Raw genomic sequence first — 58,101 nt, forward strand, 5'->3', positions numbered from 1 at the left:
TAATTCATATTATTACTGTAGATAATATGCACAGCAAGCAAAAATGTGTGTGTTTCATTTTAGCAATCACAGTAACTGAGTTGCGTCCATGCATTGTTACCAACTAATTTTTTTTAAGTTTTTGTATGCAGTGCAGCAGCGATATGTGACTGAATAAGAAACTATAACATAGACCATATTTACAAATATTGAGTTACATTATTCGTTTATATTAGTGAGCAGAAAGTTATGCAGCCTAAAAGAAAATTGAGAGTTCAAAAAGCCATGATCGGTAGATTGAGGCAAACTACCAAAAATGCCAGAGCTGTATACTGTTAAAAGAAATTGGTGTTTGAAAATTATAATGATGACTTATGCCCGAGCCCACAACTTACTCAAGAAGCTGCAAAATTAAACTGGCAGCAGGGTCTTCTTGTTGTTGAGGCTTTTGTAATATCGCATTAAACTTGACGTCTGAATAAATTTACTCCGTTTGGTGACTAAGCAACGACCATTCTATGGTACTTGACTAGTTGAATTTTTTAGTATCAAGCATGGTGGCTGTTGTTGTTTTAAATAAAAATTTATTGATTCCTACGTTAAAGTTTAACATACTATACAATATGTAAGTTTTAACAACAATTATTGTTGTTTTATACAGATTGTTGTTTTATTGTACAGATTATAGCAGACTCTTAGTTGATCTATAAGTGATAGCAACATCCCAAATTATATGTAAGCCATGGTACCTCTGCATTGATATGTAAGTTATAGCAACCTCCTAAATGATATATAAATAACAGCAGCTTCCTAATTACTATATAATTCATTGCAGCCTCCTAACTGATATATAAATAGTAGCTACCAACTATATAAAATTCAAATTATAGCAAACTCTCAGGCGATCTATAAGTGATAGCAGCATCCTAAATTATATGTAACCCATAGCAGCCTCTGCAATGATATGTAAGTTATAGCAACCTCCTAAATGATATATAAATAGCAGCAGCCTCCTAATTAATATATAATTCATTGCAGCCTCCTAACTGATATATAAATAGTAGCTACCAACTATATGAAATTCAAATTATAGTAAACTCTTATGTGATCTATAAGTCATAGCAGCATCCTAAATTCTATGTAACTCATAGCAACCTCTGCAATGATATGTAAGTTATCGCAACCTCCTAAATGATGTAAAAATAGCAGCAGCCTCCTAATTTATATATAATTCATTGCAGCCTACTAAATGATATATAGATAATATCTATCAACTATGGAAAATTCAAATTATAGCAAGGTCTTAGGCGATCTATAAGTGATAGCAACATCCTAAATTATATGTAACCCACAGCAGCCTCTGCAATGATATGTAAGTTATAGCAACCTCCTAATTGATATATGAATAGCAGCAGCCTCCTAATTAATATATAATTCATAGCAGCCCCTTAACTGATACATGTATATAAATAATAGCTACCAACTATATGAAATTCAAATTGTAGTAAACTCTTATGTGAACTATAAGTCATAGCAACATCCTAAATTCTATGTAACTCATAGCAACCTCTGCAATGATATGTAAGATATAGCAACCTCCTAAATGATATATAAATATCAGCAGCCTCCTAATTAATATATAATTCATAGCAGCCTTTTAACTGATATATAAATAGTACTGTAGCTACCAACTATATGAAATTCAAATTATAGCAGACTCTTAGTTGATCTATAAGTGATAGCAACATCCCAAATTATGTGTAACGCATGGCACCTCTGCAATGATATGTGAATTATAGCAACCTCTTAAATGATATACAAATAGCACCAGCTTTCTAAGTAATATATAATTCATTGCAGCCTCCTAACTGATATATAAATAGTAGCTACCAACTATATGAAATTCAAATTGTAGTAAACTCTTATGTGATCTATAAGTCATAGCAACATCCTAAATTCTATGTAACTCATAGCAACCTCTGCAATGATATGTAAGATATAGCAACCTCCTAAATGATATATAAATATCAGCAGCCTCCTAATTAATATATAATCCATAGCAGCCTCCTAACTGATATATAAATAATAGCTATCAACTATGGAAAATTCAAATTATAGCAAGGTCTTAGGTGATCTATAAGTCATAGCAACATCCTAGATTCTATGTAACCCATAGCAACCTCTGCAATAATATGTAAGTTATAGCAACCTCCTAAATGATATATAAATAACAGCAGCCTCTTAATTAATATATAATTCATAGCAGCCTACTAACTGATATATAAATAATTGCTATCAACTATGGAAAATTCAAATTATAGCAAGGTCTTAGGTGATCTATAAGTGATAGCAACATCCTAAATTAAATGTAACTCATAGCAGCATCTGCAATGATATGTAAGTTCTAGCAACCTCCTAAACAATATATAAATATCAGCAGCCTCCTAATTAATATATAATTCATAGCAGCCTCCTAACTGATATATAAATAATAGCTATAAACTATGAAAATTCAAATTATAGCAAGGTCTTAGGTGATCTATAAGTGATAGCATCATCCTAAATTATATGTAACTTATAGCAGCCTCTGCAATGATATGTAAGTTATAGCAACCTCCTAAATGATATATAAATATCAGCAGCCTCCTAATTAATATGTAATTCATAGCAGTCTCCTAACTGATATAGAAATAATAGCTATCAACGATGGAAAATTCAAAATATAGCAAGGTCTTAGCTGATCTATAAGTGATAGCATCATCCTAAATTATATGAAACTCATAGCAGCCTCTGCAATGATATGTAAGTTATAGCAACCTCCTAAATGATATATAAATATCAGCAGCCTCCTAATTAATATATAATCCATTGCACCCTCGTAAATGATATATAAATAATAGCTATCAACTGTAGAAAATTCAAATTATAGCAAGGTCTTAGGTGATCTATAAGTGATAGCATCATCCTAAATTATATGTAACTCATCGCAGCCTCTGCAATGATATGTAAGTTATAGCAACCTCCTAAATGACATATAAATATCAGCAGCCTCCTAATTAATATATAATCCATAGCAGCCTCCTAACTGATATATAAATAAAAGCTATCAACTATAGAAAATTCAAAATATAGCAAGGTCTTAGGTGATCTATAAGTGATAGCATCATCCTAAGTTATATGTAACTTATAGCAGCCTCTGCAATGATATGTAAGTTATAGCAACCTCCTAAATGATATATAAATATCAGCAGCCTCCTAATTAATATATAATCCATAGCAGCCTCCTAACTGATATATAAATAATAGCTATCAACAATGGAAAATTCAAATTATAGCAAGGTCTTAGGTGATCTATAAGTGATAGCAACATCCTAAATTATATGTAACTCATAGCAGCCTCTGCAATGATATGTAAGTTAATAGCAACCTCCTAAATGATATATAAATATCAGCTGCCTCCTAATTAATATATAATCCATAGCAGCCTCCTAACTGATATATAGATAATTGCTACCAACTATGTGAAATTCAAATTATATCAATTTCTCAAATGATCTATAAGTTATAGCAACATACTTTATTATATGTAAATCAGAGCAGTTTCTAAAAGAAACAAGTTATAGCAAACTCCTAAATGATATAAGTTACGGCATTTTACTAAAGGGTATGTAAGCTATGCCAAGCTATGTAATGTTTCCATTGTAACTATTACATAAGTTACAATGGTAACATTCTAATTTATGTGTAATTTGTAGCAATCTGCTAACTGGTAATCATTATTTTTGCTTACTCATTGAGGTATGAATTATTTTACCTTCAAATTGATATGTAATTTACAACAACCATCTAGACATTCTCCAAGTTTTGACAGTTTTTCTAGTATGCATATATACAAAGTATGATAAGGCGATGAATATATATTGTATGATACCATATTCTCCTAAAATTTCCATAAAAATATATAATAATTAGGAGGTGAATAAATATATATATATATATCTACAATGTAGATAAATTAGACCATATAGGAGGCTTACCCATATATATTTGCGTTAACTCCTAATCCCTTATATTCCGCAACCTCCTAACTGGTATATATTTATTCAACTCCTAACTCGGAAATATAGGTATATATATATATATATATATATATATATATATATATATATATATATATACTAGGTATACATTATTACTATATGTTACTGTATAGTAATATATAAACATATTAACCATATATCACTATATATTTACTTTATAGGCCTATGTGTATATTTATATACCTAGTATATAAAATATATAAATAAAGAAATGAAAAATTCATTGCCAATAAAATATATGAGCCGCTAGTTTTGAGCCATCCAACTTTTTATATACATTTCAATACAAAGTTTTACCATTGGTAAGTTTCCATAAAAGTTTAGCGTAGCAACACAACTCCGTATGGCACTGTAATGTCGTCAAGAAAACAGTCATGTCACTCTCATTCTGTCGTGGTTCAGTGTGGCTGTTTGGAAGTAAAACACCCATGTGACGCGACATCTTTGTGCCATGAAAACTGTCTTAGCGACCGATGGCGCCTCATCTGTGCGTCGGACCATCATCTGTGCCATCAGACCTTAACACAAGGCGTCGCCCAACCATCGCTCTACTACAATGCTCTATAGAAACTTGATCTGCTTGTCAGCCCGTCGCTGAGGACTGGTGCATCCAGGTGTCGTTACACTTTCGCTGTGTGGAAAGTAAATGTACTTTTGAAAATATGTAATATTGAAAATATCTAACTGCCAACACTGGCAGATAAACTTAGTCTGAGCCATTAAGTGAATTTTTATAATGAAAATCTGGTCATTGTCCTAGTATCATAATAGTAGAAACTTAAAATGTTTTTTTTCAACTGTCACACGCTTTTGAAGCCAAACACTTCACCTAATGGCTTTTAAAAGATTAACTTACACACTGTTTTTGTAAGGTTTTTCAAAAATTATTGGTATTTTTCTATCAATTGCGATTATTTTTGATGTTTGAGGTGATTCAATTGCCCAGATGTTTTTAGGTTATAATCAATACAACTTTATCACGATTAAAAACGCGCAGATGAAAAATACGTCTAAAATGACGTCACTAGCTGCCATAATTGCGATAGTTAATGTCAGCTATTGCATGCAAGTCGAAGCGTTAAGCGTCTCTATTCTGTCAATCGCTTGGCAATAATAGATGTCATAATCACACTTTCAATTGATCTGGATGTTTTACTTACGAATTTAAATCTTGAAATATTTTGACAGTCAGACCGCTTCAAACATCAAAAACAATCGCAAATGATAAAAAATACCACTACTTTCTGACAAAACTTACAAAAAAATTGTGTAAGTTAATTTTTTAATTAAAGTAAAAATAATATCCCATGAGTGGGCTTTTTTTGTCACAGTGAGCTTGTTAAATTTATACTCATTTGATAATGTATGCGCGTAAGGCCTGATTCTAACTAATGTCGTATGTGTGCTGCGCCTTGCTAAGCAAGCACATGCAGGTATGTGATTGATGTGAACCAAATAGTTATGGAATCACAGGATGACAAAACTAAATCCTGCATGCTCTCCACAAGGTATTTCCTGTGCAATCGCACAATTTATCACAATTTATCACATGGTATAATTCAGGTTAATAAATAGTCAAGAATTACATAAGAAGTTTTGCGATTCTAAATTGTTTTTGCAAAAACTTTTTCATATATTCAAGTTTGTTTAAAAATTTCGTTTGTTCGATAGGTTTCAAGACCTTTCACATTTTGGGTCTTTGTTTTTTAAATGGTAGTTACAGGTTTGCAACTCATGTCAAATTCCATGATATGAACAAATCGTGTACAACCTCTAACAATTATTTTGCAAATATCATTACTAGCTCCTTTAACAATCTTCCTTCTAATATCTGATCATTTGACAGAGAAAGGTACTTTAACCGTTATATGCCAAACCATTCATTCGATTTGATTGACTAACTGTTGTTTTTTGTGTTTGTTTTATGATTCTTGTATGGCCTAAATTGAAAAATATTGTTGTTTAAAATGAAATTTTTATCAATAAATGCATGCATTTAAATGAATATAGTTTGCAAGGCAATGAATGCATCTTGTGATTTAGTTTCAGCCTCAATTTTATATCCTTTACTAAACTCTCAAGCCATGTTTAATGTAGCACAGCTCGAAGTAGAATTTGCACGTTTGTTGTACACTTGTTATATAAGGATTGTAATTAGCTCACTTCAGCTTATATTTCCTGTCAGTGTCAAGTCTCTACACAAATTAATTTCATCACAAACTTACTGAAAGAAAACCAAGCTGCATTGTAGCAATTTACACATATTTACTTTGCATCAGGCTAGTAAGAGAAGGAAGCTCTCGTGATGCTAGTAGTAAAAATGCTAGAATCAGAAATTTAAAACTTTTTATAATAAGTATGCTGATCAACAGTGTTGAGTCTTTGAACAAAAAGTGTTGAAATAGTTGTAAGAACTAAAAGTACTTATGTGGAGTCTTTGTGGATTTGCACTGAAAGTTACTATAAGCAAATGTTACAGAGTGCTGACCTACGGCAGCAATTAATCACCCAATCAAATACAGCATGAAGCAGAATTGTTCGCACTTTGGAAGGCTACCCTGACTCTTTCTTATGTTCACTGAAAGGGTCTAAGAACTCGTTTACTGTATAAAATTTAAAATAATTTCAGTGCTGTAATGGTTAGGCAACTCCAATGTATTGATGAGCTCACAACTCCAATATATAAATGGAAAGAAGAACAAAAATGTCACTATTGAAGAAATTGCAGTTTTGGATGTAGTGAAGGAAATTAAGTTTTAAGTTTGGCCTTTTGAAACACCCAGAAATAAACTAAAAGAAATAATTTGCAGCTGTTTGTTTGATTATTGTATGTACATAACATAAATGATTTTTTCTTATTTCATGAATGAAATTTTTATTTATTTTTATAAAAAGACTAAAAAATCTAAAGTTTGCTATAATCAAGTTTATTGTATTGATGCCTCTGTTATATCTTTGACTAAAAAAATTAAACTTACAGCTTTTAGACATTTTCCACTCTTTTATTTTACACATAAAAATCAAAATCAAAAGAGGGTTAGACAACTCCCTAGCGCCATAGTTGAACAGCTGAGAGTTCTGTGAGTCAAAGCTTACTATAAGAAAAATTTTGCCAAAGCATAAACTTAGACTCAAACAGCAGTATAGTACGGCACCCAAACCTACATAAAGTATTAACACTAAATACAATGCAAAGTTTTTCCCTGGTAATTGTAGTTATGATTACATAATGATACAAAGACGTAGTTCTTGGAGCAATGAAACTAATAAGGCAGCAGATAGGCCTACACTCTAAAGATTGTTTAGCATTTCATTTCTGACAATGTCTAGTTTATATAACTGGTCACATATGAGACAGATAATTAAATCGGCATGCGATTGCATGTATTTCTTCCTCACTACTGCCCAACCCTCAGACACACGTCATAAAGCAACGTCAAGATATTCTTGCGCGCTAACAATGACCTATTAGAGGAAAGAATAACACTGGTAACAACCATAAAAATGGTTGAAAATTAGTATTTACAAATAATATAATGATTTTTATATAAACAAGGTTTAATCCTTAACCACAACTTCTGTATGCAGTGTTTCATTAGTTCCTAATTCAAGAGCAATTCCCACTGATATAGCATTTTTACATTCAAACCAGCATCTAAAGACAGGAGCTGTGATGGTTTTAAAGCCAAAAGCATATTACACTAGTGATGATGGAAATTTAAAAATTCTTTAACTTCTTTGTGTTAGCTTTTGCATAACTTCAAGGCTGCAAATGACATATTTTAGTATGTATAACTTTTTATCGACTTACGTAATCATCAACATGATGGTTTTGTTAGATGCCTAAAGAAAATAAAAAAATAAAAGACAAATCAGGAATAACTGAGTGAGTTGAACAAATGTGCTTTAACAGTTGGTAACCTAATAGTATTGCGGAGGAGTCAGAATAGTGAATTGGAGGTTGTGTAACAGAAAGTTCACAAACTGAAACATATGATGGTGGATGTAGTACATTGGTGTCACGAAATAGAAAACGATGCTTGTCATAAGTGTGGAAGAATAAATACAAATACTTTGGGAGTAGTAGGCACTCTACCGCTGCTACTGAAATGGGAGACCATGTACTTCTTTTTAGTTATATAAGAATTTAATTCATTTTAATGTTTTGGAAAAATTTGCTATATGTTTCTAACAACTTATAAAAATTTTCAAATCCCTTTTTTACAAGAGACAGCTCAAGCTTACTCCTTCAGAGAATTTTAGTTTAATTCTCAATTTCTTATATTTATAAAATAAAAATAGCAGCGCAGCTCAAGGAAATATGTTAAGAAAGCTTTTTACAAGTGCCAAGTTAAAGCTTCTACCTGTTAAATCAAGTAATCATCTGTCTCTTCTGTTTAATGAATGATTACTTTTGACTTGACTTTTGACTTGATTATTTATTTTAATACAATAGATTATACATTTCTAAAAACTCTTCTTATTATTGCTGCTTCCAAATATGTGATATCATAGCGGCCTAAGTTTATCCACTTTACCAAAAGTTCATCATTGTTGGAGTAAATATGAACCATTCTGAATTCTTGTTGAAAAGTGTCAACATCCAAAAAATGTTTTTGGAAGATGTTAAACAAGGAAGCGCTAGAAGAATAGCGAATTTTTGTATAATATTCTCATGTGATCTCATTGCACTGATGGCAGTATATCTGTGTTGTGACAAGAGAAACTGTCACACAAATTTAGTGTCCCTTCCTAGAAACAATAAATCTGTTTACGCAATTATTGGCATGTCACTATTTACTCACAAATTAATATTAGAATATTAAAATGGTACAAAGTTTGGTGTTCAGCTAGTGTTTTTAAGGTTTTCTATGCTATAGCAACAGAGAATTATAGCCAAAATTTACTGTACAAGTTTTTCCACACTAAATTCAATAAATAATATATTTATTTATACTTTTATTGGGCAGTCCATAATCATTTTTATAGAAAAAATGTTTTACGTATGGTGCCACCAAAAGAAATCAATAAAAATGTTGCTGCATAAACAATATAACTAAAAATAATCATTCGATAGCAAAGCCTTAGAGTTCATCATTGTTATTTCTCTATTATTATTATTATTGCTATTATTACTATTATTATTCAGAGTGATTTTAGCACAAATAATCTTTTTATAAAAAAGGTCTGCTTTAAGTTCTAATAACTTATGATTGATAGCCTACTTTCCATATTACTGCATCTAGTCTATTTTTTATATTACTGCATTCGGCCTGCATTTGAATTCAAAATATCTTTGGTGTATATGCAATAAAATTATCATATTTTGAAATATTGTTTTTATCATTAATGAGCATACACAATCGTATCATTACTTTTACAGCAGGTCAAAAGGTGCAAAGGTTGTTTGTTTATTTTAGCATTCATTGTATCCAACGCATGAAACGTATCGAATTAGTCATGTATTCTCCTAATTAGTGTTAGAATCTCACAATATATAAATCTAGCATTTTATAGTTTATAAACTTAACTAAATATAATCTATAAACTCATCTATCATAATGAGTTATATAAATCTATCAATGGTAAATCTATAAACTTGGTAAAATATGATCTTTAGAATTAGTGACATACAATAAACCTAAAATGTATAATTTCAGTTATAAACCACTTTAATAATCTATGATCTATAATTTTAGATATGCATAAACATACCAACTTCTACTCTATAAATCTAGCAGTATGTAATCTATGTATGTGGTATTCTATAATTAAATATTTAATAAGGAATATGTGAGTTCTTGACAGAGAAGTCGGTGGTTGAAAGTTATCAACAAGATCCAATGTTTTTGTAGTCCGACAGATCGACTGAACTTTGCTGAGTTCATGCGACAGACCTCTGGTTATCAAGTCCCATTTGCTATGCAGGAAGGGAAGGTTGTGATGGAGCCCGAAGTGCTGAAAGAATCATTGGTAGGTAAAAATTTAAATATTAACTATTGTTCAACAGCTGGGAAAGATCTATCATTGCTAGGTGTAATAACTACCTACACACAATTATTATGTAATACTAATGGGTGGTCGCTTGGCACAGATGGCATTGTGACAGGCTGGTACGCCGAAAGTCGAACGTGCGAACCCTGATTGTTGCAATCCTTTTTTAACCTACAGTGATAGACTCGGACAAATGGACGAAAAGGAACGGCTCATATTTTACTAAAGATTTTGACATGCGAAGCTAACATCGGAACAGAATAATTTAGTATATTGTTGTTCAAAAGTACTCAAAAATAGCGAGCAGTTCTCTGTGTCATATTTTAAGTTATTGCAATAGTTTGCCGTATATCAGCCACTTTCTGCTCAACAAGCCTACAATATGGCTGCAAGTAAAAAAGCTGGCAGGAAGACAAGCCCGGTGAATGAGAGGTTAATTAGAGAGCACTTGCGCACTCATGCCATTCGTATTGACATGTGTACGCATGCATGAGCTCATAGATTCAATTAGACATAGGGTTAACAGACTTCTTAGAAACTATATCCATTAGCAGTTGATACCATGTGTGCCTTCAACCATAGCAGCTCCCAGACACTCTTAACTCACCAGCTACACTAGACATTCTAACTTGAGTGTTCACTCAACACTCCGTTATTAGCATTGAACTCTGGGAAGAGCATTTTAATAACTGACCTGCTGTAGGATGGTATGCAGAGGATGTTAAAAAGGAAGATCTTTCTTAACGAGTCAATGGTAGGTGTGGCTTTGTAAGTGTTTGGCAGGCAACTTGAAATAAATATGCATTTATGGCGGATTTAATTAAATTACTAGTAGACAAGTAATGATTTTAATTTCTTTTTAAAATCTTAGCTAAAAATACAAAAAAAATATAATCTTGTTTACCCGATTATGTTTTACTCAAAATTGTCATTTTGGTAGACAGCAACATACATGTAAGCTGCTGTCTATAAAAATGGTTGATCATACATGTATTTCTAGCTGTACAGGCGGGTTTCTGCTTAGAAGGCATAGAACTGCTTTATTCAGTTGCACCTCACCAGGTTGTTGGATAAGTAGGCTGGTAACAGTGATATAGCGAAGAGTTGTATTTCAGCAGGTAGATGGCAGGTGATTTGATAGCTTGTTATGAAGCTAAACAGCTAAATACTTGCATAAATAATTTGCATAAATAATTTGCCTCCGCAGTTTGTTTCAACCCAGCTTACTGCCCTTGAAAACAAATAGTAAAAATTAATATTTGAGGAGTTGTGCTCTCTTAGGTTAATATACAAAAAGGATCACCTAAAAATGAAAATTTCTTTGTGGGGAAGAGTTTACATAGATTGGAATCAAAATGCAGTAATGGTAAGATGCCTTCAAGGTTATCGAAGGAGTAAAAAAGCCTAAGGCTATATTAAATGTCAGATCCCTGCAACATCATTCTCTGTAGCCACCTATTTTATTTACGAGTACCCTGGCAGTCTGATGCTCCGTGAGGGTTCCTCGAGTGTAATAAGTAGCTGCATACTTTCTTTGAAATGTGGCAAGGCAGTCAATTGGTGTAGGTAGTAATGGTCATTTACCAAGGAGAAAGTGACGAGTTCAAATTCCACTGAACGCAATCTTTTTTCTTAACCTTCCAGACAAATGACCACAACTTTTATCATAGTAAAGATTCGCTCAATGGTTTTAGTTGATTATGTAGCCTGAGTTGAATTATATAGAATACATTTAGTTTTTGTTCTTTGCCAGATATGCATCTACTTCGCACACCAGTCCTCACCTTAGCTAAGGTAGGGTTTGTTTATTAATAAGTTACAGACAGTTGCTGCAAATTAATTGAATGGCAGTTTGTCGAAGATAACCCGCACTCACTTCCCTCTTAGCAGCTATCAAATCACGGAGCCGAGCGCTTAAGCAAGTGTGCATTCGAATATTGCCAGAACTATAAGCTGCGTAGCTCTAAAACATATCATTATATTTCCATGACGTGATTAATCCACAAGATCACGTTCACAGGATGGAAAGGTCAAAAAGTCGCAAGTCAAGTGAGTTTTCCTAATCGGAAGTTTTTATCAATTTTTCATGCTTGCAAATATGTAAAAAGCACTTGCAAACGATGCGCAAGAAATTGCTGCGCAAGCTATTTCAATGTTACACATTTTTTACACTTCAGCCATTCCTGTTTTGAAGACTTGTAGACAAATGAGACAGAAATGTGCCACTATGACTTTCGGAGTAGAATTCTTTTGCCCACGTTAGTCTCTTAATACACTTATCACACACTAACTCTATGTGCACACAATTCCAAATTGTCATCATTCGTACAATAACAGCATAGTGTCTATGAGCTCAATATGTCAATCAGTAAAAAACCATTTCTAATTGCAAAACTAGCTTAAATAGGGCAAACTGTCCTTTACAAGATTTGCCACACCTTGAAAGGTAATTTAATAGTGTGAGCTTTGTGTAGGCGACATATGATTCTATTTTGTTTAAACTTTTTAATAACACAGCAGCTCAGATTTCAAGTTATTGGCAGCAAGTTCTGAAGTGTTTTGACGCATGTGAGGCAGCAAGTGATAGTATGTGAAGCAGCCGGATTTAGGCTCTCATGACTGATGCTGTCATGCGTACCTATTGTTGAGGTTTAACTCACAGTTAATCAGACCGTAGTAACAATTTTCCATCAACTTTGAAAGCATTTAAAAAAGCACAATTTCTTTTGACCTGATTATCATATTGAAGCTCCAAGTATGCAGAACTCAATGAAAAAAAAACAGAAACCAAATATAGTAGCTAGTTTTTTCACGCTCCGTGATGTTTTAGAGATCGCTTTAAGAGATATAATGGTAGTACACCGTGTCTAGTAGATGAACAGAAAAGTAAAATGATTTAGTGTAAAGGTCTTGCTTTAGAAAAGAAGAGGCTTCCTAGTTTTGTCATTTTTGATCCTCCGTTAATAATAACTTTAAACAGTGTGTCATTAAAAACTGATGTTCCGTCTACAGCCATTTTTCATTTCTCGGTCGGTTAGAAGCACCTTCAGTATTCTAGCAATATCTCAAGAATTAATTGTTCAATCGATTTGAAACTTTGGAGTTACACCGCAAACCTATTTGGCAAAAGTTGACCAAAACTTAGTGATTCTATATAAGCAAAAAGGTCAAAAAAGTGAAACTATGTAGCTGAGTTCACTCAGATGTAAGATCAGATGAGAGAACAGTTCCCCCAAATTATCTTAGGCAAGGCTTGTAACTGTAAAAAACAATTATCCATAATTTTAGAATCAAAGCCCTTCGGTTTTTGAGCTTGTTTGCCTTTTCTCAGATTGTAAACTGGCCATAAAGTTGATTATCTCAGATTATCATATATTTGATGTTAAACTGTAACTAAAACATAAAAAATATGAATGAGGTTGTACTATAATGTCCCTGCATGTGGCTTGCACAGCAGAAAGTTGAAGGATTTTATGTTGTTAAAAGGCTACTGCTCTATAAGCTACCACTAGTCATTACCTTCTCTCTAAAATTACACAGATTTGCACGATTAAGTCCAGTCTGCTATGCATATGTTTGAAGATTTAAAAATGCTTATTATATAGCGGAATCTTTGTCTTTAGTCCATAATTACTAACAATTTTAAGCAATACAGGAATTGACCATATTATAGTAGTGGTTAAAAGATTATTTGCTCAAATTTCTCATAAAATCAAAGGCATTCCCTTGATGTCAATTTTGGCTAGCTTTTTGATATTTTCTAGATAATAGTGTTTTGCCTTGCATTTAAAATGGAAAATGAACCAACCCTATCAGAATTTGTTCTAAACCTCACTTGTTCTAGTTTGTTCGACTTGCTATAAATAAACAAGGCGAGATAGGTAGTAGCTTAAAAAGGCAGCATCAACCTGCGCATAAAGCCATCAGCGCATAATCACATAAACATAATTAATTTTAAAGCACATTCCACTGGGTCTCTTACGGGTGAGGGGCTATTGACCGCCCCCTGTCGCACAAAGCAGAATAACTATAGTCTAACCTAGATACAGAGGTCAGCTAGCTGCTGACATAATCACAGAATGTAGGATTGATTACTCTTTCACTTACTACTGGATTTTCAACGAAGACATATTACGGTATTAGGAGGCAGTGGACTCCACAGGAAATTACATCTCCTTCATCACCCATAGAATCAGCAGCTTCAGTCAGCATGTCTCCTTCGCTCTTCCGATGCTACCCACACCATCTCAGCTCTTCAGCACTGCCCGACACCAGCAAAGCATCACAAGAAGACACAACTAAAATGCATGGATTGCTACACACGGGGTACAGCAACGGGTTCTACCGATCTCATAGCTTAGACGGGTCCATGTTCAACAGGAATAATGAAGATACATATCAACATGCAGGCGATTGGCAACCCTTTGTCCAGACATCTGAATCTCATGTCACCAGATGTGAAAGAGTTGGCACTCAGAAGGAATCGAGGATTAAAAGAAAGTTTAGCATCACGAAGAAGATTTCCAGGATTTTAGGACACGGAAATAGTCTTACGAGAAACCATAAAAAGGTGAAAAAAAGCTTTAGCGAAGACTGCGATATGAAGTACGAAGAACCAGACGAGTTCTCAAGCCGCTCACATATAATGAGGCCTACGGTTATTTCAGAAGAGATGATGGGGTCGGTTCAAGTAGTTGTGGTGAGTATTACTACACATCAAATAAAAACTGATTTTGATTTAGGGTTTTTGTGTATGATGCACAGAAAGTGCACAAAAAACTTCTTGCAAAATAACACTTTGAAACCTGAACCCAAGATAATGAAGGAGAGTGTTTTCCCACCTAATACTACTCTTGGATGAACTCAATCATCTAGTTTCACTTTGTTTTTCAGCTCTTAACACAGAGCTACGAGATTTTGATCGACTTGTCTTCAATACATTTCTAGTCTAATTCCAGAGTTTCAAGATGATCGGAATTTTATCGATGGCATTTCTAACCGACCAAAAAATGAAAAATGGCTGCCAACAAAACATTAGTTTCTTATGACATACTGATTGACATTCTTAGTAACAATGATCAAAAATAAATACAGCTAAAAAGTATCTTCTCTTCAGCAACAATGTCTTCACACTAAAACTATTTATCGTTTATTCATAACAAATAATATAATATATAATAATATAATAATATACACACCGTAAGACTCTGCGAACAGCAGTCATTGTTTCATCAGTTATCTCTGAACCATCACTTATTTTTAAAAAAGTGTGAAAAAACGGTTTATTCTATTAGAGTTTTGTTTTTTTCATTGATTTTTACAAGCTTGAAGCTTCAAAATGATATTCAGTTCAAAAGGATTTGTGCTATTCCATGTGCCTCACAGTAGATGGAAAGTCGTTAATATGGTCTATAATCAGGGGACCTGCTTGTATATACAAGATGAGACTTCAAAGAGGTAAACGGAGTGAAATAGGAATGAATTCACTCTTCTCCTTCACATCGCTTCTATAATAAAACGTTACTTCTGACATCATCGTGTTTCAAAAGACATTGCAGTGAGTTAGTAGGATTTTTTCTACCGGAAGCTGAATGGCTTGTAAACATTCCTTCAATCAATATTTCTCTTAGCTATATATTCAGAGTGCAAGGTAGCCTAATCAACAGCAACCCTGAGGCAAAGTAAAATTAAGTCTTTGAAGACAACCACCTGCAGTTGCATCTAATTCATTAGCCCAACTCTAATTTAGTGAAGCTTCACGTATTAAATAGCTTTGGCGCATACCTTTAAAAGGAAGAGTCATCAGAAATTTTATGAAGCTTCAAAGAAAGTTAAATTTTAACACAGAAAGCAACTTATGTAGACTCTATTCGTATCTAACTGTCGAGTCAAAAAAGCGTTCCCAAATTAGAGAGCACATTTGGAACTATAGTTTATAACCCTTAGAAGTCACATAGGTTTTGAAGCTCCTTTCCTGCTGCTGGTATGTTAGGCTAAAATGTGGCCAATGAGATAGTGACATCTTCCACCATCTTAGTTGCACAATAAATTTTAGATAGCAAAGCATCCTCTCTTTTCGTTACCAGTGAATTTGTGAAAAACCAAACCATTTGAGCTACTGCATGCCAGAAAGAGTTACCCTAAGCTAAAGGGAAAGTTTGGAAAAATAATTTCTGGCCAATATCTCTGTATCTAGTCCAAATTCCTATATTGTATGACTTACCATTCAATTGCAAGCAAATTGTACAGGGATTAAACAAAACATTTTAATTGATTGCTTTAGATCTTTATTCCTCAGAGGTAAAAAATGGAAATATTTTACCAGTTCTAGAATTTTACCAAAAAAGTTGAACAGCCTTTACACTCTCACTGATACTTTATGGGTGGAGATCTAAAATGAAAATTGTTAGTAGCTCACTGAGACTGTAACTCCCTTTGGATTCATTAAGATGAACCCGATGTTTACATGAGTAAATCAATATAACCTGGTAGAGGATGTCAAGATATGCGCTGCATACGTATGAGTTTTGATAATTGAATGTATCTCATGTAACTTGGCATACAATCTCCTAAGAAATTTACACTGAGTATGTTTGAGAAACTGATGCTTGCTAGATAATAATGATTGAACAGAACAGTGGATGTTCTCCTACAGCCAAATATGCTAACTTGTTTTTTTATCCTTGTTGGATTCAAAATACTAAATAGTTAACTCCTTCATACATCATTGATATTTTTCAATTCTCAAGGGAAAGATATCCATGACGTGATGAATTTGTTTTGTACTTAGCAAAGGATGCACGCAACGATCTTATTGCTTATTCATTTGATATTTTATCATCAGAGATCAGATGTATGCATAAACTTGGTAGTTTCAAGTCTTTCCTGGATAAACATTTGTTTTGCGTTTCTGACATCACACGGCAACACCTTTTGAGCTGCTCAATAAAAATAAACATACAACACCAAAAATATATTTATAATAATAAAGTGCTATAAGAATGGATCGAAGTGAAAGTTATGGAAGTTTAAAGGTTGACTTGCAACAAAATTCACATTATAGTTATTTGGTATCAAAATATTCACCATGTCTTACTCTGTTGTGTTGTAGGTGCCAAATATGTGGAAATGTGATTACAAACGCTTAAAAGCTCAAAAACAAAAAGCCGCCATAGATTGGAATCTCTTTAATTCTATGACGTAGCCGTGAAATTTGTCTATTGTCTTGTAACGTGATGTTCTCACGTGAATTGAAAGGCCAATAAAAAGCTCAATATAAAACTTATCGTAGCACTAGTTTATGACAAACACTTCGGGTTTTACCGAGGACCCGTATCAAATATAGATGCTCGCTACTTTACAGTTTTGGTTCGGTTTGGTATAATCGGCAAGTCGTAATCTGATCATGTGACCCAATACTTCGCAAATAATTTCTACAGCACTTTTCGATTATCACAAGTGGCCAACAGGCTCGTCATGATTATCAGACAATGATATGTACTCCTTCAATATAAGGCTAAAAAATTAAACGAATTTTTACGGTAAGTTATAGGATATCACTGCTAAAAGTGACAGCATTACGATGACGATAAAACAGACGCGTAGGAACAATAGACATAGTTTTATTGAATGCGTGAAGTATATTTGTGAAAATATTTCGACGAATAAGGTTGCATAAAAGTGTAAACAGAAACCATCTCTCACAACTGCGTCACATTTGAGCCGTTTTGGAAAGAGAATCCAAACTACGGCGGTCTCGCGTGGCTGCGACTTTTTGTTCGTTTTTGAGCTTTTAAGAGCTCATAATCACCTTTCCACATATTTTGCACCTACAACACAACAGAGTAAGACATGGTGAGTCTTTTCATATCAAATAACTGTAATGTGAATTTTGTTGCAAGTCAACCTCTAAGTAGCCATGAGTAAAGGATAAACCCTGCTAGCTCTGAGGACTCTATACATCCCTTACCTGAAGTATTTGCTGGGCATCTGTGGAAGCTTATGAATAGGTATATAATTAGACCTTGCAATGTGCAACTGTCAATCCCTCTATCATTATGAACCTTAAGATTGCCACGAGGTTTCAGCGCACTTGTGAGCACTTATCAATGTGTCACTCTAACGAAAAGCTCTTGACTTCTTTGGTTTCTTAATGGTTGTTTCTATGCTCAACAATGGCGTATCTGTTAAGGCATGAATGATTTTCATTGCAAATATTATTTTGTTATTATATAACAATAAATAAACAATAAATATTTTGTTATAATATAACGATAAATTTTACATATTATGTAATATTTATCTGACGCTAAACATTAGTTTATGTAGTCGCCACTTGGAAAACTTGAAAGTCGGTGTGGAATGTTGTATCAGCAGAAGAGCACAGGCTAAGAAAGTGGCTAGACAAGTTGATGTTTGACACTGATATGAAAGATGATGTCTTCTGAGTGTTAACTGTTCCCATTTGGCTCGCTCGGCCTGGTCCAGGCTTAGAATGTCCTGTACCCGACGGAGCACAGCACGCGAGAAAAATTATCAGAAACACCACTGGAGTGAGCCAACTCATTTGGTTATACTTTTATTGAAAGAGAATTTGTAGTGCAAAACTATCATAATAGAACCAAGTAAAAAGTTCCTTACTATAATAAGAGCCATCTCCTTCCTTCTGAAACCAAAGTTGGAGGTTAGAAAAAATTGCTTTCAATGGAATTTTAACTCGTAACTTTCAGGTTTAAAGACTAACACTCTATACTAACTGTGCCAATCAACTGCCTCACCACATATTGAAATAATTGTATGTATAAGTATTACATCCGTGGATCTATCATAGTACACCAAACTTCCAGGGTACCAATTACAACAAAAATTGTTTTAAAACAGGCTCAGCAAATAGAAGAATGTGTGGACTTAGTAAGGAATCTAATGCAGAAGTTATAATTGGTTCAAAGGTTAAGTACCAACCCAAAACTATGATGCTATGTGGTTTTCTGGTAAACATATAGCTATTGTTAATGATCAAAGTTAAGTCAGCTCATCAGTGATATTTCTAAAGCGTGCTTTTGTAATATATCTGTTGACCCATAGCATTCATGAGATCTGACTGTAGTAATCAGTTCATGAAGTTTTGTTCTGATCAGTGATTGATTCTTAAACAGTAATTGTAGTGATCTTACCAGAGCATTACCAATGTCTGTAGTGATCATACTAGACAGAGCCGTACAATTTCACAAAATTCCGCAGCTAACGGAAACGTATATCGGAGCTCGCATGGCTCCAAACAAACCAGCCATGCCCACTATTTTTTTATATAAGTTATAATAGAGAGGCCACGACACTAACCAACAAAAATTATTCTCATTGGCAATCATTTTAAAATTGTTTGTTGTATTATACACCATTTGAAAAAGGACCAAATTTCCTACAAAAGCTACTAATAACTTCTTTTTTTTTAAGTAAAATAAATGCAAAAAAGAGCGGTATTGGGAACAAGGTAAGAATATTACATTAGTGATCAGTAGGCTATGTTGATCGGGTTTGCTTGGAAACAAGCGTGTTTGTTTCCATTTTTTGATGCGGGACTCTGTGAAGCTATACAGCTCTGATACCAGAGTCTTGTAAACGTCCGTAGTAGTGAAATAGTATTATTCAAAGCTTAACAGTAACATAAAATACTGAGATATATAAAAAACAAAACTGATGCTCTTTTCATGATTGGAATGACAGATACTCAGCCAAGCAAATTTGACCATTCCTCACCAACCAATTACCTACCCCAGAAGAAAATATCAAAATTCTCACCTGCTGAGTTTATTTTCCTGAAAGAAAATTACTTCGTAGGCTGTTTTGCATGATTTTGTTTCCTTCAACAATTCTATTGTAATGTGAGAAGGCCATGAACTGTGCATTTTTGCACAAAGAAGCAACTAAAAAGAACTCAATAAAGGTGGTTACCAAGATATACTTCCTCACGTAATATCACCCATGATACGTCGTGTTTGATAAGCACACAATTGTGCACTGATAGGAACAATGCCTCTTTGTTTAGAAACATTTTTCAATTATAGAAGGGCAACTGCGGCTACTTACGCACAGTGGCTGCTTACGGACAGAGTCATTTCATTCACTTCAATTATTTTGGCCAATGTTCCTTCTAGGAGTTTTATGCTCAGGCAGCGGCTGACAGGATGGACCGAGACGAAGGAGACCCGAGACAAGCTTACAATAGAGGCCGGAGGTCATGCGTCGTCCCTACACTGGTGAGTGCTAAGATTCGAGGCTTTAAAATAAAGCCTGTTCACTTTTTATATCAGACTATATTATTTAATGTAATATATTTTATATTATATTTTATAGCATACTAGATCATATTATATTAGCGTATAATATATAATGTTATATTATACGCTATTATGTATATAGTAATATAGCATAGTACATAGAAATCAACGGAGGCCTTGACTCCACTATAAAGCTTGTAGCGAAGGGGAATTTAAAATGGGGGCAAATCAATACAAACTCATGGCAGATAACTACTTGACATCTGCTATCATACATAAGCCACAACCAGAGACAGTCTTTGCCACCTCAACTGACTGCGAGAAAAAGATAAATAGGCTATACTATATTATATCATAAAATACTATATTGGGTGACTATATGTATATAAATGATATATACTATTGTATTGGCAATAATTACATTCCAAATAAAATGGTTTTACAAATTATGGCATATAACAAAAATAAAACAACAATAAAATGTATAACTATAATATATGTAAATAAGTTATATATGTTAATAATGTTATATATGCTGAATAATGTGTTACTATATTATACTGTGTTTTCTTTCATTATCCTTTATTTTAGTATATAAAGTAATATTATGTTATATGTTATTCCTGCTTCAGTAAGACTTAAAACTAGGCAGCAGGCCTGATGCCGGTAGCAAAAGTTAAGAGCATGAACGAGTTAATGCACTTCAGAGTAACCAATATGTGTAGTTATAGAGATAGCTGTCCCTGGTGATAAGGATTGCTTGTGTAATTGACTATAGTGTGGTTAGTAATGGGTGTTGGTCTTCAATGTAACCATTAATCATATTAGAAATTCTGAACTGTTATCGCTATTATGGGGCGGGTAGTGCAGACGATGTGGAGCCTAGGAGCAAGTGAAGAGATGGTGTGATATCATTCATTGCATTTACAATAAGGCAAAGAGCCTCTAAACTGCGAAAATACAAATAAATCAGCGATTACAAAGTTAATATTAAACTTTTTTAAATTTAAGCATTTTAAGCATTTAAGCATTTTTCTAAATGGAGTATTGGCTGACTCAGGTATAGGCGTTTGTTCAAAGTTAGGCTATACAGTTTGTAGGTTTTCTTTAAAATATGACAAAACAAACAATGTTGATTGAATTTCAAGTCAAGTTTGCTTGGTAGCATAATTTAAAAATAGCCATAATTATGCAATAAAAGTTGTGATGCAACGCTCTATCTATGTCTATGATGAGCAAAGTTACTATAGTTTTATATTAATGGTCTCTTTTGCTTTCATGCTATAAGTAATAATCATGTTATTTCATGGCATAGTGGCAGTAGCTGTGAACAGTTGGCAGGGTGACAATTGAAGTGGCAAAATCTTTCTGAATTGATATTGGAGCAAGCCAGTTGTGACCTTTCATATGTGATAACAGAAGTTGTCTGAACTCGTCTGAGGCTTGTTCACACTACATCACTGTATATCAGTGTTAATCACACAATACTTTGGTGATAGATGGTGGTAACAGTGTTCACGCTATCACAAACCTATCCACATTTACATCAGCAAATATTCTCCAGCATAGTTTTGGCATTTAGGGCCTACAACGCTGTCGCGAAAACAACCAAATGCTTTCCAAAAAGGAACTTTCACAACAAAAAATACGGATCAAGCAATTCATAACGGACAATCACCATTGCCGGGGTGATACGCATTGCACAGACAGCCATAGATGCTCAGCAAACTATCAGGAAAGTTAGACAGCTGCAACTTTTTTCGAAGTATCTGCCTTGCCTCGACCAAGCCTTCGATTTACAATACACATAATCGACGAATAATCGCCGTGAGGACAACTTTGTCAGCAATTGAGGAACTATTTGCATGCAACAATTATTGAAACCAGAATCTCCAGATGCAGATACTCACCCTCTAAACTTAATAGTCATATTAAGAATGACCTTCACAGGTCCTGTTAACATTTATTAGTGGCTCACGTCTTTGTAGGATTTCTTTAAGTTGCTGTGTAACATTAGAATTGGAACAGCCGCAATTTGGAACTTTGATAAAATAGGCTAAACTTGAAGCGGATCCATTTAATTTTTTGACAAAATAGATCTAATAACAAAAGTAGATTAATTTTAATTATTTGTCACCTCGGTCACGGAGCAGCAGTAAAAATTCATTGTTAAATGCATTTGGATACGCAATGTTAAAAAACACAGCTAAAGGAAGGAAAATCTTTATATAGTTTTAACAAGAGTATAGAAAGGAAAGAGCGTAGTAAAAACTGAAAAATGCTCTCATCACATCTCCTCGAAGTATACATGATAGGTCAACTAAGAGCTTGTTTGGTGTGAAGCTTATCTGGGTCAAATATGTGTAGCGTCACACCTAAAACAAACACCTGCATCCAAGTGTCACTCATATGTCAGGAGTTGGTGTCAAATGTGTTTATCGTGTGACTGGCACTCTATCTTAGCAAAGCTATTGCTAAAATAGAATTGTCTTACTTTTTGCATCTGTTTATTTGCCCTCAAAGGATGTGAAGCAACCAGTATTACTTGGCTATGTAACCATAGTAGAGACTACATAACAAACATGCTAACCAGATTCTCTGTTTGCGGTAATCTCATTGGGCTTTATATTTAACTCATGGCAGCGTTCAGTCTGGTGGCTGCATTCAGAATTGTGGTAGCTGTCAAGTTTACATTGTCTGACGGAGCTAATGCAAGCTTGAACGATATAGTTGATAATTTTAAAAAACTAAAGCTAAAACTAAAATTAAACTAACTTTGTAAAACTAAAGCTAAACTAAAACTAAATATTCGAGCCGCACCTGTTGATGAAAACATACTACACCTGATATCCTTTTCGAGAATGAGCTATGCTTGCTCATAACAAATGAAAGCTGTCAAAGATGAGGGCTCCGTTGCACTCTGTAACCTCAAGAACTAAAGGTACGGCCACCCGCACCGATTTTTACCAGAGTTATTCAGCTGAAATTCACAGAATTGTCAAGGCTGTGCATGCACACCGAAGTCGTCGACGAAACGCGTTTAATTGGTTAAACAAATTATTAGCGAGCACATTCTAGCAGCTTTTGCAATTTATATAGTCCAAGGCATGTATTACGACACACAAAAGTATCAGCGCAATTCAACATAGCACATACGATGCAACTGCCTAGATTGCACTATTGTTGATTCTTTATTGAATCTTGATTGATCATATTAGCTATTGCACAAGTGATTGGATATCATAGCCTTCGACATAAACTATTCGCAAGGATCTCATGCTAGAATATTTAAATTTACATCAAGAAGCATAGGCTTGTCTACCACCAACTCTCTGGCAGTCATTCGAGACAACTCTATGGTTGTGTTCCATAGAGTTGCGTACAAATTTTGAAGTGATTTCTGGCTTTCGCTGGACTAGATTCACTCTTCCTATGAAAATGAAATGGTATCCAATGGGCAAGAACAGGTCAAGACATGCCAGCATTTCAATCCTGTTGCAGTGCCTGGCTGATAAAGAGGTTTGTTTATCTTCGCCGTTTGTTTTTTGTTCTGTAAGGGTGTCCAGCTAACTCTCCCCATTTGTATTGGAGTTGACTGTTTAGTCAACGGCGGCCAGACCGATGTACAGGTGGTACCGGATTACATACATTATCGGTAGCAGGTTCACATAGCCTGACCAACAAGGACTGCCCATAACAAAGTACGCACTATTCTGCAAAAAATCTTCTACAATTGTGAAAGTTAGGCAATTGGAATCTAAATGTCGTATGTAAACCCCCATGCCTACCCTCTATGCATGGGGAATGCAAAAGCACCCATGGGGCGAGTTGTTGATCGTTCATCTTGATATTTGACGCAAATAAACAGCTAATAAGACACCCAAATGTTGTTGAAGGCTAGGAAAAAAGACTTCCTTTTTAAATTGAAGTAACAAGGATATGAATCCCTAAACTGTTTTATTTAGCCTTCCACGGCCATCTCTCTGATACGTACTAGTTATCTAGGCCTTTGAGACGACTCCCAACTAGCCATAACTATAACACAGACGCGTTAAGGAGTATGACTTACTTTAGCAAGCAGCATGCGATCCAATAAGTGGCAGCGCTTGCCAAAATACGCAGGAAAGCTGCTTCAACGCTTGAAAAAAATACTACATCTGATGTAATAATGTGCCTAATGAATTTTTTTTCCAGTTTCCTGTATTTAGAAAGCCTAGCCGTTCAAAGTTAGCATCGCCGTCTTCTTTGTCGTGCTTGAGGTAAAAAACTCTTTGACATTGGCTAGAAAATCGTTCATCAATAGTTAGTTTAATAGACTGACCTGTTGCAGAACGATCGTGTTTTCATTAAATTTAAATCATAAACTACAAATGCATGCTTATGATTGGTCAGACATTTTCTAAAGAATGGTTGATGATAAAGACAATGACCTCATAATAGCACAAAGTTTAATGCGCATCAATGAAGACCTTAGGAAAAATTGCAAAAAAAAAGAAGTAATACGTTGTAAGCTCAAAAACACCATAAAAACTATATATAAACTTGATCTAAACTATAAAAATTTATATATAAATACTTAAAAAGATATACACAAATATTTATAGGTCTATACAAAATCCATATAAGTCGAATCTTTATCAGAGTAAATCCAATAAATGATAACAGTTTTCAGATGTATGCCCAGTAAAATAAAACACATAAAAATGAGAAATGAATTAATAATGCATTTAGTTGATAGCATTGGTGATAAAGTAATATTTCTTTCCGTGCAGTTTGTAATTACCTTAGCAGAAAGTTTTTTTTTTGTCTTCTTTCGTGTGTGAATCATCAACTACGATTATTGAGATGCCAGTTGTTTTTCTCATTCCTCATTGACATCATAACATGTAGGGAATAATATTGTTTATTTTATTATAAGCTTCATCCGGCTTCTGATTTGTTGCAGTAGTACTCTTTGGTTGCAGAAAAATTTCCTGTTGAGATGAGTTATTTCTTGGTATGCACTGTTATTGTTATATACAAATATTCATTGCTTAAGAATTGCATATCTGGTTAAGTATTTGACAGTTAACCGCAATTGCTATGAACACAACACTGTCAAAGTATCACAGGTGAAACTATTAGGTCATAGTAGTTTTAACTCGTTTGTTGCAGTCTGTATACACAAAAATATTCTGAAATACTTTTTTGTGATGTCAAGCTTGTATGAACAGCTTTTGGCCTTCACTCTTTCAATAGTTTATTACAAATATGTGCTAATAACCCATACATAATTGAGTTCTTTTCGTTAGCCTACAATGGTAGTTATGACGTATGTACCAAGTGCCCTTAAGCGGAAAATAGCTTCAGGCTATTGTTGTTTGTCACTCATAACAGCTGATCTCGCTGCCAGGTAGTAGCTAGTGTGTTGAAATACTTGCGCAAATAATAATGAGCGAAGACAAAGATGTTATTAATTATCTTACATGTTGAGCTTCAGTTACGTGGATTGAACAAAGCGGGGCTATGTTAGACTCATGCATCAAACACGTGAGGCGCGAAGAGATGGGCGTTCATAACACTGGTATTGCATCTAACCACTTAGAAGATGAAAGGGCTAGCTGCAGAAAATCTAACAAAAGGTTTCAGAGGGAAGATATTTTAATAAAAGCATTCAAACTTCGCAACAAGCAGCAGAGGGATAAAAACCAAAAAATATTCTTAGTGAACAAAAAATGGTTGTAAAAATAAAAAGTGAAAAAGTGCATTCACTAAAAACAAAACACAAGTCAATGGGGGCTTCCTAAAAAGCATTGCAAGTTCAAAAGTTCATTGTCATTCTGGAATTTACTGTTATACTGGCTATTTTAGCTAACAAATACATGCATACATCGGTGAGGAAAAAAGTGAGATTTACCCTCACTAGCTTTGAACAAGTTTGACAGCAATCTGTTTGGAAGCAATTTTTTCTTAGGCATTTAGCATGATTGTTCTTCCTAGTTCAAGCTTTGAACATTGAAAGCTCTTGTTTGACCACCTTTAAAAGCAGAAATTAATCTCCTACACTATTGGTACAGTAGGGCATATGTTAAAGAAACTGGTCTAAGGAGATCAGGCAACTGTGGGCATAGCTATTCATATGGCAGGGAAGTTATCCCAAAGAGCTATAGTGCTTGTTTAGTGTTTAGTAGCCTATATTGGCTTTCACAAAGACCATATTGTTTGCAGCAGTCTATGTATCTACTGCAGACAAAGCTGAAGCTCTTCAGAAAACTTCATCTGTCATTGATATGTCTTTTTAGAGAAGCAAGACATGTCATGTCGGTTTTGTCTTGTCAGACATAATTCCTAGATTTTTTGGATACTGTCTAAAGTGTTTTTAAGCCTATGAAAGCTTTTGTTTTTTATTTTTATGCATTACCATTTTATTTTCTAAGCCCTTTGCATTGGGATTAAGCATAACGCATTTGACACAGTTCTTCAAAGCATGAGCACTTCAGACACATATAAAACAGCAATAGCTTATCAGCGTTAATTTAGTTTATTTAGGACTGTATATTTAAATACACACATATATGTAGGCCTACATGTATATACACACATATATGTACATGTATATATACACATAAATGTATATATATGTGTATATATAAATGTACATGTATATATATGTAGGCCTACGTATATATATATTTATATATATATATAAATATATATATATATATATATATATATATATATACATGTACATACATGTATATTTTTACATACATATATGTACATGTGTATATACATGTACATATATGTATGTGTGTATATAACGAATGTTGTAAAAGCTAGTCTAAAACCATATCATCTGCTTTTTCAAAACTTTGGAGTAACCCATTTCAATTTTTTAGGAACTTGGAGACAATGAAAGTCAAGCAGCAGAAGAAAGGTTTGTTTAACTGCCGTATTGTTGATTGTTGTAGAGTTCTTCAAAACTTACAACATTAAGCTCGAATGCTACTAAAATAATTTGTTTTATTAATAGTTGAACCGTCCTAGAGATGCTTTGAGTAAAATATGTACAATGTAAAGAGCTTTAGCAAAAATTATAAGCTGCCAAACAAGTCTCAAAATTGAGTTCTCTGTAGTACTTGTTTCATATAGTTTTAAAAGTTTAAGAAATATTTTAGTACACAGGCTAGTGGCTAAGAAACAAATATTTGGTTCACCTATTTATGGTGAAAAAGCTATTAAAATATGAAACACTTTTGCATATTTTATCTCATTCCTTGCACAGCCATTTTTTGTGTCTTACTAGTTATCTCAGATCGTCTAAGCAATGGTAGTCTTTTTGCATTGTAGCTAGTTAAGCGAAGACTTTCTATTAGCATGTGAACATAAATAGTTCATAAAACACTGGTTTATGACTCTGTTACGACTCTGTTTACATTCTGCTCTCGCGAAATTCTGTTAGGGTGTTTGCTTTTGGTATCAGATCTCAGAGAAACTTTTCAACGTTTTTTGTGAGTCCATAAACATAAAATAAGTTACAGCTTAAATTGAAATTTGATACGAGACAAAACTCTAGATTTAATCACAGATATATAGGGTAAGATGAAAAAACTTTGTAAACTGTTCGTCTTTACTGCCATAGCCTAAATAAACCCATTCACTTAGCCTAAATAATAGCCCAAGTGAATGTGTCTATAAGAAATACCTGGACCAAGCTTTCACCAGCACCAATTTTAAATCAGAGTAGGTCAAAAGAGGTACAAACCTTGTATCTGTTTTACCTACTATTAGGATGGCAAATCGATGCATCACTCTTTTGTTTTGCAAACATTCACACGCTGTCTATTCTTGCGGTAGACCTAAAACAAAACCAAAGCTCAAAGGTCATGAATTAATATAAAAACAGTATTTGAGAGCGGTTTTGTTTAAATAGCAATTGAGTATCAATTAGTCTTCGGCCAAATTAGGTTACATTATAATAGTTGAGTGTAATGATGCCTCTATTATTGTTTGCTCATGAGAATGACTTACGCCCCAACCGTTATGTCTATTACTGTTTCTATGACACGAATGATTCGCAAATTTGAGCCAATATACAAGTTAACATGGAAATGGCATAAATCGGCAAACTAAGCGAGTTTGGCGATTTGAAAAACTTTATCGAATCCATCATGCTTGCGTATAATGGAAACAGCACTTGTGAACGATGCACATTAAAATACCGGGCCAGCTATTCAATTTTGAACATTTTCAATACTTCCATCGTACTTTCTCGATCGAATTTCACGTGTTTGTGTCGCTAACACGTGCGTTGCTAACAGCGTCATTAATTATTAACTTATAGCGTACAATTCCTTACTTTTTTTCGACAAGGCGCTGGAGCCAATCCGCATCATGAGATTGTCTAAAGAAACACCTAATTCACGTGTTAACACAACTGGCGCACAACTCTAAATCTGCATGATATGCTTCATGCGTGTCATGGAAACATTGTGTATGTGATGAATGAAATAAAGCAGGATACCTAGCAGAGTAGTAATGCATGAGGTTAGTAAAACTTCAAGAAAAACGGATTGCATGATAGAATAATGTGCAATAGATGATTTAGTTCCTATAGTTCCTTAGATTTTAATGGATAAACTAGGTAATATAATAACAAGATAAAAGATGTGTTAAAATGCTTGCTTCTCCAAGGTGTTTAAGATTATTGAAATAAAATAGCGATGTTTTTTGGTAATACGCATGTTATCTTCTTCTCGATTTTTTAAATGAGAGCTAGTTCGTGGATCTAAATAATAATTTCCTTCTTAGGAAGATAGAAAGAAAAAATTTCTCTTTTACTTTTGACAATACCATTTGATTGGCCATAACAATCACATCGAAGTAGTTGGTTAGCTATAACTGTTCTGATGCATTATGATTGGTCCTGATTCTTTGTTACCTGGCAATGCAATAGAGTTTGTAGATTTGTGAATTCCGCTAGAGTGACAGACTAATAACCTTTTGTTTGGCATTTATAGCAGTGAAGCGCAGTCATACCCAGGAGACCTAGTCCTGCACAATGGTCAGGCACTGAGACACCCGTCCCCACCCATAATGAATGGAGATTCAGCTGATTTCTATGGTTCGGAGGGAAGTTTAGCGACAGAAACAAATTTGAGCAGCTCTCCAGTTTTGCACAAAGATGAGAAAAAGACATTAAAGTCAAAAAACTCCATCTTCAGAGCTGTAAGTTTAAACTTGAATTAAATATAGAAGCTATACGCCACTGTGATAAGTGGGAAATATTATAGAAGCTATACGCCACTGTGATAAGTGGGAAATATTATAGATGTTGGATTCACATGACTAAATGATTTGCATTAATCGCAAGCAAGAAGGTCGATGAAACAAGTAATAAAATATATAAGATTCAGCAATAAAACTGGAGCTTAATTCTATACTTTTAATTAATCCTAAAAAATTTTTATTTCTTGTTGATGAAGTTGCGCAGATGAGCAAAAGATATACTTCCACAAAATTGTAGTAGATTAAGTATGCTTCTAGAATAAAATCAACAAAAACTGGTCCCGGTTGAAATATTCGGAAGAAAAATACGTGTGAAGTAATTTCACTAGTTGCTATCATTGCTATAGTTGATATCAGCTATTGCATACAAGTTGAAGTGTTACTCGTCACTATTCTGTCGGTCTCTTTGAAACTATACACGCCATAATCATACATCCGCTTGATCGTTTTAACTGCGATCAAGTTTTGTTAATTTTAATCTTGAAATATCCTGGCAGTTGGATCCCTTCAAGCACCAAAAACATTCACAAATGATGAAAAAATACCGAGAATGTTTGGTACAATCTGCTAAAATTTTGTTTAAATTCATTTTCAAGTCCTTGAAAAATGAATAACTGTCGCTTCTATAAAAAATAACTCTAAATTCTAAACTCTAAAATAACTCTAAATTCTACAAAAAATAACATTGACGAGCAGCAATGTTAAACGTTATTTAAAATATAAGTTTTATGTTCCATGGTTTGCTTCAAACTTATTACCTCACTTCCAAATGGCTGCTTTTTCATGTAGATTCGATTACTATAATATTATTACGTTGACTATATGGTGTTAGGTTAGTGCTGACGCAATACCGAGACATTTCCCTTGTGCTTTGTAACCATGACTTCTTTTCCTGCTTCGTTCTTAAAGAACAAGGAAACTAGAGTTTACAATTTATTGCCTAAGGAAAACTATACACAATAACTTTGACTCACTGCCAAAGAATTGCATCGGAAACGATTCGTTTACTCAAGAGCTTCCCTCCAGCAACAAACTTCATTTATGAAAGCCTTTCTGGCTAATCATTGTATATACTATGGACTGTTTGTTTAGGAAATTTGCACTTTAGGTTTATCCTTAATAGGCTTTGCCAGTATAGGAGGCTTGTATCTGATCTAAGTCTTTTCTGTGCGAAAGGTCAAGGCTGCAGGGCAGTTTTAGACATGGCACTTCTCGCTCTAGGAAATAGTTTTATTCTTGTGTAATATTGTTCCAGTAGTGATTAATGAGTGCATGAGCAATACGCTTCATAAAAGCTGAGTGTTGGCATGTGGTGACATGTGTTGGCATGTGGTGACATGTGTTGAACAGGTTGGCAACAGTGCCTTCTTATCTAGTTACTAGTAGGCAGTCTAGTGTGCTGTGAGAGATGACCAAGTGTAATAACTGTGTGCACAATTATTCTTAACTGCACCGAGGTAGTCAAGTGGTGCAGATGGTAGTAGGCCTGATCGCTAATGTGGATGTCTGAGTTTGAGTCTTGTAAAGTGCAGTTTTTTTTTCAAAATTGAATTGGCTTTGGACAGATGAACAGACGAACAGACAGACTGACCTAGTTTTTATTCGAGTAAAAATTTACCTTGGTTAAAGGCTGTGTACAAAGATTGATATTCTAGGGCACAGATGCTCAATATCTGGCACCTTATTGATGTTTGAGTGGCAATACTTGACCAACTATATGTGCCAATGCTTTCTTGGGATTGCCATTTAATTTTTAATAAACGTATTTTTTTTAAACAAAAATAATAAAAACTAAAATAAAATAAATATAATTTTTAACATATAAATATATTTTTAATTTATTAAAAGATTATATTTATGTATAATTTATTTACTATGTTAAAAATTGAATTTGAAATATTTTTTAAATATTATTTTTAATTTCACTGTAGTTAACATTGTCAAATAAACTGGGCAATGTTAGGTGAAGGATTTTTAGTAATAGCTGCAAAAAAAATTAGTCAATGCGACATACCCTAGATTTAGAGTAGGGCAATAAGATATGTTAGGTTTAGAATTAACAAATCAGAGAGAAGCAATGCAAACTATTTTTGAACAAACATAAAATGCTAGGCCATATGCCTATGCAGGCACATAACATGATGAACATATCGAAGTTTGTCATGCTAAATTCATCTTTAGACTGAACTAGTAAATTAGCACTAAAAATCAACCTACCTATTCAGACACATTCTTAGATACATTCTTAGAAACAGGGCTAGCAATTACAGAGCATCCAGAGCTCACGCTGCTTTGACAACATCCTACTCCCTTAAGTAACACTAATCGGTAGTTTACTGAAGGTTATATTAGAATAATTGTCCTTTTTACAGCTTTTAAAGTTTTCAAATTATGTTGGATCGGTAGAGGTTATGTATTATGATCAACCAATCACTGAATAGTTCCAACTTGTCACACGTATAAAGACCGTTACTACAGCAACATAATACTAAATATCACATTTTACGTTTCAGATTAGTAGTTTAAGATATTAGGTATCATATTAGATATTACCCGCAAGATATTAAATGTGGGATAATAGCGTTAGGTGTCGGATGGCAGTTATTAGATTTCAAACTCTTAAGATGCCATTTAGCGCAGCTACACATAAGTTGCTACAAGAATTACTTTGGAATATACTTGGTATGTAACACTGAAAATATAAATTGAGAGCGAAATAGTCAAAAACCTTTTCTCCAAACGATGACCAATTTATGTACGCATAGCAATATGGGCAAATTAGGAGTTGCTTACTTTATGTAAAAAATGGAAATAGTGCTCACTGTTCCTTTTTGCTTGTAATGCTGTTTTTTAATGCTACACATCATTTTTGTCTTGTGATAAGAACCGTGAAACATGAATTATTTTCAGACAAAAAATGTAGATTAAAAATAATGAAAATACTTCACTTTTGCAGAAAACAAATCAAAGCGCATTGACCTCATGCTCGACATATATTGTAAGAATAGCCCTCTGTCATTTACGTTGTTCATTCAAAATTTAAGTGGCTTGTTTTATGTGAGTGGCTTTACGCGCTATGTAGCAAGTGGCTTTACATATTGCCCTTTTCGAGCATTAAATGTAAGAGAAGTAATTGTACTTTCCAATATTATCTACTACTAGTACACTGGCAGTCCTGTGTAATAACTATGTGCATAATTATTCTTAATTGCGCATGCAGTTAAAGCATGCTTAGCTGAGAAGCAAAACATCGGTTTAATTCCCAGGCAGTGCACTCTTATTTCCTAATGCTCTTAGTATGGCTTCAGACAGGACAGACTGACAGACAGACAGACGAACAGACATGGTTCTTATTATAGCAAAGATTTTATAAATAATTATATAGGATGCATGTATTTTGATTAGCACTTTGCACAGCCACTGAGTGTATTTTTTGTTCAAAATTGATATACGTTTTACAGTGGAAAGGAAAGAAGACCTCTCTAGACCTTGAATACATTCTACGCAAGATGAAACCAACAGAATTCAAAAATGAGCAGATAGCAAGCAGCAGAGTAAGTGAAAGTTGCTTGAGGCTTTTTCTCACTTCATACTGATAACCTATGACCTTATGCTAGTAAACTTTGACCTCAAGAGCTAGTAATCTTTGGCCTAAGCTACTAACCTCTAGCCTCAAGCCAATAATATCTGACCTCTTGCTATTAACCATGTACTTCTAATCTTATAATCGTAACCTTTGACCTTTTACAAGGAACCTTTCACCTCATAGTCGACCTCTGCTCTTCAACTCTGACTGTATAGGGATAACCTCTGCCCTCTGACTAACAGTCTTGGCCTTCATATTTGTAATCTCTGACCTTGATGCTTGCTATCATTAACCTCTGACCTTATACCAACGACCTCTGATGTCATACTAATAGTGACCACTAACTTGAAGGCATCAGCTCCTCATCATATATCAGCAATATCTAAGTTTTCATTATCGCAGTCGTGTATTTTGACAAAATAGACCCGTTATCATCAGTAACCTCTGACCCGCTTCATGTAACCAGACCAATTATTGAGGTCGTACTAGTTACCAGCAATATTTATCATCTAATCTATCAAATTCCAGCTACATCTATTAACCTCTCAACTGCTCATTTTCATTTTCTCTCTGGCACCCTTTGAATCACTTGTGTAACTTCTAACTTTTTACAAATGGTAACCCGCTGTCTTATTCCAAAAGTACACTACAACAATAGCCACTGAGAGTTATGCTAAGCTTGCTGACTTGGCATTTACTGTCTGAGAGGCTTTTTGGGTTTACAGTTGTAAGGTCAATAAGTTTAAAATTTTAATTTAGATTTTAGGCAATTATTAGAGATAGATTCTGTCCACGCCTAAATACATCGCATAATTTGTGTCATGATTAATTGAACAACATCAATGTACTCTTGGTCTACATGCTTTGTTCAGGCACAGATGCGCTATGGCAAACAGTGTTGATGGTTGTATCTTATCTTTGTTGTTTCAGTTTGTAAGGCTTTTATTCTTTGAGATAAAGTGACTTAGTGAACAAAAAAGTTGGAAAATGAAAAGCAATAAACCGGAACATTTAAATTGTTCTTATTAATTTAGTTATCATGATAAATTCTTAGCACTATTTATACCTGGATTATACAATTAGTGTGTTTATCAAACTTGAACTGATCGAACACATATTCTATCAAAGCATGAACTGTTTGTTACCATTACGTACTGAAACCCAATTAGAATATAGTTTTTAAATTGTTTAGGCCTAATACTAGTTCAAAAAAAGTACATTTTCGGGGTTATGCATTCAACTACTTTACATATAAACAAAATTACTATTAAAATACTATTTAGTGATGCCAAGAAGTAATCTCTATAAACTGACCATTGCTGTACAAACAGCTGTTTTCGTTATCCTTTTTATTGTACAATATTAAAACAATATAATAACTTTTACAGTCGGCTCACGCCTACGGTGTAACTCATTGGCTGACTAAAGCAATTATATGATGATATTTAAAGCATGTTGGTCAATCGCATGTGATTACGATATCTATTTGTATGACTCTTGTTACCACAAAGTTTGTTTTTGCATAAGTCTAGCGTGTCAGTTCTATGATAACAGCTTGGGTCAAGGTTTTTTCCTCCTCAGCTCTAAATATACGGATGACAGTATTAATCTATAGAAATGCTATTAGAGTAGAGGGCAAAGTTCATGAGGTTATTTATTCTTATTTAGCAGCGCTGTTGTATTTCCTAGGAATATACAGTGTTTCTATCACACGGTTAATCTGCAAGTTTACATCATGCGAATATATGGAAATATGGAAATATGCAATATGGAAATAGCAAAAACTCGCTAATCAAGCAAATTTTGTTACTCACATATTTTTACTAAATGTTTCATGCTTGCAAAAGGTGAAAGCGGAACTTGCAGATGATGCACAAAAATGGCGCGCATTTTAAACATTTTCCACAATTCTTCATTTGTATTTTGCAAAGCTGTGCTAAGCAAAACAGGACTGTGCTGCTATGACTTTTGGCGTAAAATTTTTATTCTTTTAACAAAGAGCTCACGTTAATCCACAACACGCGACAGTCCATTGAAGCACTCGTAGCATGGTACGCAATACCAAATCTGTGAAATGGAAATACAGTGCTGTAGGTATGAACATGAATGAGTGTATAGCATTCAGATCCACATTCATGCTCTCAGGATTATAAAAGACCTACAGTGTTTTATAGCAGCCAAGGTAGGTGGTGTGTGGCATCTTAGTTGCGGAGGATTTATTGACACTGAGTATGGGTGCTATTAGATTCTTTACGCTTACTAGAATAATAAAATAAAAATTTATCTATTGTTTAATCAGTAACACAATGAACATTTACATTTATTTAGTTCTATGCATATCCTTAAACTTAGAGTTATCCTCACTAGGCAGCTTTCATCGAAATGTGGCTGACAGTAATTAGTCTATTAATCTATTAATGACCAACAAAAAATTTAAATAAAGATTTTTTCAGTATACTGAGAGAATATTTGGTATAAAGCAAGCATCTGTTTATCTTAGCCTTAGGTGAGAGCTTAGTCTACAAACATATTTTGGTTGGCCATCATATAATTGCTATGGTCAACTAATTAGTTACACGCAGGTGAAAGCTGGCTGTAAAAGTTATTATATTGTTTTTAATATTGTACGATAAAAAGGATAATTAAAACAGTTTATAGAACTTAATCCGTGGCATCACTAAATTGTATTTTAATAGTAATTTTGTTTATATGTAATGTCGTTGAAGGCGTAACACTAAAAATGTACTTTTTGTTGAACTAGTATTAAACAATTTAAAAACTATATTCTAATTGGGTTTTAGTACGTAATGGTAACAAACAGTTCATGCTTTGATAGAATATGTGTTCGATCAGTTCAAGGTTGATAAACATACTAACTGTATAATCCAAGTATAAATAGTGCTAAGATTTTCTCATGATAGCTAAACTAATAAAAACAATTTAAATGTTCCGGTTTGTTACTCTTTCATTTTCCAACTTTTTTGTTCACTCAGTCACTTTATCTCAAAGTGTTCCAGTACTTATTGGTAACAAACAGTTCATGCTTTAATAAAATATACACGGGGAGCCGGCAATTGAAAATTTATTTCTCATTTGTCAGGAGCAGAAAAATCTAACTTGCTCAAAGTTTACATCACTTGAATACAGAGATTGATTTATTGGAACCAAATAATTGGTTTGCTAATGGCTGGTTCACACTAAATAGCCGTATGTCAGGGTTGTCCTCTCCCGGTGATTATTGGTCAACTAAGTACACCGTAAACCACTCACATTGCCGGAGCAACACAGAAACACTACAGCTGTCAAACATTTCAATATTTCGCTGAGCATCAGCAACATTGTGCAGTGTGCACCACTTTGGCCGAGGCGATTGGCTGTTGCGATTTGTTTAACCTATAGTTTCTCTCATGATAGTTGATGCAGGACTATTATTTCATCATTTTAGCAACCATATTGTGTAATGAGAACTTTATATCATGGACTATTTGCTGACGTAAACACAGATGGGTTTGTGATAGTGTGAACAATGTTATCACAGACGATAACCAATGTATTGTTAGATTAATACTGACATCCTGTACTATATTGGGACATACCATAAAAAGTTTAAAAATACTATATTAAACTGCCTCTATGACCAGCTGTTGTCATTTGTTGAAACCTAAACAACAACAAAATTTGTTCATATCTGCAGGTCAATGCTGAATAAATCCATTAACCTTCCTAATGCACTGTTAAACGGTTGATAAAAGGCTAGCTCACTGTAATTGGCTTACCAAGCTAGATCACGATGTGTGCTCTTTACTGAGGCTTGTAATATCATTAAGTCATAGCTATTCCCTAGCTATTCATTGAGCACAGGTAACATGATTACAAGTAGCAGGTGCTCTCAAATAACAAGATAAAAGATGTGCTAAAAAGCTTGCTTCTCTAAGAAGTTTAGGATTATCGAAATAAAGTTGCATTAAGCTGTAACTGATGCACCACTTTTAAACGTGAGCACGTGTGTGCTACTCTTGAGGTTTCTAGTTGCATAATAGCAAAGGCTTCATGACTTCTAATACCAAATAATGTGAGTGAAGTTTTTGCTAAAGTTTTCAACTAGGCCTATGACAAAAGTAAAAAAGGCTATGCACATAATATATGACAAAAACACTGAAATTAATCCATAATTGTTTTATTATATTAAATGTTATGTGATATTAGTTCTTGTATCAGCATGACAAGAAATACATCAGTTTTAACATAACAACTACAACTCTTCTTAGTATGTTTTCAAATTTCCTAAGCATACTCTAGGAGGGAGGGCTTAGAGAAAGCTCAAACTATTTGCGCAAGCAATAAATGTATCTTCAGCCAGCAAAACTTTTTGCTAAGAGACTAAAAAAGTCGGAGAAAACCTATTAAACAAAAAAATTGCAATAATCATTTCAATCTTCAAAAGGTAATTTTGCTTATTTTATCACAGCATGCTCATTGGCAGTCAGTCTTCCCACATGTGGAGGATACAACTCCCATATCTGACAAGGAGAGAAAGCGGCGAGATGCAGTCTGGGAGATCTACACAAATGAGTGTACCTTTTTAGTGGACCAGCTTATGGTACTTAGACATGTAAGTATAAGGCTCCCATTCTCAGTCTATTTCGCATCAAAACCTGAGGCGATCTTCAACAACCAGAAATACATCATATTTGATAGCTTTTTGCATTGTTGGTGGTATTTTCAAGATGTACAGCACTGTTATAGCCTCCTGCCCCAACTTACATAATCAATAAAGTAAATAGTTTTATTGAAATTAGCTTTAGTATCATTTGCTGCTTACGCAGTTTTGTTTTAATGCAATACCTTCTGGTACTTTAGTGTTTCATGGAGCCTCTGAAGAAATGCCAAGTCGAGGACTTGCTCATGGAAGTTGAACTGATCAAGTTGTTTGGTAACCTTGATGAACTGTGTGATGTAAGTTTGCATTAGGCTTACAGCGTTACTGAGAGAATTTCTCAAGCTTGCTTAAGAATCTTGATCAGTGTTATTAGCTAAGTTTGAATTAGGAGTTGTTGTCTCTTTAAAAAGATGATAAGTATTTAGTAACATCAAATGCTCAAAGATTACTACTCTAAACAGCTTTGTTTTGAGTAGGTGTGACATATTACTTCAAAACAAGAAATAGCGCCACTGAGTGTTGCAAAATTTTGTTGATGTAACATAACATGACCTGGTATATGATACCACAATGGAATATTTTGCAATATGGTGCTGTATTTAAATGTGTATTTTGCATTTTTCAGCTGAGCTTTAAATTCTGCCGCAACTTTTACACAGCCCTGAAATCCTCTCCTGCATCAGACTTTGCCAGTACGGAGTGCTTATGCAAATGCCTCAATGAGATGACCTTGAACTCTCGAGATGGTGATATTTATCATTCGTATTTACTTAACTACAGATCAGCCCTCACATACTTAGATCTTCTCAGGAACACATCAGCAGACTACGCAGCATTTGAAAAGGTGAGTTACTGAATGACCATACCTCTCATTGATGAGTACAAAATGCCTGCTTTGCGTTAAATTCATGGTCAAAATGAACAGGTTTATAACAGCAGCACTTTTAAAACAAAAGTACATTGAAGGAAAGGTATTTGGTGGAAATCTTGACCATTTCGTTTTGGCGTTGTCGAGTTGGCATTATGAAGTAGGATAAAACCTATACATGTACAGTCAAACTCCTGCATACTACAGTCAATCACTACATATTACAGTCAAACTCCTACATACTGCAGTCAAACTCCTACATACTACAGTCAACCACTACATACTACAGTCAAACTCCTACATGCTACAGTCAAACTCCTACATACTACAGTCAAACCTCTACATACTACAGTCAAACTTCTAAATACTACAGTCAAACTTCTAAATACTGCAGTCAAACTCCTACATACTACAGTCAAACTCTTACATACATGTACTACAGTCAAACTCCTAAATACTACAGTCAAACTCCTACATACTACAGTCAAACTCCTACATGCTACAATCAAGCTCTTACATTGTACAGTCAAACTCTTACATACTACAGTCAAACTCCTAAATACTACAGTCAAACTCCTACATGCTACAATCAAACTCTTACATTGTACAGTCAAACTCTTACATGCTGTAGTCAAACTCCTACATATTATAGTTAAACTTTCCCACGACCAAACGAGCGGAGCAAAGTTTGAGAGTTTTTATGATAAATGCATGTGCACACAACTTACGAAAATTATTCATCAACAAATTTAACCATCGTTTTGTAGAGTCGTTAAAGTATAATAACGATACAAAACACATATGAGCCTATTTAAATATGTTACCAAGTCTTTGTAAATTGTTGAAAGTCTCTTAAAACTTACCCATCTGATTGGATTATACACAAATAGACAGATTAATTTGGCCAAAAATCATCAAAAAACGCTTGAAAAGCATGGTTTAATAAAAGTTAAGACCGGCAAACAAAACGCCAAGCGACAGAGAATAGAACCATCAAGTCGTGCGCATTTCACGAAGAAATAACGTGCACACTTCACCAGTCTATAGCATTGTCGAATTGCCAAAGGTTTCTGTAATTACCGTAAAAGTACAGAAATCGTTTCTTTTTTGCCGATTTCAAAGTAACTGACTTTTTGGAAACTTTTGAGTACTTTGGTATTCTAACTGATGTCCAAAGCAGTAAAAGTAAAGGAAATGACGATGATATTTTTTCTAACGATTCTTATGAGAGTATTACAATATTTAATTATAAGTTTGGATGACTATTGATGTGTAATAGTCACACTAACAACATTGATGATGGGTAATATGTTACTGTTATTATTTTTTGTAAATAGTTTTGTTAAATAGATTTTCTAAAAATCTATATAAATATCACAACTTCTTGATATTGTTAGCTATGACGTTTTGAAATGTAAACAAAATTGTGCATTGGTTTTCTATTATTACTATATTAATAATATTGGTTATTCTAATAATATCAGTGCATTTTACTTCTAATATTGGTCAATATTGCATTTCTCCTATTGCAGGGGAAAAATATAAACATATAATCCTTTCCTTTCATTATTGCTGTTTGTTGTATATAATAACACCCTCACCCAGTACATTACAGCTACTATTGCAGTTATCCTATTGCGCTGCAGTGCCATTTGACTGCTTATATTGCATTTCTCAACCATCAGTACCCTTTCTTTTTTCCAATATCACTTTTGTCGTGGGCTGTATGACAGGGGAATTTTTAGTTACATACAAAGCTAATTTGTTTCAAACTCTGCTTCAAATGTCAAAGCTGTTGTATGTTGGATCAAATATTCCTATAATACTCAATCATTCCATTCAAACCTTTCGGTTTCCACATTTTCTCATTTTAAATAAATGCAAACTATTTATTTTAATAATATTTTTATTTAAATATTAATTTTATAAAACTTATTTCACTGTGTTTATCAATAAATAATATTGTATGGCTGATCTATAATACAAAATCTATGTAGAATTTTAGCTGTAAACTCAATTCAATTTATAGTCGGTTTTGTATTTATAGCACTGTGAACAAGACGCGCGCTGTAACAAACTGAGACTACCAGATCTGATGGTTGGACCCATGCAGCACTGGACTCGGCTTCCTCTTCTCCTACAGCGCGTGCGTGACTACACAAGCAACCAGGATGAGCTAGATAGCCTGGATGAAAGCAGGGACAAAGTTGTCTTCTCTTTAAGTAAGTCTAGATCATTCTATGATACAATGTTGCCTATTTACCATCATTGTTATTTTAAATGCTTAAAAATACAATTGCTTTATTTTTTATTTGTGCAAAGTACTTACCTATTGGATGGAATTTTATTTACGTAGGCTTATTGGGAATTATGGCATTTTTATTTCAAACAGCCACATGTGATTATTTTGTAGTAAAACAGAGAATTTTTAGGTACTGGTACTGTGTCAACAGTGCGACCACTTCAGGTAAAACTTTGTGAGCAAGCTGCTGCATGGTTGAAAATGTATGCTTTCAGCGGAAAAACCATAAATGTGTTTAGTTATTATTATTGTTTTTGTAAAAACATGATAGAGTAATTCCTCACTACTTCACAACTTTAGTGCTTCGTTGGGGAAAATAACCATTAAAAATTAACAAAAATGAACAAAATAAAAAATAAATTAAATGAAATGAAATGCATAAAATGCGCATTTTGCTATTTTCCTGTTACGTTGTGTGAAATTTAAACTAAAATTTTAACTTTAAATTAAATGACATCCTTTATAGTGTTTTTTAAACACCCATGACCCTCAAAGTTGTCCATGGAACATATGTAAAAGAGAACAATGCTTATGAGTAATGAAAAGTGGCTTTATTAAATACTAGATGAATGCCCTGCGTTGCACCGATAATAAAAAGCAACTTATAAACATTACATTATCTTACCTAGCACATTACCTTCACACTACGTTACCTGCAACTGTTTATAGGCTGTTCTTATTACCCGTGCAACACCGGTCAGTCAGCTAGTGAGGCCAACTGCTAACAATTACGTGTGATGCAATGGTTGTTATGCGTTATGCTATTTTACCCGATTTAATCAATATCTTCACCATTATTGATCATTATGCTCAGGTCAATGGCACGGTCTAATGGATATGCTTAATGCCTTCGGACCTGGAGGTTGTGAGATCAAATCCTCTGCGAAGTGGACTTTTCATTGCTAGTTTTTAATCGCCGTAGTTAGACAGACAGACACTGAGATTTATAGATTTATGTATTTAGATGAGCCTTTTAGTTTCAATTGATACTGATTTATACCTTTTGCAGAAAATGGCGGTCCTGATTAATCGCGAAAAGTGGTTATTCGAGACAGATACATGTATTTTGTTGTACCGTATTTTACAGCAATTTTGCAAAAATTTTGGAACCTATACGATAGTTTAATTTGAGTTTTTACCAAATGCCTTTGTGAAGAAGTGCAAAAAACTCAAGGTTCTGCTAGACTATAAAATAACATAAAATTTGCAAAATTTTAGCATCATCTTTAAATTTCCATCATCGTCATCCAATTTTGAAGTTGTCCTGTTTACTTTTGCCGCCTTCTTTTATTGCTCAAGGGAAAAATGTTATAAGTCCTGGTGAACATCAACTACAAGAAGCTCATCAAGAAACTCACCAGAAATTCATTGATTTTACAGAGTCGTTGGAAAAGAAAATAGAATCGATGAAAACCTTTGAGAGGGTGAAAGAAATTGAGAAGATGTTAATCTGGCCGACGATATCTGAGATCGATTCCAAAGCTTTCATTCCAGAGGTAGACTACAGTGCTGTCTGCTTGCATTCACTGATAATGATTTTTTTTCAATAGAACCTATTTGTTTCATAATAAACAACTAAAACTTTGTTAAATATGGTTCAGACTCCAGATAATTTTTATACTGCACAGTTTGAACATGCAGAGCTATATGTGCAGAGTTGAAACATTTTGAACCTTTAAGATTTTCCAATCTAACCTAGTTTTTTTTGCTTTGCAGACATCTATATGAGTTAAAGATTTCTGGTTGTCATTTGATTTCTATGAACTGAAGAAATGGGGGACTTGAGTATGCCTGTAATGAAAAGCGTAGACAGGGATGGCGTTGATGATAGAAGTGTCTTGATCAAGCTCTTTAAAAATCTAAAATTACTGCAATATTTATATTTAGCAACTGAGGGGCTTGCTTGGAGTACAGCCAACAGAACGACTATTGGATGATAAAATCAGGGAGATAACTTTTGAGGGATCCCTTATACTCATCGAAAAAACAGGGGCAGTCGATACATACGTCTTTTTGTTTACTGACTTCCTACTCTTCACAAAAGTCAAGAAGGATGTTAAGCGAGCGAGAGGGGTATGTACCATTAACATAATATGGGCCATTTAGCATTATATTATATTCATTGTCACCTTGCTTATTAAGTATATTATATTGTACTCTCCACCTTCCGCTCTTTCCCCTCTCCCTCCTCCCCTCTCTCTTTTTTTCTCTCTTCTCATCCCTTTTTCTATCCCTCTTCCCATTCCTCTTCTTCCTTTTCCCTGACTCTTCTCCTTACTCTTACTCTTCCCTTCCACTTCTTCTCCCTCTTCCCCTCCCTCTTCCTCTCCTTCTTCCCCTCCCTCTGCCCCTACCACTTCTCCTCTTACCCTCCCTCTTCCCCTCCCACTTCCCCTTCATCTTCCCCTCCCTCTTCCCCTCCCTCTTCTCCTCCCTCTTCCCCTCCTTCTTTCCCTTCCCTTTTCCTCTCCTTTCTCACCCTTTGCCCCTCTCTCTTTCCCTCCTTTTTCCCCTCCCTTCTCCCTCCTTTTCTCTCTCACCCTCCCTTCCTTTCCACCTCCTTGTCCCTCTTTCTCTCCACCTTTTTGTCCCTCTCCCCCCTCTCTGGTTATCTCAGCAACTGTTCATGACTCATCTTATGAACGTGCTATACATTGTTCCAACAGGATGACCAGATTCAACACCAGTTTAGAACTGGTGTTGCCTCGTAGTGTTGCGTTGTGTGGTCTAGCTTTATATTGTATTATACTATATTATATTAAACTCCAGTATACTATATTCTTCACCAAACTCCAATTAAGCAATTCCCTGTCAAACCACAGACTAATCTACAATGTTTATTTTGATAAAGGAGTTTAAGATTGGATTCTGTTTCTAATATCACCAGTAGTCTTTCTGGGAATTTAACCTCGACTGTTGTTCACATGTAAAATATGACTATTGATTACCACAATAAAATTTGCTCATAATAATACATGTTAATGGCTCTATCCCACTAAGTCACAATGGGTTATTCAAGGAAAACAAAGAACAACTATATATCACCTTATATTATTATAATAATTTGGAAGCAATCTAATGTTGTTCGTTATAGAATCTTGAATTGAATTATCTCATTGAATCATTGCGCATAATCATCAATTACTATCATCAGTGTATCCAGTGTATACAGATGCAATTATTATCTTACATTAGTCATAAAAACTTACTATTTAGCTAATGCAGATGGGGAAAGAGTTTCGTGCTTAACATGCAGTGTTTTAAGTGTTTCCAGAATATTCTTCAATACTGATTCTAAGCCATGCTATGCCTCGCAGAACCATCCTGATTCAATAACCAGGAGGATCTTGTTGCTCGACTAGTTTTTACAAGAATTACCTAATCTTTATACAAAATAGCTCGCATCTTGTAGAGAATTTCAACAATAGAGAAGAATGAAGGGTTTTACCAGGTGCTACGACAGCCGATACCGGTGGAGAGTCTTTCCATACATGACATAGGGGCCGCGGAGGCAGGCATTAATGGCATGAAACACTTATTTGTTATTGTACAGCGAAATAGTTTTCAACAAGTCATCGGAGTGTTCACCTTGCAAGCCCACACGCCTATCGGCAAGGTAAAGAAATTTAATAAACATGCTTTGTTGAATGTTTGTGGAATGAAATGAACAGTTTAATTTTTTCTAAGAACAAAATGCTACAGAAATGCGTTTGTGGAAGATTTTAATAGCTCACCATAGCTTGAATATAGATAGTGTGGTATCTTTAAACTTGAAATGTGGATATATCTTTAAACAAAACGCATATACCTCTGGTTTTTTATTTTCATAGGAAAAAGTCCTCTATTATGCCCATTGCGCACCTGATTTACTTATATCTATTTAGGGTGCATTCAATTGAACAGCCAATCAAGATGTTGAATCATTTTTAGGAATTAACATATTATTAACTTTATACTGCCACAAAAAAATTATTAATATATTTAAAGCATTTTTGCATTCATTTAATAATGAATGATGGTAGTATTAGATTAATTTTTAGACAATAGTAATTTATGTAAACAGTCAATGAATTATCATCAGTCTTTGAGATAGCATATATTTTTTCCAGTTTTTGAAAGTTTATAGTGTCACAATTGTTTTCGCAATTTTAGTTCAAATGTTTTATGATGCTATTTATTAAATTATTGTATGCTGTTTCAATGCAAAATCCTTTATCACCAAGTAGCGTAACTTCTTCTCACTCATCCCTGATAAAAAAAAATGCTGCATATTTGTGATTTTCTAATGCTGAAGTAAAACATTTTTCATGGAAAAAAATGTTATGACAGCAAAAAGTTGCCTGACTATAAAAAAGCTTTTCAGACATTTTGAAAATTATCCTTTTGTTAGTGCTGAAAGATCTGGTTTTAATTGGCTGTTTATTAAAAAATCTTTGTTCATTAATTAGAATGAAAACATATTTCTGAAAACAACAAGTACGGTTTTTATCTACTCAATCGATTTTGCTTGAAACTATGTTTGATTTTAACATTTTAGGAAAACTGGCTGAAGCATCTCCGAGACAATAAAGAGAAAACTACAGAGATAAATAACAACAAAGCTGAGCTAGCGAAACAAAGATCTGTTATAGATGATCAAAGCACGGGTTCAACTTCAAGCCTTCTCAAAGGAGTCATGAACTCTCAGGTACTGGAGCTACCAAATTCTACTTCAACCACTTTACCTAGAAGCCACAAGATGAGCCTCAGTTTGCCGCAAGGCAAACCTCTTTCAGAAGAAAACATGCCTGCCTTTCATATTAAACCTCACCTCATGTTTGAAAAGAACAGGACTCTCAGCACTGGCTCACTAAACACTGATCAGTCTATTTCTATGGTTAATGGTGGTTACTTTCACTAGTAGGACTATTTTGTGCTGAGCATTCAGTCTTTCGGTACTATTTGATGCCAAATGTTTTACCTAGCTGGTTTTTACTGGCTAGCATTAGAAATAAGCCTTTATTTATTCCTAGTCTAATATAGCACCGGTTAACACCTGCTAGTACCTGCCAGCTGTGTACAAAGTTAGTTTCTATTGGCTATCATGAGTTGCCTTTAGATAGTAAAGGATACTAGTGGCCAATACCGGGCATCATTGAACAATACCACTTAACTGTTCCATTTTTGCTGTATCACTAAATTCTATTACTGAACTGTAACACTGTAAAACTCATTCTGATTGGGTGACTAGATTGTGTCTCTCAGCAAAGCTACTATAATGTGCCACTAATACGTGTCTCTATAAAATATATTACTGTATCATTAAATTGTGTCCCTAAAACGTGTCATTGTGCCCCTCCCCCCCTAACCGTGTCCTTTAATTTGCCTAAGGCATTATCTGGCCTTCCATGCTCAAACTTCTTCCAGACCTCTTTGTCCTGTGTCATGCTAAGTAATATACTTCTACTAAATATGTTTTCTCAAGTATTTTTAAATGTCTATTCTATCTTTTTATGGATTTACAAAAACACATAATTATTAGCTAAATATGCTATTACCTCTACGCTTTTAAACGCAATTCTTTTATTGTATGCTAAATGTTAGTTGGTGTTATGTATAAATGCATATTAAATACCTCATTTGTCATTTTAAAGCTGTGGTGTGAATTTCTTAATTTTTCTACAACAATTGACTTTAAAGAATTTGTAAACTATGTATTGTCAAAACAATATATATCTATATTCTTAAACTTTCAAATTTATAACTGAGTCTTAATATAATATCAATATAAGTACAACTTCAATGATGGGATCTGTCGCAATCCATATTTTGTTCATGAGCAGGTAATCTTATTAATGACAAACTTCATTGACAAAAATCACAATGTCATATTGCAGGTACCAATATGACACGGTTTTACTTATTTGTACTTTGCTCTCTAGAACTTCATGTTTCTATTCAAAATTCTTATATACATAAATTCAAGTGTTCGTTTATTGGTCTGTTGTATGTCAAGTTATAGTAATAAAATAATAATTATAGTAATAATAATAATAATAGTTATAGTAATAAAATACGCGCACGAGTGCATATATTGATGAAATGATGATGCATGCGTATTTTATCACTGAACAAAAAAAACACTTTGTGCTGGAATTCAACTCTAAACCTCTGGTTTTACAGGCAGGCGTGCTAACCAGTACACCAAGCAGCCACTTTGCCATACTATGGAATAATTTTAGCCATACTAATTACACCCACCAATCTTTATTTACGCATAGAACTGTCAGTATACCAAACAAATATGTGCACAGACTTCCCCAAAATGCTATGAATATATGTATGCCATTGCACAAACTTGAATAAACTTACTGCTCATAGAAATAAACAAACACCTTTATTCAAAAGTTAAAACGGTAAATGTATATGTTGATTGAAAATAATTTTTTTGCGCAAAAGCTTTTTTATTACCTGCGCAAGACCGGACATTCAGCTAGCCTTTACTATTAGAAGAGTCATCTCTGTCCAAAGCAACGGTTAAAGTGTTAGGAAAAACAATTGTGCCACACAATAATCAAACTCAATTATTTGAATTCGAAGGCATGAGTCTAATTGTGCATATACATGTAGTTATTACACATAGCGATCTATCAGATCATACCAGACTGCCGGCGAACTAGTAACATATAAAGGGAGAAACAAGTATATGAACATCACTAAACAGAATGTTGTCAAACAATTAAGAGGAACAATCTACAGTAGCACACTTATTAACAAAAAAACATTTATGCCAGAAGCAGCAGTTATTTTCTTTAATCACACAAAATTATATTTAACATAGTTTGTATCAAAGCGGCCAACTGTTTACATTCAGTAATGTTCAAATGCCATTGCTTTGAATAAAAACGAAAGCAAACATTAAAAATATTTGCAAACAATACATTCTTATTGTGATAAACTAGCAAAAGAGATATTGACTAGCAAGTCATTGAACTTTAAAGTATGGCTTGAAATAATTATTGCACAGAATGTTACATGTAGGCGATCTAACACAGGATACAAAAACAAGCATGAGAGCAGAGATGAAAAAGTGTGTACTCGCTCAAGCATCTGCTAATGTAGTTCAAGTGGCTTCTACTTTTTAAAGCATCACATTGCACCTCATATTTGAGAAATAAAATATTTTGCCCTGTGTTAAACGGCAACTCTTTAAATTTGCGGTAGCTAAATAATAAATTCTTATTAACAAATAATTACATATGCTAACACTGAATAATTAATAAAAACATACTGGAATCCATCAAGAGTTTTTGTTTTATATAAAACTCACATCGCTTGGTGCAACAGTATTAGAAAACGACATTTGATTGAATTTTAAATGTATATGAGATTTCAAATTGCCAGATGCTTTAGTAGCAGTTGGAAAAGAAGGAATCTTTTATTGATATGCAATTTTCAATTGAATCAGAGTTTGCTTAATTGATGATATTTCAGGGAAAATAATTTTTAAATCATTAGCGGTCCAAGGATGTGTCCAGCCTCACAGACTGTCAAGCTGCGTGACATTGTGAGTTTTAGTTTATCTCAGGAAATTTGAGACACAGTGTATACATGTATATTAATATATTTTTACATAAATGTGATGTGCTTTGCAGTAGTTTAGCATTACTCTGTTTTCATTATAACATTATAAAACTCTATGATACACAACATGATTGACAGCAGAATCAACGTAATATGCAGTTCATGCTTCAACAATTTGGTAGCTCACAAACCGAAAGGGGAATTGTCAGCTCACGCCAAGCGACTAACACTATCCGGATAAAGTGCAAAGCGCAATATAGCGCTCGCTAATAAACAAACTGCAATCTAAACATAGGTTATAACAACGAGGAGTAAATTGGTTACACGACTTTACGAAATCTTGCGTGTATAAGGAAAAGCGCTATGTTAAAGCCGTCAATGCCGAGATTAAAATTCCTTTTGCGATCGCTTGAGGACTACACGTACTTTAATATTCTTTATATCATTAAATGCAATGCTTGGAGGACTAAGTCAGTCGATTAGATACATTGGCCACTGCTGCTCTGTTGCTAGGTTGGTAACTGCTTTTCATGACTATTCATAGTTTTTTATTTCACATGAGCTGAAAAGATTTCAAGACTGAAATCCTACACGTGTTAGCCTACGTATGAAAGACAATAGCTTGCAGTATTTGAAGATGCATCATTTAAGAGAACGGGTCTTTAAACTTGTAAACAATCGGTACAACAAATGTAAACTGCAAAACTACAGGTACTTGCATAAACCAGAAATTTGTCTAGTCAGATTGTCAAGAGACAGCTATATTGTTGTGGAAGTCATCGCTGACTACCCACTTGCAAGTGGGTTCTGGTTTCAAGTTGTCTTATACCGAATGAGTATTAAATCTTATGCACAACTATAATTGCTGCAAGCAAGATGACTGGTGAATGAGTATGGCTCTTTATTCCGCAAGGTAAAGCTGCACAGAGATGAGTTAATGTTCAAATAATCCACAAACTTCCATGTATAGTTTCGTCGCTTGTAGACAGTATTTCGTGCTCTGTGCTCGTTGTTTTTCTGTCTCACTAGTGTATCTTCCTTCGTTACTTATTCTTACCCATCCTGTTATACACCGGCTTACATATCCTTATATACAGTGTTATGTGATAGTCCATCGGCTTTTTATAAAAGCTGGCTTGCATATTACTACACTAATCCCAGGATATCTTGATGCATAAGACTATTAGAAATAGCTGAGTTTAGCAAATCCATAACAATATAATGTATTACCGCTCTGAAACTAATTTTTAACGTTTTGTGTGAATGTTTTTGTGACTCATACGCAGGCCTGTCAACCCAAAAGTGCCAACCAATGCTTGAGATTTGGTTTTGGGGCAATTGATGTATCAATAAAATTTATATATAAAATTGTGGAAATTGGGGCAAAAATCTCACTCATTTCTCACTCATTTCAATTTTTTCTTAGGGGTGATTGCGCGAGTCTCATGCTCAATGCGTGAGTCTCACGCTCAATGCGTGAGAGTTGGCAGGTATGCTCATACGATGGAGTTTAAAAACACGCTTAATATGTAAGGTTTGGATGATCTAACCGGCAAATTTTAGTTATTTGCTGTTTAATAGCAGGGAGAACCTATTTATCATTTATAAGTCTATAATTCTCAACAATTGTGTAATGGGTTATGCAGTCATTCTTATATCTAGCAGAGTTTGCGCTTTTTGTTTTAACTTATTGGTGATGTTCAAGATAAAAAACTTGCCAGTGCTTACATTTTTTTATTTTGCATTTGTCATAGCCTACATAAGCAGACAACAAAGTATTGGTACAACAACTAAAGCAGACACGTGTATAAAAAGCTTATTAAAGAGATTCTTCAGTTTGTTACAAAACAAAAACTGACCCGTAATTTTCATCATATTTGAAGTATACACATTTTGTGAAAATGTTTATGTTATTTGTATCAAGTCTAATTTCTTTATTATCCTTTTTTGAGGGAGTTCAAAAAAAGTGCTACAAAGACGACTCAATTCAGCAGCACAATTTGTACCTTAGACATTGCTATGAGAAGGCAACTATATCTTACCTCTAATTTAGAGTAGTTCACTAAATAAGTGTGCATTAAAAAGCCCAATAAATTTCTCTACAAGTTAGTATATATTTGGCGTGCGGTTAACATAGTAAAATGTTGAGTTGTAATTTGTTGGAACTATGAGAATTTTTTCTATTTGCTAAATTTGAATGCATTTAGAATTATATTGATATATTTGACAGTTTTCTGTACAAATCTGTTGCACTGATTCATATGTTTGATGCAGTTTGCAGCGGAAACTGGCTCCTTTTTGTAGAAGTTGAGTTATGAACCTTCATCCATTGCACGTCCAGTTTAGGTAATGGTATTGGTATTTGTAGTAGCATACTGGTTGTCAACCAGTATGCTATATACTGCTTGCTAAAAATTCGTTCAATTTATAAAATAGAGAATAATAATCGATTAAATGTTTAAAATAAATATGCAAAATAAATTATATATTATATATGTACAAACTATGTTTATGATTGCAAAAACTAAAATAAAAGCATTTTGAATAAATTTGTTCACATGGTTAGCTTTTGCGCTGCCACTACCAGTTACGCTTTCACGCACTTAAATTTTCTTGACTTCCAATTTCTTCTTTGCTGTCTTCTTACCTAAAATCTTCTCCACAGCTGAACCAGTTGGCATTCGCATCAAAATAAAATTTTTGGCAGAGTTTGTACAGTCAAACATGGATAACTCGCCCACGGATAGCTCGAACACATGGTTAATTCGAACGGTTTCTTTGGTCCGTTCCCACATAATGATAAATTGCTATAGATAACTCGAACTCAACACTGTTAATTCGAACTGTTTTTTTGCCCAACGGCTACCGAAACGGTTGTTATCGCTTTAGAAAATCACTTTATTCAAAGTCATAGAGGTAAACCTCATCTTTTCGTAATTCATAAGCGTCGTTATTACCACCATCGGCAAAATATTTTTGTCAACGGCTTTTCTAAAGGTTTGGTGAAATTTGATTTATACTGCTATACGATGAATAGCACGGGCTAGCCGGGTCACGCGTGCAAAGATTTTCGCCACGCTCATACAAAACAAAAACAGCATGTTGTTTTTGTTTTGTATGTGCGTGGCGAAAATCCTTGAGTGCGTGACCCGGCTAGCCCGTGATGAATAGTTTTCCGACGTTGATTCCGTGTTGAATCAACGTCGGGATGTTGAATGTTTAAAACGTCTTAAAAATTGTTGTAATTAAACGTATACATTGTCTTAGCTAAAAAAACTGTTCATCGTTTGACCTAAACACAGAATACGTGTGTACATTCAATAAGTATACATTCAAACAGCGTGAGTGATATGCAATGTACCGTAAAACCTCGTAAAACTTTTAATTGAACTGCCTCGGAGTGTTGCTCTTAACGAATCCCAGGTAAAGTAAGGTAATCTTTGCTTAAACTTCAAGAAAAATCGGCAAAATTGATCGTGGGTAAAACGCTCAAAAGAAAAAGATGTCTTTTCTTTTGAGCATTTCAACAACGATCAAGTTTTGCCAATGTCAATCTAAAAAACGTCCTGGCAATAACATCACCTCAAACAACAAACCAATCTCAAGTGATAGAAAAATCTCTGTACTTTTTGATAAAAACGTTTTAAACTTTACATTAGAAGCATTTAATTTGAAACAAGCCATTTGTGCTTTTGATTTATATTATAGTTTGTATATGTACATGTATCTACTAATAAAAAAGTAAATACATGGACTTGTGACAGTGCTCTGATAACTTGAACGCTCTGATAATTCGAACACTTTTGCTCGGTCCCGTGAAGTTCGAGTTATCCATGTTTGACTGTATTTGCTTTTGGCCATTTAAAATAGTTTTCACAGAAAACAAGACAAACTTTTATAAACGACTGAGCACGGCTCATGCATGCATGCAAGGCACAAAGAATAGCTTTATAAATAGTAATACAGACTATACAAATATAATAAAAAATTTTATACTATTTAAAACATTTTAGAAAGATTTAATCCTGAAATTTTTGAGATTCTTTTTTAGGGCATGGACAGACAGTCTGAAATTTTTGGGATCCTTTGTGAAAAGGGTAGCCTAAATAATGCCAAAAACCAAGTATTGAAGCTACAGTTGTGTGACCACCAATCATTTTAGCCAACTATGTTAAATGCATTATTATTCTACCATATCCCAATATTCGTCATACAGGCAATTCTTATTACCGTTATAATTATATGTTTATTATATTCAATTATATTAATTGTTTTGCTATTGATCCTAGTTTTTAGACAACTTATTGCTAAAACATTTAAGTTGATTGCTTGTCACTGTATATTAACACGAGCGGTATTAAACCATTATTCCAATATTTCAGGATTCAATTAAGCTTAACATTTCTTGAATTTTGTTTACATCAAATTATTTTTAGTATCACTAAAAAAATCTTCCATTTTTAGCTGCATTTGATGTATTAAAATGGTCTATTTTTTATATTCTTTAGGTATTTATATTTGCATACATGAACTTATGCAGTTTGCAATACTAGTGTGTAGTCAAATAACATTAAATATTATTGGAAAGAGCCAAATCAATAATTGTTTTAACATCAAATCTTTCAATTTATAAATGGAAAGTTGAAAATGTTATCACTGTATAAAGCTTGTAAAATTCTCATATATTTTCTTCAAAGAATCTTTCTAACAAAAAATTTTTTCTTCAGTTCTAACTATCATATTTAGGTTGTATAATATGTTAACTCTATTAGTCAATAGCAGCAGTAATAGCAGAAGTATAAGTGCAAGAACTATAAAATATGGTACTGATGTCATTCAGATGATGAAAATGGCATCAACATTAGGTTTTGTAGTCATTCGCATGTGCCATCTTTGCAAATTCAACATGGGTCATACAGTTTGCTAAAAAATGCTTAGCGCTTATTTTTTAAAGAAATAAGTCATAGGAGTGATGTTGCTAGCAGGGTATATGAGTTCAAACTGTAACGTGTCCTGTAAAACAAGCTTTGAGGGGGATTTGATAAGTAAAGACAATTTTACTCTAAGTCAAGTTACAGTTGAGTTAGATACTTAATTTTTTTCAACATAATTGTCAGACAAGTCTAGACATTTCTGCCATCTTGGTACTAGTTCCTTAATCCTATCAGCGTAAAGTTCTGTAGATTGACTTCGTAACCATTCCCTCGCAGTAGCTTTGACCTCGTTGCGAGTCTCCATATGAATGCTTTTAGTATAGAACTTAGAAGCACCAAAGAGAAGATAGTCAGAAGGTGCAAGATCAGGGCTGTAAGGTGATAAGTCCAACAGTTCCAACCTAACTGGTTTTGATGGTCTCAATGGTTTGAGTGGCACCGTGAGGCTGTGCATTGTCTTTGTCGAGAATGACGTCACGAGATAGAAGGCCTCTTCTCTTGTTCTTAATGTCTTATAGACTTGGTGTAGTAGTTGGCAGTAACATTTACTGTTTACTGTGGTTCCCTGCTCAAGAACGCTTACTGTAGTGGGGCCACTCACATTTCAAAAACTCAACATCACTTTTATGAGACTTCTCTCTGCTCTGAACATTTTTCTGACAGGAGATGATGAGTGTTTCTACCTCAATGCTTGCTGCTTTGACTCCGGCTCATAGTGTGCCACCCAAATCGTATCACAATTCACAAGTCTGTTCAACTCTTTCCCTACCCTACAGGAGTTTATCTGAAATCTATGATCCATGCATTTTTGCCAAATTCATAATGGCTGTGTAGTAACTGACTAATATTGATTTGTGACAACATAGCTAATGATCTTTGATACTACTGTGGTATTGACAGAGATGTCTGAATATTTTTCTCAAAAATTAGCTTGTATTTGCAAAAAAATTATCATCTTTGATCAGAAGCTTTCAAGTAAAAAATGTACTTTTTCTTTCTAATGATAGAACTTTTTAGTTGTAATATATCTTCTGCAAGCACCTCCCATGTTAGAAAAAGAAGTATAGTGTTTGTTGATGACATTATAGTCAATTCAGATTCAGAATTTAGTAAATACTCAAATAATGAGTCCCAATACCGACTCTGGTGGTTGTGAAAGTAATAGCGTTGTAGAAGGAACAATGTAGAGGATTGTAATAGCTTCGTAGCGATCATAACTTCATGTAGCTTTAGCAATGTACAATATATAGATGCATTTAGTTTTTTGCGTAGTTGTTTGTTAACATGTTGGCAACACAAAATATGTAACAAAAACGTTCTAGATCGTGTTTGAAATTGAAAAAAGTGTATACATATGCGGCAAAATCGCCAATTTTCAATCAAATGGCTGGCAGTAGGCCTAAGGGTATATTTTTACATGGATGGCAGTGAAATAGTTAAAAAAGAATCTCCGCTCTTTTGAACCCTGTCAAGATTCTTTTTAGACATTTCCAATCGCTTGGTATTGTTGGCATCACTGAGCATTTTGTGTACCCACCTGCAGCACACCTTTGACTATCCAAGATCTTCATGAAGAATGGAATGTGTTGTTCCAATGGAGTTGCTCAATGATCCAGCAATTTCTTCTACTTTTATCCTCTGTCTGCCCTGACAAGCTTGTTAACAACCTCCAATATGGCTGATGTGGCTGCCTCTTGGTTTAATTGGCCTTGGTTCGTCCTCAATAGAGGTCCTTCCTTAAAACTGTTAGCCTATTTGAAAACTCTTTGCGTTTTCACAACTGTTACCATATTGAGCTTTCATTCTTGTATAACTATCAATTGGTCTGACTCCTTCACTTAATAAAAATCTTATTGCAGCTCTCTGTTCAACATGTGAGCAATTTCAAGAGGAGCAGCCTTTTTAAAATAGTCTCCAAAGATGTATAGCCCCTAAGCTATTAACACCTAAAAGAACATAACTCCAAAATTTTAAAAATGTTTCACAATAATAGTTTAACTTATAAGGAAATTATCTTATCGAATTGCCCTCGTATCCCAAGCTTTAAATTCTGATTTGCTCGGATTTCATCAGTAGTTAATTATGTACATCTGAATTATTGACTATTTGCATTTGTTAGTTGTTCTTCACTCAAGTTGGACAACATCAGCGCTGTTCATCTGTTGCTGCTCTGTGAGTTCAAGTACCTGCCTTAATATCATTGGTGTTATTTGATTGTAACCGGTTAGTAGTTTTGCCTCAATAATTTATACTTTCACATCTATGTAATAAGTTTTACATTTTGTGTTATTAATCCAAGATGCCTCAGTATTGGGAAAATATGACTGCATTACGTACATTATTCAATATATTAAGATATTTTAGTCTTATAAGCCACCAAATGGCAGTCACCTCAGTTGGCAGTCCCAACTTAAATACACATGTAGTTGGGGACTCTATTTCAGAATAAATGAGTAGTAATAACTAAGCCTTTAGTCTCTGCTGAGTTGTCCGCTCTTAAGTACTACTATCATTCTGGCCACCATTGCTGAGTACATCATTACCAATTGATAATAGTTGTGCTGTTGCATTTTAGATTTCTGATTTTATTTTTTCGGCATGAAGTTCATAGATGGGTAAAAGTTTTGTATTTATCTTATTATTTTCACTCCTCATTTTTTAGCTCAGTTTGCAGGTTGTCGGGTTTAATTGTTATAGAAGTACGTGTGCTTGACAATTATTAAGCGCATTTTCATAAAAATGTTTGCACGCTTTGTTAAATTTCTGTCAAGAGGCTGACCTAAAATGGTTCCAAACCTTGTAGATATTTTTGCCACACAGTTCATGTAAGATTTATGGCTCTCCATTTTGCGGCTTTCCGCAATCGTTTTGGTTTGTATTAGCCATTTGTCTTCAACTGATTTGAGGTATGTGAAAAAAGGTTTAGATGAGAGTGTCAGCATGGAATGTCTCATTATACCGCTATTGCTCAACATCACCAGATTAGAGTAGGCATCATTCAAATTCATCAACAACCTGTTAGTAAAATTTCACTAGTCATTTTACGAAATGTAAAAATATATTCCTAGTTTATTCAAACCATCTTGGAATTTTCTTGTTATTTTTAAGCCATGTTTCCTTTTATTTTCACCATTCTTCATATCTTACTTTGGGCTAGTCTCATGAAAAACATAGTACATCTATGCCTCCTTTGCATTTAAAGGTGACAATTACTGCGTCAATACTGTAAGTTGATGCAGTAGTTGTCAATATTGTATTCTGATGAAAGCTATTATTACAACCAAAAAGTAAACTAAAACTCAACCTATGATGATATTTGCAATTAGTGCAAACTGTAATTCCGAATACATGCTTTATAAGGAAGAATTGAGATTATTGTAAGTGACTATGTGGGTATAAAAGTGTGTTAATCTTTACCCTCATGTGTGTTAGTCTATATTCTAATTAACTTTTTTTCACACAGCTCAACAATTAGGCCTAGTCAACGATTACCATAATTTCTGGCTGCACCAACTATATGTGTTTTTGATTGTTCTCTCAGCGCTTCATAAACACGCCACAGAAATGTTAATCCTCATAAAATATCGATTCATTGTTGCATATTGGTTCACAATGCCCACAGATGATGAAACAAATTCTACAATAAATAAAGCAAAAACAAAAAATGGATTTGTCAATGTGGTTATTGCATTGTTTCCTGTAGTAATAGTGTATGTTTTAATATCTAAATGAACAATTGAGCTACAACGAACATTGTTAACAAAGGAGTTAAATCTATTTGTTTGTTTTTAAATGCATGGTCAGCCGTGGCAGGTTATGCAGGTACTTGTAGTCATATCAAAGAACACTCATTTATCTTACGGTATTCAGAGTGCAGATAATAAAAAGTAAGGACAAAGTTAAACCTTTTAGAGTTAAATTACTTGATTAGTTTCAATTGAAAAAATGTTGTTAATTTATCTCGATTCACTTTGTTGTTTTCACTCTGAGCTACATAGGTGAGTTTAAAGGTTGATTTGCAACAAAATTCACATTACAGTTATTTGGTATCAAAAGATTCACCATGTCTTACTCTGTTGTGTTGTAGGTGCAAAATATGTGGAAAGGTGATTACAAGCTCTTAAAAGCTCAAAAACGAACAGAAAATCGCAGCCACACGAGACCGCCGTAGTTTGGATTCCCTTTCCATAACGGCTCAAATGTGATGTAGTTGTGAGAGGTGGTTTCTGTTTACACTTTCTTGCAACCTTATTCGTTGAAATATTTTCACAAATATACTTCACGCATTCAATAAAACTATGTCTGTTGATCTTACACGTCTATTTTATCGTCATCGTAATGCTGTCACTTTTAGCACTGATATCTTATAACTTACCGTAAAAGATCGTTAAACTTTTTAACCTCACCTCGAATGAGTACATATCATTGTCTGATAATCATGACGAGCCTGTTGGTCACCTGTGATAATCGAAAAGTGCTGCAAAAATTGTTTGCGAAGTATTGGGTCACATGATCAGATTACGACTTGACGATTGAATAATGGCGAAACAAAAATGTAATGTAGCGAGCAT

General features: G+C 34.1%; 1 protein-coding gene across 1 annotated transcript; it reads left to right on the forward strand.

The window, feature by feature from the left end:
• Nucleotides 1–14,224: 14,224 nt before the first annotated feature.
• Nucleotides 14,225–46,798, forward strand: LOC137390124 (pleckstrin homology domain-containing family G member 6-like). The gene is made up of 14 exons (XM_068076389.1): nucleotides 14,225–14,772; nucleotides 20,228–20,329; nucleotides 27,229–27,266; nucleotides 29,350–29,568; nucleotides 30,955–30,992; nucleotides 33,086–33,171; nucleotides 37,672–37,815; nucleotides 38,064–38,159; nucleotides 38,489–38,707; nucleotides 40,779–40,953; nucleotides 42,414–42,529; nucleotides 42,921–43,106; nucleotides 44,446–44,649; nucleotides 45,571–46,798. Exons 1-14 carry the CDS (start codon nucleotides 14,284–14,286, stop codon nucleotides 45,931–45,933), a joined length of 2,475 nt encoding a protein of 824 aa, XP_067932490.1. The 5' UTR covers nucleotides 14,225–14,283; the 3' UTR covers nucleotides 45,934–46,798.
• The last annotated feature ends 11,303 nt before the right edge of the window (nucleotides 46,799–58,101 follow it).

The sequence above is a fragment of the Watersipora subatra genome, chromosome 3, assembly GCF_963576615.1.
Source record: "Watersipora subatra chromosome 3, tzWatSuba1.1, whole genome shotgun sequence".
Taxonomy (NCBI): domain Eukaryota; kingdom Metazoa; phylum Bryozoa; class Gymnolaemata; order Cheilostomatida; family Watersiporidae; genus Watersipora; species Watersipora subatra.

Bases quoted from the DNA above. Each gene is read 5' to 3' on its own strand.
- LOC137390124 (XM_068076389.1), top strand. From the start codon at position 14,284: ATGTCTCCTTCGCTCTTCCGATGCTACCCACACCATCTCAGCTCTTCA. The intron at 30,993-33,085 runs GTTACTAGTAGG...TACAGTGGAAAG, and splicing joins CAACAGTGCCTTCTTATCTA to GAAAGAAGACCTCTCTAGAC. The intron at 44,650-45,570 runs GTAAAGAAATTT...TTAACATTTTAG, and splicing joins CCCACACGCCTATCGGCAAG to GAAAACTGGCTGAAGCATCT.